The following is a 72,089-nucleotide window of genomic DNA, read 5'->3' on the forward strand; positions in this document are numbered from 1 at the left end:
ACTTAATGATAAATATTTGGATTTGAATTTCTGAAATATGCATTTAAATATAAAGATACCAGTGATTTTTTTTTAAAAAATTATGTTTATTTATTTTTGAGAGAGAAACAGAATGTGAGTGGGGGAGGGGCAGGGAAAGAGGGAGACACAGAATCCGAAGCAGGTTCCAGGCTCTGAGCTGTCAGCACAGCGCTGACGCAGGGCTCGAACCCACAAACCAGGAGATCATGACCTGAGCCAAACTCGGACGCTTACCCAACTGAGCCAATCAGGATACTATTGATTTTTAAGCCTTACTTGAAAATAACACATAAAGTATTATTTTATGTATGTTTAATTTTTAATTTATTATTCTTCTTAAATTGAACTATAGTTGACACACTTTACATTTGTTTCAGAGGTACAACATACCGATTCTACAACTCTGTATGTTGTGCCATACCCACCACAAGTGTAGCCACGCTCTGTCACCATACAATGCTATTATAATACCATTGATGACACTCCCTATGCTGTACCTTTCATCTTGGTGACTCCTTCATTCTATAACTAACAGCCTGTATCTTCCACTCCCCTGCGCTTATTCTGCCCATCTCCCAACGGCCTCCCCTCTGGCAACCATCACTTTGTTCTCTGTATTTATGGGTCTGTTTCTGCTTTGTGTTTTTAAAGGAATTCACATGCTTCGGTAACTGGATAAGAGAGCTTTACAAAGCAAAGTCAGTGACCCTGTCAACGGCAAGTCTTGTCACAAGTATTCATGTACCTAGAAGCTTGGCTCTTTGGGTTTGGGAATTCTCCTTAGGTACCACCTTTGTGTGGGTCCACCTGGGTGTCCTTGCTCACACTTTCACAAAAAAATCCAACTGAGATTATATCACTGATTTGCATATGTGTTTCTAACATTTTTTTTAGGGAAAGGAAAGTAATTTTATTTAACCAGACAAACTTTATGGACAAAATTGAACATCATGGATATATATTTTAAAAAGAAATAAGATACATTTATTTATAAAGATGTGAATGAAGAAGAAGAAAACAAAACCATTCTCCAGTTTTCCAGTTTTACTGAAAGGGGAGAGATAAGGTAAACCTTGGGAGAGATAAGGACGTGAAATACTAAGTTTGTCCTCATCCTCCCGTGGAAGCCCTGGTGAACACTGACAGGAAAGTCACACGTGCTTCCTCAATTTGTTCCTTGGGATTGTAATAAATTCTATATGTTTTTTTAAGGGGATTTTCATTTATGAAATTCCAGGTTAAAGAAAGTTACATAGTGTTTTATTTTTTATTTTTTTAAGTTTATTTATGTATTTTGAGAGACAGAGAAAGAAAGAGAGAGAGGGATGGAGAGAGAGACGGAATCCCAAACAAGCTCTGTGCTGTCAGTGCAGAGCCCCCACGTGGGTCGTGAACTCATGAACCGTGAGATCGTGACCTGAGCTGAAATCAAGATTCGGACACTTACTGACTGACACACCCAGACACCCCTAGGTGTTTTAAATAATTATACAAATAATACTTGACTATTGTGTTATAAAAACAACAAGAAATAACAGTTGAACAAAAGTTCTCCTCTGTCTCCAATCCCAGTTCCACTCTACTCTCCCAAAGTAACAAGGTCTGTTACCAGTTTAATGTGTAAACATCAGATTTCTTTTCCCTGTACCATCCAGTCCCAGCATAGTACCATGTAGGAAAAGTGTGTTTGTGCATGCACAGACCTGTGTGCTGATAGCTCGTTTACATAAACAACTCACAGTGCTGGCATTATTTAATGTTCTTCTCATCAAATACTATACCAACCTTTTACAACTTTCTGCATTCCCTTTTGTTACAATGGTTACAATAGCCTAAGTAGTCAATTAAGAATATTTCCTCAAGTTGAATGTGGACAATCATTCACCTTCACAGTTCTCCGTTGTCCCATATCAACACTTTCTCTTTCTCAGGGCTTGTGGTAGTCATCTTGTGGTGTTTCTGAAATGTATCTAATGTTAGAAGTTCTTAAAAATGGTCTTAAGCTTCCTTTCCATATGTTTTCAAGGGTTTCCTTCTCCTTGCAAACACATGTGATGCTAAGTTAGTTAGCCTTGGACACAGAACTTGCTTTGGTCAGTCACTTCCAGAGGAAGCTTTAAAGTCAGTGAGGGACCCCCTCTGTTCTCTGCCTCATGCCAGGTGGTCATGAAAGCAGGTGTTCTACAGAGTCTCCATTGGCCTGGGTCCCTGAGTCAGAATAAGCAAAGCCCCTTGAAAGCCTTAATTAGATTATGTAGTATGGGAGAAATAGAAATGTTTGTTGTGCTAAACTGCTGACTCTTGGGGTTGTTTGTTATGTTAGTGTCACAAATGACACCAAGCTTAACTGATACCATGCACCATCCTCTGGTTTCCAATGTCATTCACCCTCACAGTAATACTTCTTAATATAGCTGTCTGCATTTACTGTTTCTTCATCATCTCCCCAGTCCAGTCATCCTGCAATATCCACCCCTGCTCCAAAATCACTTCCAGTATCACTAATGTCATCCATCTTTCCAAATCTAGTGGTCAGATCTCTTCCTTTGCTTGGCTTCTCAGGAATATTCACCACAGTGAAAATTATTTTCTTGCCTTCATGGATGCCACGGCCATGCCATCTTAGTGGCCTTGGCTTCTCCTGTACGTTGACCCAAAGTGAACTTTTTTAAAACATTAAGTAGGAAATACCACTTTCCTGCTCAAAATATTCCTAAGATCCCATAGCACATTAACGTCCAGACAATTGATTTGGCAAAAAAAAAAAAAAAAAAAAAAAAAAAAAAAAAAAAATCCTACATGACCACCCTCTACCTACTGCGGTGTCCCCATTTCATGTGACTCCTCTCCCCTGCACACCAACAATATACACCTACACCTTCATTCTTTTTGTTTTTTATTTAAAAAATTTTTTTTTAACATTTATTTATTTTTGACAGAGAGAGAGAGAGAGACAGAGCATGAGCAGGGGAGGGGCAGAGAGAGAGGGAGACACAGAGTTCAAATCAGGCTCCAGGCTCTGAGCTGTCAGCCCAGAAGCCCGACGCGGGGCTCAAACTCACAGACCACGAGATCATGACCTGAGCCAAAGTCAGATGCTCAACCGACTGAGCCACCCAGGCGGCCCCCTTCATTCTTTTTGTGAGCATGCTGAGGTTGTAAGATAATTAGGGTCTTTGTATTAGTTGGTCCCTCTGCCTGGAATGATTTTACTGCATATATTTTCATAGGTGATGTGGCATTTAAGAAGGCTCCACCTCCTGCTTTTTGCATGTCTTTATAAAGGCAAAAGCCACGCAAAGATTGGGTATAGATTGAAATTAGTGACTTGCTACTAATAAATAGAATACAGCGAAATGTGATGGGAAGACTCTCTGAGATTAGGCTGCAAATGCCTGTGACTTCCATTTTGATAGCAGACTTTCTTTGTGGCCTTCCTGGCCTTTATGCTTTGGTGAAGTCAGCTGCCATGTTGGAGCTAGACTTGAGCATATCCTCTGGCTGACTGCCAGTGATGAAGTCAGGCTTTTGGTCCAACAACACGTAGTAAACTGAATTCTGCTAATTACCCCTTGAACTTGCAAGTGGATCCTTCCCCCGTTGAGCCTTTGAGATGAGACTGAAGCCCTGGCCAACACCTTGATTCTACCCTTTGGTCATAGACTGAGAAGAGAGGACCTACTTAGGTCGTGCCCAAGTTCTTGATCCACAGAAACTGTGATATAATAAATATGTGCTATTTTAAGCCACTAAGTTGGAGGGTAATTTATTACTCAGAATGGATAACTAATACAATTGGTTTATTCTTCTCATGTAGGTATTAACATAATTATAAATCATCAAAAATGCTGTCCTAGACAACCCAATCTAAAATTACTGCTCAACCCTTGGTGATAAATCACTCCATTTCGTTTCTTTATGTTTTATTGCTATCTTTATAGCAAAACTGCTAGTTGTCACCATGTCTTTCTTCACTCTTACGTCCTCATCACCAAAAGTTCTGGTCATGCGAATGCTCAGAAGAAAAGAAAAGCACTAATTTTCAGCTTTCCTTGCAGTTAATCATGGCCATATGATTAGGTTCTGGATCGTGAGATTAAGCGAACACTGTATGTACAAATTCCAATGTACGTGTTTCTTCCCACTGTTTGCTGCTCTCCTGAATGTGAATATGATGGCTCCAGTTCCATGTTGGTCCCTAAGGATGATGGTTACTCCTGGGAATGGGAGAGATGACAGCTGGAAGTGCCTGAGCCTCATGTAACCATAGTCAGCAAACCTGCCCTCTACCACCTATCTAGATTTTGACATAAGAAAGAAACACACTGCCTTGTTTAAGCCACTGTTACTTGGGGCCTCTGTTATAGCAAGCCAAACCTAAATATCAGTGGTATATATTTACTAGATTTAGTTAGTTTATTATTTTGCTTATGGGCCCTCCTTATCCCCCTGTTTACATAAATTCCATCTGTAAAAACTCCATGATGGACAATCAGTATCTTACTTCCATTTTTCACTGGGCTCTCTCCTGTGACTAGAATAGTGTAACAGCCACTCAATAAGTCCTTGTAAAAGAAAGGGTGAGAATGTTCATTTAGGCTGATTTAAAATTTTTGCTGTTACAAAGCTGTGGAAAGAAAAACCTTTATATACACATCTTCATGCCCTGATGAGTGTTTGTTGTAAAAGGGATACCAAGAGGTAGGATTGCTAGAAAGAAGACTATGTACATTTATTAAATATAACTGCCAAATTGCCTTCCAAAAGATCTCTACCATTTTATGTTTTCATTCACAGTTTATTCTAGAAACTGTTTCTCAGTTCTTTTGCCAAGAGTGGGTATTACAAATCATTTTTGGTTTTACCAGGCTGATGAATGAAATAGAGCTTGTGATCATCCAAAAAGATTATCCTTGTGCAGGTCTACTCCAATTCTTAATATGTAATGTGCATTGAGATTCTCTGGAAAGGGGTGCAATATGCAATGTTTCCCAAACTCACCATGGGACATTTTGTTTTCTTTCTTCTTGCCTAGTAAGGTGCAAAAATTCAGTGTAGTAACCCTCTCTGGGAAATGTTAGCCTACCCTAAAGCGGTCACTGGCATGTGCTATATAGTGTCTAAGCTTCCTAAAAGTTAAGTTGAATGCTTTTGGGACTTTCTATTTAGAGGAACTCACCGAGAGAGGAGACAGTAATAAGAGTAACTTATCTTCACATTCTAATTTGATAGGAATGACCTTGAGTTCTTAACTAAGCAATTACCCTAAGTGGTAGGTATGACTCTTGGTTAAGATAATGGGGTTTCCGGAGGAAGAGAAACACTTCTCATCAGAGGAAAACCTTGTCCTGTTTTATTTGCGTATTTGAGGATCTCCAGGTAGGGTGACCAACTGCCACTGTTTACTCTAGAGTGCGGGGTTTCCTGGGACTTTGAACTTTAAGTGCTAAAACCAGAAAGTTCTGGGAAAAACTGGTTTTGTGGTCACTATCTAGTATAGGGTTCATTTCCTGAGCTGGTCATTTTTTGTAAAGTCATGTCATTAGAAGAGTATTTGCTTCAGAAACACATCACTCTTTCACATACAACCTTTTCAATTTTCACGCTACTTGTGTTAAAACATCACTGATCCAGTTATCTATTCCTCCATTACAAAGTAGCCCAAAACTTTGTTGCTTAAAACAATAACAATTTCATATTGTTTCATAATCTTTGTGGGTCACGAATTGGATAGGGCTTACCTGGGTGGTTATTCTTTTCCATCTTGTGTCAGTTCAAGTCTTTTAAGAAGCACATGCAAAAAAGTTTAGAAAAACCCACCAAGCTGATGTCAAATAGACTTTAGATATACATAGGATTACTGGGGAAAATGTCTGTGAAGGATAAAGGGGGGAGTGGGAATCAGCAGGAAAATCCTCAAGACGGCCATGCAAGGTTGACACCTATAAAAGAGAGGGAGGAGAAGAGAGGATTGGGTAGGAAGACTCTCACACTGTAGTGTTCATCTAAGAAAAGCTCGGGCAGGCTGCAAATTACCTGTTAGAAGAACTGTGTGTCCTCCAGGAATAGACTTCTACTAGCTGCCTCACAGTACTCAGTCATTATGTGGCAGGAGTCGAGGTGGCCTAGGAACAAGTGTGGTGGGGGATCAGGAGGGGTGGTTGTCAGTCATATATAACCCTCGAAGCATTTATCTTGAACATCTGAGCCGTGCATTTTCATGGCTGTCACAGATGTGGCGTTGTGGTACCTGGTAGGTGGATGGCTTGATCTCAACTGTCCAAGATAGCTTTGTACACATGACTGGTGCCTTGAGGGGGTGTCTGGTCTGTCCACCAGAGCACCTTTCCAGCCTGATGGCCTCTGCTAGTGTGAATTCTTACACGGTGGCTCAGGGAGTGTGTTCCAGTGAACAGAGCAGAGATATACAGCCTTTTAAGTCAGCTTTGGAAGATACCTAGATGTATGTACAAGGCAATCTTAAAAGATGCTCATAAGCAAAAAGAAACATTGAAGACTATACCAAAATGTTACAACAGTGATGGAATTACAAGTGATATTTTTCTATTGTATTTTATAGTACTTTCTGTTTTTAACAACACACATTTATTGTAATAACCAAAAGTCTTTTTAAATAAATAAAATATGCTAATTTTGTCAAAAAAAAGGAAGATACATAGAGTCACTCCTGCTATATTATACTGGTTTTAAACAGTCACAGACTGGGGCGCCTGGGTGGCGCAGTCGGTTAAGCGTCCGACTTCAGCCAGGTCACGATCTCGCGGTCCGGGAGTTCGGGCCCCGCGTCGGGCTCTGGGCTGATGGCTCAGAGCCTGGAGCCTGTTTCCGATTCTGTGTCTCCCTCTCTCTCTCTGCCCCTCCCCCGTTCATGCTCTGTCCCTCTCTGTCCCAAAAATAAATAAACGTTGAAAGAAAAATTTAAAAAAATAAATAAATAAATAAACAGTCACAGACTGCCTAGGTTCAAGGGGAGGGGCCACAGGCCTCACTTCTCATGGGAGGAATATCAACACATTTGCAGCCATGTTTTAAAAGACCCACATGACCTATGTTCTTTCATCTTTCAGCTGGCCACCTTCCGCTCCATTCTCACTGTCTCTAAGAAGGTATTCATTTAACTGTTAAGGGGGCCCATTCTTTGAAATAAGATAGATGTGAAACTGAATCCAAGTTCTGTGACTTTAGGCTAGTTTTCCCATAAATTCCCAAATAAAGTGGAAATCATGGTATTTAATTCACAAAGTTATTATGAAGGCTAATGAAATAATGCATGAAAGTTTCCTGGCACATAATAAGCACTCAGTGAATGTTTGCTCTCACTTATGTATTTTTCCCATTATTTATACAGTAGCATTGCCAATTGCATTGTTTTGGGGCAAATAATTTTGAGTGTATCTCCAGCTGTCAGACATCTATCTCTGTGGATAGAATTCATTTACTATGCCATAGGGTTCTAGTCTTTTAGATCAAGAAAGGACATATAACAATTAAAGTTAATATGTAACCAACATTTTGTCAGTATCTGTTCTTGACTTGGCTTAGGAGTTAGAGCGAGATTCCAAATGGGAGAGAAAAATGAATTACAAAGATGTGCATTTTGCAGTACTGTATATGGACTTAATGGGGACAGTGCAGGGTCATCCCCCTCGCTCTCCCCCAACCTGTAGCTTGGGTTGCCAGCAGTAGGTGGACAGTGCTTCCCATGCCCAGGTGTGCTGGGCTGTTGGACAGTAGCCACACTGTCCATGTCCCCTCTTGAGGCCACCTGTGAATGTGGGCCAGGAGGGCTGAGCATCGTGATGATAGCAGCTGAGCACCTCAGACAGAGAGCTGTGCCAGCCTCCAAAAAAACAGGTCTGGCTGGGCCCTGTAACCAGATGGCTGGCCACTGGCCCAGCTGTTCTTTTTCTATCCAATTTCTTGGCTAAATGTAACTGTTCCCAGTGGTGACCTGGGGATTGTAAATTTTGACTCTTGTTGATAAGTTCTGAAAAGTACTCTGGAAATAGATCTTATGAACTGTATTCTTAAGTCCCAAGCCCAGGGTTAATGCTTTGTAACATCATCTCATTTTATCCTCTCAGTACATTTCTGAGGTTGGTATATTTACACCTTCTTTACAAATGAGGAAACTGAGGTTCAGGGATATGGAAGGAAAATACGAAAATCAGGGTTTGAACATTTTTAATGGAACAATGGCAACAATGTGAATGTTTTCTTTCTGAATAAAGAATAGTGCCTGGATGGCTTAGTCAGTTAAGTGCTCGACTCTCAATCTCAGCTCGGGTCTCGATCTCAGGGTTGTGAGTTCAAGTTCCGCATTGGGCTCCGTGCTGGGTGTGAAAAGTTACAAGTACTGGGGCACCTGGGTGGCTTAGTCAGTTGAGCACCTGACTCTTTGATTTTAGCTCAGGTCATGATCTCATAATCCATGGGATTGAGCCCTGCATCAGGCTCCGCACTGACAGCCCAGCATGGAGCCTGCTTGGGATTCTCTTTCTTCCTCTTTCTCTTCCTCTTCCTCTTCCCTGCTCATGTGCTGGCAGTCTCTTTGTCTCAAAATAAATAAATAAAACGAAAGAATAATTCAACAAGTATTTTTTTGGTAGTTGTTTTTCTTAGCGTTTACTTAGCGTATATAGTAGAAACGCCATCTGACATAATTGGCATTTATATCTATCACTCATAAAAATACCATCTAACATAGGGGATCGTACAGTAGATACACACATAAAAGAAGTCTCATGGAGCATCACCTAAGACTTCCACCCATAGTTTCCTTATAGAGCGAGGTCCTTTGTGTTTCTGATTACCTTCCCCAATTATTTCAAAGTATTATATACCCAATTGTACAATAATTTTGAGCAAGATGCCCTTTCTGACTTATTTCATTGAGCATACATGTTACTTCAGTATCTAGCTATTTAAAGAAAACTTAAAGCCTAACATTCAACTGAAACAGATGGTTTGGGAAACAAATGCAGCCAACCCTTAGGAAGTGCATAACTGAACTGGGGGAACAGGAGCGGACCAGTGTGCTCAAGGGGTAGTCAGGTGGTGGCTTGTCTGCAATGTTCATTAAACACAGGAGGTTGGAGCAGAAAGGTCCACCTATGGCTGCTCTTTACTTTTTATTTCTATTAACTTTGGCACCATTTGATACACTGGACTTTTCCTCCATCATTATGTTCCTAGGATATCCCCTTGCCAATGATCCCTATGTCTGCTGGTTTACAGAAAAGAATGGAGCTATGTTGTAGTGGGGATGAAATATAAAATGAACTCCTTATGAAGAAAACAATAATCACTACACACCAAGGAAGGTGTGGTTAGATTTCTTTGGAAATTATTAAAAAATGTAAAGTGTGATCTCTCTGCTTTAGGGTTGTTCAATAGAACATTCTGTGAGGATGGAAATGTTTTTATAGGCCTTTTTTTTTTTTTTCTTCCTGTTGGGTTACTTGTTTCTTATGGATTTGTATGATTGCTTTATATAGTGTAGGGCTACAGGGTCCAATATGCAGTCATTAACTGCATGGGACTATGGGACATTTTAAATATGGCTAATATGGGGCGCCTGGGTGGTGCAGTCGGTTAAGCGTCCAACTTCAGCCAGGTCACGATCTCGTGGTCTGTGAGTTCGAGCCCCGCGTCAGGCTCTGGGCTGATGGCTCGGAGCCTGGAGCCTGTTTCCGATTCTGTGTCTCCCTCTCTCTCTGCCCCTCCCCCGTTCATGCTCTGTCTCTCTCTGTCCCAAAAATAAATAAATGTTGAAAAAAAAAATTTTTTTTTAAAATATGGCTAATATGACTGAGGAGCTTAAATTTTCATTTAAATTAAATTAATAACATTTATAAATAATGTAAATATAAATTAATATAAATGTGGCTTGTGGCTCTCATATTGATCAGCACAGATCTATATCTACTACTCCAGTGTTTCTTTAAATATAGGGCTAACTTATATGACTTTTCCAAAAATAGATGAAGAGATTGTAAAGGTAAATTATCAGAATCTTTTAATGTTACCTTGGGAGATGTCCTCTTAGTGTGACTGAAAGAGAAGGTATGAGGCAAGTACGTGTCCTCACACAAGATGCTAGCTGTATAATAAATTATTTTCCACATCTTTAGATAATTCTTTTTGGCTTAGTTTAGTTAGAACTTCATTTATGAGTGTGTGAAGAAAAGTCAGAGGGCAAATGTCTTGCCATCATGGTATAAACTAATTTTTGTGAGGAATGTCATACAACCCCTATGTAAATATCCATATTCCCACCAATGTTCATTAAATGAGCTTATGATGAAACAGAAATGTGCAAAAGAATGCAAACATGAAGGCAGTTCAGCCAGTGATCACTTTCCAAATATAATGATCACTGCAAAGCTACTTAGATTTAGGGAAGTTAGTCAAATCATGTTATTATTAAATTATGAGTCTGTCAGGTCAACTTTCTCTGGGTCTCAGGAATTATAACCCTCACTAGCTTGGCAACTGTACCAGTCGAACTTGGAAATCAGATATTTTTATATACCACTACACATCCTAATTTATATCTGCATCTTCCAATAAGTACAGGTACAGTGGGATGGAAGTATTAAGATAGAAATAACCTATTGATATTTATAATGTTCAGAACTGGAAATAAGTTCAAGCAGAATATAATGAAAGCGTTGTTTGAACAATTTTACTGCTACTATGTATGGTATTAGTGTTTTGGAGGCCATTTAAAATGTCTGATTTTAATTTAATTAAAATATCTTAGATATACATTAATGGTGAAATAGATTTCACAACACATCTTAGTCATGTTTTCTCCCAATTTTTAATGAATACGATATTGCAGTCTTAATTGTATTAAAGAACAACCCCAGATACTATTTGGGTATTGGGAAAGGATGGCATAAGGTGACTGATAGGAGTTAGGAAAACCTTTTTCTATGTAAATCATATGATTTGGGGTGCCTGGTTGGCTCATTCATTTAAGTGCCCGACTTTGGCTCGGGTCATGATCTTGTGGTCTTGAGTTCGAGCCCCACATCAGGCTCTGTGCTGACAGCTCAGAGCCTGGAGCCTGATTCGGATTCTGTATCTCCCTCTCTCTCTGCTCCTCTCCTGCTTGCACTCTCTGTCTCTTTCAAAAATAAAGAAACATTTAAAAAAATTTTAAAAAGATTAAATGTTGTCAACACTATTTAGTTGCTATGGGAGGGGACAATAATTCTAATGAATGCAAAGATTAGATATTAATGTTTAAGCCTATCATACACTGGGAATTTTATAAAATTGCCCAGCTTTGCACCCTGTGATGAATGCTTAATGGAGGATTACACACTGGATTTTTTAAAAAATATTTTTGTCCTTATGTTGACTGGCTACTCAATTTGGTGAATTTTATTCATTTACCTTCAGGTAATTAATATCACCCAGGAGAATAAACTACTTAAATTCAGTATCTTCCCTTTTATGGAAACTTTGCTGAAGAAATGTTCTTCATTGAAAATCCAGGAATAGTAATTTCTACCCAAGAGCAGAGCTGCACTGTGCATTAAAGTAGCATAAAATAAAACGCTTTGCCAGGGGAACACTGAGCATGTGGTCTGTTAGATTGATGAACGTGCTGGAATTGGAATTGGGATGTAGATTTATGCATCAGCAGTTCCCAGAGGAAGTGGCTTGTGGGGGAGCCACTTTGCTCAAGAGACATCAACAAGTGTTTGGATTAATTTGTCTTGACAGACTCCTGCCACTAACAACTCTTCACTGGAGTAAAACACAGCTGACCTTTGCAAAGCATTTGTGTCCCTCTCTTGCATCACCCCCCCTTTTATTTATTTATTCCTTTTTTTTTCTTTTTTTTTAAAGTTCATTTTTGAGAGAGAGGACAGAGTGTGAGCAGGAGAGGGGCAGAGAGAGAGGGAGACACAGAATCAGAAGCAGGCTCCAGGCTCTGAGCTGTCAGCACAGAGCCCAGTTTGGGGCTCGAACCCACCAACTGTGAGATCATGACCCGATCCGAAGTCAGACGCTTAACGCACTGAGCCACCCAGGTGTCCCTATTTATTTATTTATTAAAAAAAACTTATTTATTTATTTTGAGAGAGAGAAAGATCAAGAGAGAAAGTGAGCATGTGTGTTCAAGCAGGGAAGGGCAGAGGGAGAGAGAGAGAGAGAGAGAGAGAGAGAGAGAATCCCAAGCAGCCTCCACACTCAGCATGGAGCTCAGCATAGGGCTCGATCTCTGGACTGCAAGATCACAACCTAAGCCCATATCAAGAGCAGAGGCTTAACCGACTGAGCAACCCAAGCCCCTCTATTTAATTTTTTTTGGGGGGGGGTAAACTTGTTGTTTAACATTATACAAGTTTCAGGTGTACAATATTATAACCATCCATATGAACTGTATTGTAGGCAACTGTATGAACTGCAAAGCAGTCACCATTAAGTCTAGTTACCACCCATTACCATGCAAGTGACCCCTTCACCCTTTTTACCCACTTCTTATGTCCCTTCCCCTCATGTAACCACCAATCTGTTCTTTGTACCTAAGAGCTTGTTTCTGTTTTATCTTGTTTGTCTTATTGTTTACATTTAGATCTATGAGTGAAATCCTATAGTATTTGCCTTTCTCCATCTGTCATATTCACTTAGCATAATAACTTCAAGGTCCATCCATATTGCTGCAAATGGCATTTCATTCTCCTTCATAGACGAATAATATTCCACTGTATATATACCACATCTTCTTTATCCGTTCATTTATTGGTGGACACTTAGGTTGTTTCTGCATCTTGGCTGTTGTAAATAATGCTGCAGTCAACATAGGGATCAATATATCATTTTCAATCAGTGTTTTCCTATTCTTTGGATAAATAGCCCAAAGTGAAATACTTGTATTTTATCATAGTTCTATTTTTAATTTTTAAAAGGGTCTCCATACTGTTTTCCCAGTGTCTCCACCTCATTAACAGTGTAGGAGTGTTCCCTTTCTTCTAAATCCTCTCCAACACTTGTTATTTCTGGTCTGTGTAATAACAGCCATTTTAATTTGTGTGATGTTTCTTTGACATTTGGGTTTGCATTTCCTTAATAATTACTGTTGTGGAACATCTTTTTCATGTGCCTCTTGGCCATCTGTATGTCTTCTTTGGAAATTGGTCTATTCACAAACCTCTGCCTATTTTCTATTTAGGTTATTTTGTTGTTGCTGCTGCTATTTCTATAAGCTCTTTATTATGTTGCGTATTAATTCTTTGTGGATATATGATTTGCAAAAATCTTATCCCATTTAGTAGGTGGTCATTTTTGGTGATGATTTCTTACACTGTGTGGTGGCTTTTTATTCTGATGTTGTTCCATTTATTTATTTTTGTTTCCACAGCAGCTGTTTGTGTTTCCCTTGCCTTTGGAATCAGTTACACAAAAATACTGCTAAAACTGGTGTCAAGGAAGTTACTGCCTATGTTTTCCTCTAATAATTTTTCAGTTTCAGGTCTTACATTTAAGTCTGTAATCCATTTTGACATAAATTTTGTGTATGGCATCAGATAGTGGTTTAGATTATCTCTTTTGCATGTGCCTGTCCAGCTTTTCCAGCATCATTTATTGAAGAACCTCTTCTTTCTCCATTGTATATTCTTGGTTTTTTGTTGTAAATTAATTGTCCATGGAAGTCTGGATTTAATTGTGGGTCCTCAATTCTGTTCCACTGACCTCTGTGTATATTTCTGGCTTTGTAATATAGTTTGAAATCAGGGAACATAAAATTTCCAGCTTTATTCTTCTTTCTCAATACTGATTGGCCTATTCAGGATCTTCTGTGGTTCTATACAAACTTTAGAAATCATTTGTTCTTGTTCTGTGAAAAATACCACTGGAATTTTAATAGGAATTATATTTAATCTATAGATCGCTTTTGGTGATATGGGCCTTTTAACAATATAAATACTTATAATCTAAGAGCACAAAATATTTTTCCACTCATTTGTGCCTTCTCAATTTATTTCATCAATGTTTTATAGTTTTACATGTATATGTCTTTCACCTACTCGGTTGGATTTATTCTTGGTATTTTATACTTTTTGGTCCAATTATAGATGGGATTTTCTTCTTAATTTATCATTTTGTTAATTTCTTATTAGTGTATAGAAACATCACAGATTCCTATGTGTTGGTTTTGTATTCTGTTACTTTTTGAATTAATTTATTAGTTCTAGCAGTTTTTTTCATAGAGCCTTCTGGGTTTTCCAAATATATATAGTATTATGGCATCTGCAAACAGTGACAGTTTGACTCCTTCCCAGCTGACTTGAATGTCTTTTATTTCTTTTTCTTGTCTAATCATTGTGGCTAGGACTTCCTGTAATATGTTGAATAAGGGGTCGAGAGTGATTATCCTTGTCTTCATCCTGATTTTAGAAGAAAACCTTTTAGTTTGTCACCACTGAGTATAATGTTAACTGTGGGTTTGTCATAGATGGACTTTATTATGTGTGGGTATGTTCCCTCTATATCCACTCTATGCTCACTTTGTTAAGAGTTTTATCTATTCTGTGTTTTCCAGTTCAGCTATTATATTCATTAGCTCTGTGACTTTTATTTGGAATATTCTTATTTTTATCTGTGTTTTTTAAAAATGTTTATTTATTTATTTTTGCAAGAAAGATAGAGATTGTGAGTGAGGGAGAATCAAGGAGAGAGGGAGACAGAGAATCCCAAGCAGGCTCCGAACTCTCACGGCAGAGCTCCACGCGGGGCTCGAATTCTCTAATCATGACATCATGACCTGAACAGAAATCAAGAGTCAGAACCTTCACCAACTGAGCCACCCAGGAACCCTTTATTTTTTATCTCTGTTTGCTTATCTCACTGTGTTCATCCATTACTCTATCAAGTTCGCTGAGCATCTTAATGACTACTACTCTGACCTCTTTATCAGGATAGATTGTTCTCCATTTCATTAAGATTTTTTTCTGATGTTTTATATTGTTCTTGCATTTGGAAAATACCTCTCTCTTCATTTTGCTTGACTCTCTGTGTTTGTTTCTGTATTTAGACAAATGAACTACCTCTCCAGTCTTGAAGGAGATTCCTGGTGTAGGACATATCACATACAGCACAGAAGCACAATCTACTCTGGCCATCAGAGTTAGGCACTCAAGGGACCTCCCCTGTGTGGACTGCGTGCCCTGCCTGCCCTGCCTGTTATGGTAAGGCTATGTCTATAGCACAACAAAAGATTTCAATCTCTTTTCAGCCAACAGTTTTGCTAAATTTTAATTATCCACACACAGCACAACTCTACACACACATATAGAAATTTATTGGAATTGTACAGAAACTTTGTAACTGTATGTATCAATTTTCAACTACTTCCTAAAAGTCTATGCCAGAAAATACTGCCAATAACAGTGAAATGACCAAAGAGCAAATGGTAAGGAAAAAAATGAAGAAAAGTCTAAAATCTAGATTTTTTTCACATATTTTATAATGAACCAATGATAAATCTAGAATTATCTTGATATTTCATCCTGGAAAATAAGGCACATACCAGGTTAAGACAAAATAACATGCAAAATGAAATTAAACAACGGACAAAAATCTCTAATAATATTTCTCCAATTATATTTTGGTTGCAAATAATAGAAAAATCACCACTCAAATGTGTAAACCATAAACAGGTGTGTTAACTTAAAACTGTGGACTTATCGAAATATATATGAAAGGTGATTCTAGGCCTGATGCTCCTTTTTCCCCTTTGGATTTTTCTTGAATCTGCCCTTCTTCCTGTTCTCGCTTCATCTTCAGGTTGATAGTAAGATGACCATACCATTTCTAGGGATAATCACCTACAGGGAGAATACTATAAAAGGAAGCACAAGCTTACAAGCTTTTTTTTTTTTTTTCCTGTTTTCTTTTTGTTAGTAGAAAGACAATATATATGAGCCATGCAGTGGAATTTTTCATCTACCTCATTGTCCAGAATCAGGCTGCATGCTCACTCTTGAACCAATCATTGTGAGAACTTGGGTTATAAAAATTGGCTTAAACAGGGAGGAAGATGGTGGCGTAGGAGGACGCTGGGCTCACTGCGTCCTGCTGATCACTTAGATTCCACCCACACCTGACTAAATAACCCAGAAAACCGCCAGACTGGCAGAACAGAGTCTCCGGAGCCAAGCGTAGACGAGAGGCCCATGGAAGAGGGTAGGAAGGGCGGAGAGGTGGTGCATGCTACACGGACTCGCCAGAGGGAGCCAGGGTGGAGGGGCAGCCCACTGGCCAAGCAGAGTCCCCAAGACTGGAGGGGCCAGAGGGAGTGTGTTTGAACAGCAAGCGGGACTTAGCATCTGGGAGGTCATAAGTTAACAGCTCTGCTCAGAGAGCGGGAAGGCTGGAGGACAACGGGAGGGAGAGTTGTTGAGCCCCGGATGACAGAGTGCAGCTTGGTGGGGAACAAAGGCGCTTGCCAGAGCCATCTCCCTCGCCCATCCCCCAGCCAAAATCCCAAAGGGAACCAGTTCCTGCCAGGGAACTTGCTTGTACCATGCAAACACCCAACGCTGTGCATCTGCGGATCCATCCCTCTGGCGGGTCCGACTCCCTCCCAGGGCTAGGGCCCCTCCCGAAGCGGATCTCCGAAGGAAAAGCGAGCTGACCCTGCCCCTCCCCCCCCGTGCACCTTGCCGATCCACCCCAGCTAATACGCCAGATCCCCAGCAACACAAGCCTGGCACTGTGCAAGTGGCCCAGACGGGCCACACCACCCCACAGTGAATCCTGTTCTTAGGAGAGGGGAAGAGAAGGCACACAACAGTCTGACTGTGGCCCCAGCGGTGGGCTGGGGGCAGACATCAGGTCTGACTGTGGCCCTGCCCACCAATGCAAGTTATTCAAGACAGCACAGGGGAAGTGCCCTGCAGTTCTGCACCACTCCAGGGACTATCCAAAATGACAAAATGGAAGAATTCCCCTCTAAACTATCTCCAGGAAATAACGACAGCTAACGAACTGATCAAAAAGGAATTAAACAATATAACAAAAAGTGAATTTAGAATAATAGTCATAAAATTACTCGCTGGGCTTGAAAACAGTATAAAGGACAGCAGAGAATCTCTTCCTACAGAGATCAAGGGACTAAGGAACAGCCAGGAGGAGCTAAAAAATGCTATCAATGAACTGCAATATAAAATGGAGACAACCACAGCTCGGATTGAAGAGGCAGAGGAGAGAATAGGTGAACTAGAAGATAAAATTATGAAAAAAGAGGAATCTGAGAAAAAGAGAGATAAAAAAATCCAGGAGTATGAGGGAAAAATTAGAGAACTAAGTGATGCACTAAAGAGAAATAATCTATGCATAATTGGTATTCCAGAGGAGGAAGAGAGACGGAAAGGTGCTGAAGGTGTACTTGAAGAAATAATAGCTAAAAACTTCCCTGATCTGGGGAAGAAAAAAGGCATTGAGATCCAAGAGGCACAGAGAACTCTCTTCAGACGTAACTTGAATCGATTTTCTGCACAACATATCATAGTGAAACTGGCAAAATACAAGGATAAAGAGAAAATTCTGAAAGCAGCTAGGGATAAACATGCTCTAACATATAAAGGGAGACCAATAAGACTTGTGACGGATCTCTCTACTGAAACTTGGCAGGCCAGAAAGGAATGGCACGAGATCTTCAATGTGATGAACAGAAAAAATATGCAGCTGAGAATGCTTTATCCAGCAAATCTGTCATTTGGAATAGAAGGAGAGATAAAGGTCTTCCAAAACAAACAAAAACTGAAGGAATTCATCACCACTAAACCAGCCCTACAAGAGATCCTAAGGGGGATCCTGTGAGACAAAGTACCAGAGACATCGCTACAAGCATGAAACCTACAGACATCACAATGACTCTAAACTCATATCTTTCTATAACACTGAATGTAAATGGACTAAATGCTCCAAGCAAAAGACCTAGGGTATCAGAATGTATAAAAAAACAAGACCCATCTATTTGCTGTCTACAAGACACTCATTTTAGACCTGAAGACACCTTCAGATTGAAAGTGAGGGGATGGAGAACTATTTATCATGCTACTGGAAGCCAGAAGAAAGCTGGAGTAGCCATACTTATATCAGACAAACTAGACTTTAAATTAAAGGCTGTAACAAGAGATGAAGAAGGGGATTATATAATAATCACAGGGTCTATCCATCAGGAAGAGCTAACAATTATAAATGTCTATGCGCTGAATACCGGAGCCCCCAAATATATAAAACAATTACTTACAAACACAAGCAACCTTATTGATAAGAATGTGGTAATTGCAGGGGACTTTAACACTCCACTTACAGAAATGGATAGATCATCTAGACACATGGCAATAAAGAAACAAGGGCCCTGAATGATACATTGGATCAGATAGATTTGACAGATATATTTAGAACTCTGCATCCCAAAGCAACAGAATATACTTTCTTCTCGAGTGCACATGGAACATTCTCCAAGATAGATCACATACTGGGTCACAAAACAGCCCTTCATAAGTATACAAGAATTGAGATCATACCTTGCATACTTTCAGACCACAATGCCATGAAGCTTGAAATCAACCACAGGAAAAAGTCTGGAAAACCACCAAAAACATGGAGGTTAAAGAACATCCTACTAAAGAATGAATGTGTCAACCAGGCAACTAGAGAAGAAATTAAAAAATATATGGAAACAAACGAAAATGAAAATACAACAATCCAAACGCTTTGGGACGCAACAAAGGCAGTCCTGAGAGGAAAATACATTGCAATCCAGGCCTATCTCAACAAACAAGAAAAATCCCAAATACAAATCTAACAGAACACCTCAAAGAAATAGAAGCAGAACAGCAAAGACAGCCTAAACCCAGCAGAAGAAGAGAAATAATAAAGATTAGAGCAGAAATAAACAATATAGAATCTAAAAAAAACTGTAGAGCAGCAGATCAATGAAACCAAGAGTTGGTTTTTTGAAAAAATAAACAAAATTGATAAACCTCTAGCAGGATTCTCAAAAGGAAAAGGGAGATGACCCAAATAGATAAAATCATGAATGAAAATGGAACTATTACAACCAATCCCTCAGAAATACAAGCAATTATCAGGGAATACTATGAAAAGTATATGCCAACAAACTGGACAACCTGGAAGAAATGGACAAACTCCTAAACACGCACACACTTCCAAAACTCAATCGGCAGGAAATAGAAAGCTTGAAGACACCCATAACCAGCGAAGAAATTGAATCAATTATCAAAAATCTCCCAACAAATAAGAGTCCAGGACCAGATGGCTTCCCAGGGGAGTTCTAACAGATGTTTAAAGCAGAGATAATACCTATCCTTCTCAAGCTATTCCAAAAAATAGAAAGGGAAGGAAAACTTCCAGACTCATTCTATGAAGCCAGTATTACTTTGATTCCTAAACCAGACAGAGACCCAGTAAAAAAAGAGAACTACAGGCCAATATCCCTGATGAATATGGATGCAAAAATTCTCAATAAGATACTAGCAAATCGAATTCAACAGCATATAAAAGGAATTATTCACCATGATCAAGTGGGATTCATTCCTGGGATGCAGGGCTGGTTCAACATTCACAAATCAACGTGATATATCACATTAATAAAAGAAAAAATAAGAACCATATGATCCTGCCAATTGAGGCAGAAAAAGCATTTGACAAAATTCAGCATCCTTTCTTAATAAAAACCCTCGAGAAAGTCAGGATAGAAGGAACATACTTAAATATCATAAAAGCCATTTATGAAAAGCCCACAGCTAACATCATCCTCAATGGGGAAAAACTGAGAGCTTTTTCCCTGAGATCAGGAACACGACAGGGATGCCCACTCTCACCGCTGTTGTTTAACATAGTGTTGGAAGTTCTAGCATCAGCAATCAGACAACAAAAGGAAATCAAAGGCATCAAAATTGGCAAAGATGAAGTCAAGCTTTCACTTTTTGCAGGTGACATGACATTATACATGGAAAACCCAACAGACTCCACCAAAAGTCTGCTAGAACTGATACATGAATTCAGCAAAGTCACAGATACAAAATCAATGTACAGAAATCAGTTGCATTCTTATACACTAATAATGAAGCAACAGAAAGACAAATAAAGAAACTGATCCCATTCACAATTGCACCAAGACGCATAAAATACCTAGGAATAAATCTAACCATAGATGTAAAAGATCTGTATGCTGAAAACTATAGAAAGCTTATGAAGGAAATTGAAGATGATACAAAGAAATGGAAAGACATTCCCTGCTCATGGATTGGAAGAATAAATATTGTCAAAATGTCAATACTACCCAAAGCTATCTACACATTCAATGCAATCCCAATCAAAATTGCACCAGAATTCTTCTCGAAACTAGAACAAGCAATCCTAAAATTCATATGGAACCACAAAAGGCCCTGAATAGCCAAAGTAATTTTGAAGAAGAAGACCAAAGCAGGAGGCATCACAATCCCAGACTTTAGCCTCTACTACAAAGCTGTAATCATCAAGACAACATGGTATTGGCACAAAAACAGACACATAGACCAATGGAATAGAATAGAAACCCCAGAACTAGACCCACAAACGTATGGCCAACTCATCTTTGACAAAGCAGGAAAGAATATCCAATGGAAAAAAGACAGTCTCTTTAATAAATGGTGCTGGGAGAACTGGACAGCAACATGCGGAAGGTTGAAACTAGACCACTTTCTCACACCATTCACAAAAATAAAGTCAAAATGGATAAAGGACCTGAATGTGAGACAGGAAACCATCAAAACCCTAGAGGAGAAAGCAGGAAAAGACCTCTCTGACCTCAGACGTAGCAATCTCTTACTCGACACATCCCCAAAGGCAAGGGAATTAAAAGCAAAAATGAATTACTGGGACCTTATGAAGATAAAAAGCTTCTGCACAGCAAAGGAAACAACCAACAAAACTAAAAGGCAACCAATGGAATGGGAAAAGATATTTGCAAATGACATATCGGACAAAGGGCTAGTATCCAAAATCGATAAAGAGCTCACCAAACTCCACACCCGAAAAACAAATAATCCAGTGAAGAAATGGGCAGAAAACATGAATAGACACTTCTCTAGAGAAGACATCCGGATGGCCAACAGGCACATGAAAAGATGCTCAATGTCGCTCCTCATCAGGGAAATACAAATCAAAACCACACTCAGATATCACCTCACGCCAGTCAGAGTGGCCAAAATGAACAAATCAGGAGACTATAGATGCTGGCGAGGATGTGGAGAAACGGGAACCTTCTTGCACTGTTGGTGGGAATGCAAACTGGTGCAGCCACTCTGGAAAACAGTGTGGAGCTTCTCCAAAAAATTAAAAATAGACCTACCCTATGACCCAGCAATAGAACTGCTAGGACTTTACCCAAGGGATACAGGAGTACTGATGCATAGGGGCACTTCTACCCAATGTTTATAGCAGCACTGTCAACAATAGCCAAGTTATGGAAAGAGCCTAAATGTTCATCAACTGATGAACGGATAAAGAAATTGTGGTTTTTATACACAATGGAGTACTATGTGGCAATGGGAAGGAATGAAATATGGCCCTTTGTAGCAATGTGGACAGAACTGGAGAGTGTGATGCTAAGTGAAATAAGCCATACAGAGAAAGACAGATACCATATGTGTTCACTCTTATGTGGATTCTGAGAAACTTAACAGGAACTCATGGGGGAAGGGAAGGAAAAAAAAAGAGAGATGTTAGAGTGGGAGAGAGCTAAAGCATAAGAGACTCTTAAAAACTGCGAACAAACTGAGGGCTGATGGGGGTGGGAAGGAGGGGAGGGTGGGTGATGGGTATCGAAGAGGGCATCTTTTGGGATGAGCACTGGGTGTTGTATGGAAACCAATTTGACAATAATTTTCATATATTAAAAAAAAAACCAAACTACCAAAAAATATATAATAATTGGCTTAAATAATTCAGGAGTGATCCTTGACCTGAACGTTCTGCCATACCCACAGGGATAAGGGGGATGTACGGAAAGAGAGTGAAAATGCAAAAAGAAACAAAGTAATTATTTTAAGGAGGAACTACTGGGAGAATTGAACTTTGAAGTAGGCAATAACAAGTTATCTGATGTACTATTGTATTAACATATAAAATGCACTGTTTTATAACATATCTTCACAACCTGGGTTTGTGTGGACTGATACTGATTTCTCCAAGAGAAATGCAATATAAGTCTTCTGCATTCTTGCAATGATTTAATTGCAGACTTTTCAATATCCTTTTCTTTTTTCTGTATCAGGGAATATGTAAGCAATTGGGTTACAGTAGACTCCAGTCCTCAAGAACCTAATACCAAGAGATAAACTAGTTTCTCAAGATTCTATTGCTAAATGAGAAAAACTAGTTGCATTAAATTAGCCTACTTAAGACCTTTAGGATTTGTTCAGAACTGTTCTCTTGGGGTACCTGGGTGGCTCAGTTGCCTAAGCATGCAACTTTGGCTCAGGTCATGATTTCGCGGTTTGTGAGTTTGAGTCCCCTGTCGGGCTCTGTGCTGACAGCTTGGAGCCTGGATCCTGCTTTGGATTCTGAGTCTCCCTCTGTCTCTGTTCCTCCCCGTCTTGTGCTGCCTCTCTCTCCTTCAAAAATAAATAAACATTAAAAAAAAAGAACTGCCCTCTTAAGTAAATAGTTATGAAATCAACTTTCTCATTCCCCAAAATTGCCATCATTTATTGACTTTTGAAAATTGTCTTCATCAATTTCACTATCCATGGTCACAAAACAAAGATATATACGTTTGAATGATAAATAGTTCTATGGGATGGATAAGGCAGGGGTATAGGTGGAGCCTCAATAAGATGGGGAAATAATGAAAAAAATTTTTTTAACATTTATTCATTTTTTGATAGAGAGAGACAGAGCATGGGTAGGGGAGGGGCAGAGAGAGAGGGAGACAGAACCTGAAGCAGGCTCCAGGCTCTGAGTTGTCAGCACAGAGTCCAACACAGGGCTCGAACTCACAGACCATGAGATCATGACCTGAGCTGAAGTCGGACGCCTAACGACTGAGCTACCCAGGCACCCCAAGATGGGGAAATATTATAATTTTTTCATAAAGGAAAAATATATTACATATTATATACTATAGCTTGGGTTTCCTGGGACAAAAACCTATCTCCGCTAGTATATTTGTATTACCTTTACGTCAGAAGAAAAAACATGCTTTGCTAAGATGAGAAATCTCATCATTCAGGTTCTAGTTTAATGCTATCATCCCAGTCCGCATTATGACATAGTGTAAAATGGTAGAAGTTTAGAATTGGCTCATTTGTGTTATAGATATTTATTCTCAATGAGGGAACTATATTAAATTATTATATTAAATTAATTTACATAAATTAATATATTAAAAATATATTAAAATTTTTATAAATAAAAATGAACCAGTCAATAGAAAATAATAAAACATCAGTATATGTACTGGTCAGAATTGACTACTGATAAAATTTTGTTCTGGTTTGTTGTTTTGTTTTTAACTAAAAATAATGAAAAATTACAGTTATAGATGAATCCCCCTTTGTGTCTTATTGCCAATCCAATTTTTCCTGTTTTTGGAAGGAATCTGCTCTTATGACTTGGGTATGTATCCTTCCAGTTCACTTAAAAAATACTCCACTAAAAAATGTTTCACACGCATATACTTCTCATGAACAGTATTTGGCATAGTTGGTATTTGATTGTTTTGATCACTGCTCAGCAGTTGTGAGAATGTGTCTCACAGACCTCCCTATGCAGGGAGAGTCCCGACTGCTACACTTGGAAATCGATTGTAGTGTTTGTGCTGCGGCCACGTCTTTCATAGGCTGCTCCCCACCAATGACTGAGTGCTGGGTGGATATAAGGCTGATCTGGTCTGAGACACATGTCTGCTGACTTTGGCTCAAGGTCTCCTTGTTGGCTTTGCTGAAACTTGGCAGAACAGGAAGGCAGTGTAGGTGTTTTTCACCCAAACTTCTTCCTCTGCCCTTCACTCATTGTCATCTGGCCTGACGTTCTGATGGCTTTCCCAGTCTTTCACAGCATACTTCCTTAAATGTTCTGTTTTCTCTCGTGACTGTTTCTTAGAGAACCAAGATTAACGAAGATGATTTCATACTAGGTGAATCCTACCTTAGCTTACATGATTTAGTTTTTGCTATCTAGCCATTTTTATATAGATCTTGTTCATCATTTTAAGCCGATCTATATGGTTCAGTCTTAAGAATATATTGCATCTTATTTATCTATTCTCTTACTGACACAGATATATTGCTGCCCTTTTTCTTGCTATTATAAAATGTGTTTCAATGAACACTGTGTACATGTCATATTGTGCACATGTGCAAGAGTAATTTTTAGTTTATAAACTTAGAATTGAAATGATCATATCAGAGTTTATAAACACTGTCAATTTCCTATGTTACAACCTTATTTCTTAACATAAGAAAATTGATATGAATTAATTTATATTCCGCCAGTAGAGAATGAGAGTTCCTGTTTCTTTCTATTCTTGCCAACATTTAATGCTGTATGATTATTTAATATTCTTCTCATTAATTCTTTTGTGTTCTTTTCTCTGGTTCTTATGAGGCTGAACATATTATACATTTATTGGAATCTGTTGTTTTTTTTTTCATGTCCCACACATTGTATTGTTTATAGCAGTCTTTTCGAATCGGACAATTTATGGATTTAGTGGTAATCCGATTCAATCTCCACTACAGAGTAGGATCCATTTTACATAACCACAAGAGAAATATCAGTCAACATCTATTTAAATACTTGCAGTTAAATAATTTTCACTAGCACCCCATGAATATCTTTTAATATTGAAAAATTCTTAGCTCTAACAAACAGTCCAGTGAACTGTTTTTCTTTATTTAGTAATCCCCAATGTTTAAAATCTCTATGTTCATTTTCATAATCACATGCTGGTAAGCTTTTTCAAGCAATTTGTTTTCTTGTAGTTTAAATATATTTTTCAATGTGCTTTCAATTTGTATATTTAATATCATCATTCTAAATTTGATGCCATCAAGGACTCATGTTTAGGAAGTTTCCATTTGTTCAAAAGCAGGATTGCTACAGAAATGGCCTCTTTCCATGTTTATTATATCTTAGTTGTTTTCGTTGTAACTTCCAGATAACATATTAAAGAAAGAAACTATCTGGTGCTTAGTTGCAACCAGACTATACACATACATATGTTGGTATACTGGTGGGGATACTTTTAGTTATATATAACAAAACTTGCTTGAGCCAGTGTAAAGAAAATGAGGGAAATTTGGCATTCATTTTATGTATCACACAAACGCATATAATGACAGGAATGCATTGGCAATGTAGAAATGAACTGAAATAAAGGATTCAAGTACTGAAAAGACATTAATTCTGTTTTTGTATCTGCTCCTTTTCTTCAATCTACCTCATTTTTCTTCCTGGTAACATACTGGCATTCTCTGTTTCCTAGGCCAAATGTTGGAAATGTATCTTCTATGATATCCTGAGGTTTCCTGTTACTGGTCCAACTACCTGGAGAGCAGCTGGATTGGCTCTTTCCATTTTTTAGCTCTAAGGGAAGACATTTCAGGAGTTGATCTTGGGTTAGTTACCTACTCCAAGTGAACAGACTGTACTCAATATGGTAACAGTGTATAATAGAGACATGGCTGTTTTGGCTGTACTGCCATAATTTGAGGAATAGGAGTCACAGGAACTAGAGTGGGAACTGTATCTGAACATGACATTGGGCTTGATAATCAGTACAATACATGGTCACTGTAGCTGGTGACAGTTGGATAGTATTATATTAAACTCCTAACTTGCATTCAGCATTGGGCTTGACTTTTAGGTAAGAGGACTGAAATGTGAGGCCGTTTATACTCCCACCACTTAGAATGAAAGTAGCATTATGTAGTTTCTTTTATGTTCCAGACAATATGACAGACTTTTTTTTTTTTTTTACATGATACCACATTTAATAGATCATTCCTACGAGGTTCGTGTTATTATACTCTTTGGCAGCTGTGGAAGTGCAGTGTTCAGATTGCCCTTCAAGAGAACCGGTTTTAGGGAGCATTGTTGATTGACAGCTTGTAGATGCCACTTTTTGGAGTTTGTGCCAGCGTTCACACCTGGCCATGCTTTCTCTGGGAAGTTTGCTCCTATCCAAGGACTAATCCCAGAGGGGACACTAGGACTGGGCTATTTCTGCTCTCTGCAGGATTCTTGTAGGGGACAAATTTAGCGTCAGGATTCTTCGACAGCCATAAGATTTTTTTTTAGTACTGTGCTGTGGCCTGGGGTTCTTCCTGCTCCACTCCTTTCACTTTCTCCTTTCGCAGGTGCCAGACCTCCTGTGCAGTCTGAAGTTCTGCCTACTTTTGCTCCGTCCCTTTATCTTTCACAAGTGTTTTCCTCAATCCACCCCTGTCTTTCTATCTGTTTCTTAGAGCCCTCAAACTGACACATCATATTTTCCCCAAAGTCACCTACATACTGCTAGTAAAAGGAAAGTGCCAGAATCAAACATAAATCTTTTGGACCTGAAAACCCATATTCTTCCCACCATATCATCTACTTTCCACTGTAGACTTCCAGGTTTATAAGGGTGTAATCGTTAATTTAATGGATGCTATTTAGGTTAACGTGATATATAAAAACCTATTCTTCTGATTTTTGCCTTTGTTTCGGTATTGTAAGAAATTTGGAAAATAGTTCATAGCAACTTCTAGAAAACCAGTGTGGTAGATGGTAAAGATGGCCATATGTTCTTCCTCTTCTGTACCCACACCTTTGCAATGTGACACTGCATAGCTTTTCATTAAGAAACAGAGACAGTTTTCCACCACTTTAATCGGAACTGGCTTTGTGACTTTCTTTGGACAATGAGACATAAGCTAATGTGATGCGAACAGAGACTTAGAGAAGCATGTGTAGATCGGAGATTGTCTTTTTGTGGCTCTGGAAACCTTTCCGCCACCATGTGAACAAGTCCAGGCTATTCTTCTGGAAGATGAAAGAACATATGGAACAGAGCAAAGCTGTTATGGTTAAGGACCTCCCCTAGAATAGTACCTCTCTTAGACCAAACAGCTCCTAGCTTAACCAGTAGCTTACTGCAGAGGTATGTGTGAGAACAGTCGAGACCACTGAAAAACTATACAACTGAGCCTAGCCCAAATGGGTGATTCACAGAATTAGGAGTAAAAAAAATGGTGTTGTTTAAGCCACTAAGTTCTGAAGCAGTTTGTTGCAGCAAAATTTAACTGCTGCCCACATAACTACGGAAGGGAAAATATCTGTAGCGGGCACTCTTGGTTGTCAGGGCAATGGCCATTCTTTCCCTCTTTCTTGCTATCATTACGCTAATGGCCTTCAGGAATTGGGTACATGTAAGTTTCATAAGCCTCTTTTCAGTACCAGCTGGGTAAATGTGGATTAGTGTAAACTAATCACAGTAATGCCACTTATTTAGCTAGTGACTGGGCGGTACATATAACATTGACAAATGGGTTGCCTGGGAATCGTACAGAGAGACATCTCAGGATACAAGGCAGAGACCTGCTACATCCTGCCTTTGGATACTGTTGTGTGATAATGGGATGCTCAGGGCTCTAGTAGCTGCCTTGAGGGACCAAGGTGACAGGGGAATCACAGACAAGTTGGCATGGGTAACTGATTTCGCTGAGCCACAGAATTAACCAACCCTCAAACTGCCTACTCAAGACACTGTTATATAAGATAATGTATTTCCTAGTGTTTAACACATGAGTTAGATTTTTCTATAACGTGTAGCTGATGGTATCCTATTTAATACACAGTTAAATTTAAGCTTCTTAGAAATTCAATACAAACTTTTGAAATGAACACATGAATATTCATGCAGGGAAATGAAGTCTAACCACTAATAACTTCACCTTTCAGATTTTCTATTCCTTTCTCTACTCCTCTTCTCCAAACCTACACAGAGCTTTATAAAAATACTAAGCAAGAAAAGCAGCACTGGTTTCACACCAAGATAATGTTCTCCAATTTCCCCAAGTATTGTTATATGTCTCCATTTTAAAAACACAGCTGATTCCTTTAAAGTAAATTCATTTAAGCTGGAGGCTTACATGTCACAAAATCAAATTAATAGATGATAGCTGAACATTAGTACATTTTATCTTTGAAAGGATAATCTGAACACTTCAGAGAAGGTCAGTAGCCATAGACTAAAAATACTATTTTCAAAATTGTTCATGAGGTTAGCCATCTAGGTAGGAAAAAAACATATATATTTTTTATCTCTAGTGTAAAGCTCCATCCACTAGGATGCACTCTTGCCTCATAACTTTCCAATAAAATCTCTTGTTTCCACAGTGTGTTCATAAATTGTCCCTGCCAAATCCGGAATGCCTCATCTCATTTTTTTCATGCATTTCAGTGCAACCCAGAAAGTGTCTTGCTATAAGATGGAAAAGAATGATGTTGAAAAGCAGCTGACATGAGAATAAGTTTGATTACTGGCAACATTCTAACGTCTGATGAGAGCACTGCAGTCCAGCTTGCCAATTACTCATATCTCCAAAGGATACATGATTTCCAAAATGGCATCCATCCACCAGGCATCCAGGGTGTTGCAGGAATGTTTCTAAATTGTGAATCTGAAGGGTGACAGTCTGAGAGCGATGCTAATGGAGCTTTGTGCCCGAGCAAACATTGACAAGAGGCATTTAGACACCCTAAGATTCCTCCTTGGGAATGACAGGGTCAATTATGGACTCCTCAGGTAATCTCATTTGGCAGAGGATGTGCAGGCAGTGGGAGGGGATGCTGACTCAGAAGGAAGACAGCTTATCAGTCCATCAGCAAATACTCATTCAGTGTCTGCAGTATGCCAGCACAGTAGGGTCTGAATCTTCATGATCAAAACTCTTACCAGAGATACGTGAGTCATGGAGGGCAAAGGCATTGATGAGGGTAGAACGGGGTGTCTTCCACACAACCGTTGATACCTATGGTGTCACCAAATACACTTAACGACATGGACTTAAATTTGGATATACTTTTTTTCTTTTTAATTTAGTAAATTAAATGGAACCTGGGTGTTTTACAATGATGAAAAGGCTAGCATGGTCTCATCCCTGAGGAAATTAGAAAATCTGAGAAATATCCCTTATGGCCAAATCACAGATCATGTTGGCCCTTCTGGCTGTAATGTCCTCAATAGTTAACTCATTTTGCCATCCAGTTCCTAAGGTTTTTCCAGCCACGTCTCCCATGCTGCATGTTCCAGCTTTGTGCCTCACTCTGTAAATACTCACATAGACACACACACATACCCCCCTGTCATCCAAGCTTCTTCCTTAGCCCCTGCAATTTGCCATTTTCCTGCTGTTCTCTTGGCTTGTGATAAACTTTGCCTTTTCTCCCTTGTCTAATTATACTTATTAATATCTTTTTTCTTTCCATAAAAATGTGATTTAATCTACAGAGTTCATATATACTGGTCAGAATTCATTTTATTTTCTAGGATTTAACAAGATAGATAGATACAGATAGATAAAGATATAGATACAGATACAGATGGATTTTGTATCTGTGAAAAAATAGGTGCTCTATAAACATGAGCTATTTGTGATTCGTTTTACCTTTTCTTTTTATGTTTAGTATCATGCATCCTTAGTTGTATAGCTTTCCTATATACCGTGACAGATGTCTGTAAAAATAGTTCCTAATACTTCTCATCCTTGAATGCCTGTCTACTTCTTTCATCAAGTGGTGAGGTCTCTTTCCCCTCCCTTTAAGCCTTTGTTGGTTCTAGGACTTGCCTCGAACAATAGAAAGTGGCCTTTGTACTGTTGTGAGACTTCCGGGTATAGGCTGGCAGCTTTGACTTTTACACTCTTGGGATCCAGCTACCATGTTAAAAGCTTGGCTAGTTATTATAGACATGAAGAGAGGAAGAGAGAAACAGTACAAGCCATTCAAATTAGTCGAGCTGAGACGCCCACCATGTGAGTGAACCATCTTAGATGTTCAAGCTTCAGCCAAGCTTCCAGCTAAATGCAGCTGCATAAGTAACTCAAGTCAACTCCATCTCTGCAGAGAAGATGCATCCCCAGTAAGCCCGGCATAAATTGTGGACTTGGGAGCCAACAAATGGTAATTGCTTTCGAAAGCCCCACTAAGAGCTGGGGTGGCTAGATATACAATAGATAATTAAGACATCTACAGTGCACAACATGCACACATTTTGAGGGAGAGCAGCATGCTTCACCCATTTGTAAAACCCCTAATGCTCAGATTGACATCATGCCAACAATCGTCATTAAGTTAACATCTCAAACTGAACCACCTCAAACCGAACCAATGCTCACTGACTGCCTACAGGTCTTGCTCACCCTGTGTCATTTAAGTGATCTCTTTAAACCTGAATGATTGTATTGCAGATTGTTGGCAGTCCTGCTTAGCTGGCATTTCACACCACACACTGTTAAAATTTGCTCTGAAATGCACATTTTCTAACCTGACTTCAAGCCCAGTGTTCATTACTCTGTCCCAGGGGCGGTCTGTCGGGCACCTCCACTATGCTGATCCAAAAGTGTGGCCTCGTTTCATATAGTCTTTTAAGTTTCTAAGGAAATATGAAATTATCTGTACTATGGAAAAATACTCTTTCAACAATCAGAAAATAAATGAATATGGAAATCACTATCCTTACATATCCCCTGCCCATATGAGATCATGTTACAGCCTTGGTGGCATTAACTCTTTCCAACTGATGTTGAGTATTTTCTAGATGTGTGATCTGTTCCTGGACATGGAGGCTCCTCGATAACTCACTGTCCGCCAGCTTTAGGGCTACAACCAGCCACCAGACTGTTTCTGGGTTTTCGTGTACACCCATGAAATATGGGTAAGATGGCATTTGATTGCACTTGAGATCACTTCCTTCTTCTTTAGATGAAGCTTCTACCCCTAATATCAGTCTGTGTCCTGGTGCCCCACAGTGAGAAGGGTAATGGGAAGGGTAGCACATTAGTTCTGGGGTGTGGGAACCCTATTCTGGGAGGACTGAGGAGACATACTCTTACACACATCTTAGGAGCATCCTCCCAGGTATACTATTCTCTTCCCCACCAGCCCTCTTTTTACAATCGTGTTTAAAATCATTTTTTCTGCTTTGCTCATAGAATAGACAAAAATGTAGCTTTCCCCACCTTTCCCTTCGTGACCTGCTGAAATAGCATGAGCCCATTCCTCCATGACAACTAAACTTTTTTGAGAGAAAGTGGGAACGCGTGCGCAAGAGGATAGTTTATGGGAATGAGCCAACGAGCTTTGTATTATAAGGGGTTCTGAGGGGATTAGGAGGGATATGGAAGGTTGCCTGTGTGCTAAGCAAATAAAAGGGTTTATTCCTGTCCATGCCTGTCCATTACCTTTCTGACTAGGTAGCAGTCTACAGAACCACATTCTATGGTACAGTTGACTGGAAAAGTGGTTGCCTCTTACCCCTTCCATACAGAGTATTTAAGAATCCTGGAGTAAAAATGACTATGAGCTTGGCCATCATAACTGGAAGGTCATGTTGATGCTGGTCTTTGGGCTCACATATTGGGGAATAATAGGCAATGGACGAAGTCCACACAGATTAGAGTGATGGGGGAAAAAAGAGAAATAAGTAAAAATTGAGTCAATATCTGGTGAAGCACAAATATGCAAGATCCCTGTGATAGAGACAGAGACATGGCTAGACCTTAGAGCTGCCTGCATTTCTGCCCTTCATAAGAATGACCACCAAGGCATTCTTGAGTTGCCATATATGGATATCCCTTGAAAATCTCCCCATTTTCCTAAGGTTTTTTGATCAAGTCTTCGTTCCTTGAAACCAAAATTACCTGAGAGGTACAGTACTTGGGAGAGGGGGGCAAAAATAATGCATAAGGATGAATAATACAGAAGAAGAACTCATGAATCTGGCAGGAGAATCTACCAAGAAGGAGAGAAGGATATGGATGTTTTAGTCCCCAAAGAAGATAAAGGTGGAAGAAATTTATTGGGAAGCTGAAATTGGCAAAAGGGAGCGAAAACAAGGTGTGGACATACTTTAAGGGAAATGAGAAAGGCTAACACAATGGGTCAAGACAATTTAGGATGGAGTGAAAATATTTGAAATGAAGTGGCAAAGAAGGTTATATGTTTGTACATCTTCTCCCTTAGAGATTCTTCAAATCCAACATTTTTATGCCTCCTTTCTCATATAAAAATCATGGGAAAAGATAGCTTTTCTTTTTTTGCAACATGTTTTGTATTAACCTTTTCTAATTAAAATTTGAACTTTTGTTTTATTTATAAGAGATACTTAAAATGTTATTGCTACAATGTATACTATTGTCCCTCTTTAATAATTTGCAAGTGTCATAATTCCTTAATATTTTTATGGAAAGATCAGGGAGGTCACAGAGCACATTTGGCTCGACAACACTGGGAGTTTCTGCCTTTGGAAACATGTTCAGCAATTTCCAAGTCCATCTATTTCTTGTTTATTTGGGACTTTATTTTGTGAACTGTAAATGTCACTTTTTATTTGTCAATTTATTTATTTGGCTCCCCCTTAGGTCATAATGGTGACTCAGTAAGGCTTACTTACACTGCTACTTAATTTTTACTGTGGTTCCTAACAGAAATTATCCTGAAAGGTTTGAATATGAAAAACGAAGATCTTCGTTTGGAGGTTTTGCTTTACTGTAGATCTAAAGGTCTCCATGGAAGAAGACTGCTTTGTCAGGGAGATGCTTTAGGGTTATTTGAAACATAGAGCCCATCATTAGAAACCAGCATTTAGCAGGCCTTCACAATAACACTGTATGCAAAGCCTGAGCTGACAGGCTAACTCATACACAAACACTGCAGCTGCAGGTGTAGGGATTCTCTTTTCCTCAGTGGTTCTCAATGTGGTCCAAGCCAGAGTTGCCTGCAGAGCTTTTTCAAATTACACATAATAGGTATCTGTATCCACAATGCGTGCACAGGATCATTTCTCTGGGTAAGACTGCTCCTGTGGTTGTGCTGATCATGTGCCTGTTTGCACTCACATCAGTTCCTTATAATGGAGGGTAGAGGAGCAGAGAAAGCAGGGTATGTGTGCTAAGCCCCTCCCACTTCTTTCTGCAGAAGATCTAGCCACTGCAGAAACTCACCATAAACTCATGCACCCCCTGGATGGCTGTTCTTACAAGGTCAAGGACAGTCCTGACATGGTGGCCTGGAACTTTCTGAGCTGCCTCACAGAATGACCCAAACTCACATCACAAGCTTGTGCACGTGCGTAGACTCTCATGTCTGCACACATGTTCAACATATTATTGCTGTTGTTCTTGTTATAATTGCAATAGCTAAAACTTTTATAGTACTTCCTATGTGTAAGATGCTACTCTAAGCTTTTAAACCAGTTCATCCCCAACACAGCCCTCTGAAGTAAGTTCTAGTATTATCATTTCCTTTTCACAGGGGAAGAAACAGACCTGATGTGGTAAGTGACCTGTCCATGGTCACACAGCTAGGGAATAGGAAGTGCAATTTGACTGTGGTAGCTGGTTCCGGACTGGGTACTCTCATTAGTACAGACACTGACTTTCCTGTATGCACATTCATGCATATGCATGCCTGTATTTCCATGTTCCTCCATATAAAGCCGTACACATGGTCATGAAAATCTGGGCCCTCACCCACTGAATCAGCATGTGGGGGTACAGCCCAAACAAAAATATGATCAAAAAGCCTTCCAAATGATTTCGATTCGTAACTCCATTTAGAAATCATTGCTTTGGGGGCATCTGGGTGGCTCAGTTGGTTAAGCGTCTGACTTCTGCTTAGGCCATGATCTCACAGTTGGCGGGTTCCAGCCCCGCACGGGGCCCTCTGCTGACAACTCAGAGCTTGGAGCCTGCTTCGGATTCTCTCTCTCTGTCTCTGTCTCTCTCTCTCTCTCTCTGCCCCTCCCCCACTCACACTCTGTCTTTCTCTGTCTCAAAAATAAACATTAAAAAAAAAAAGAAATTGTTTTAATTGACACCTGCTGTGGCTGTTGTTTAAGGCAGGTTTTTGTTGTTTTTGCTTTTGCTTTTTGTTTTTCCTTGTTTAGCTAGATGCCAGCATGATATAGAATTGTTTTAATGCCAAAGAATTTATCTGGATTCCCACACTTCTCCCCTTTTATGGTCTATTAGTATGGAAAACACCCTCACATCTTGCATTCTTGCCCCACCTATCTACCCCAAGGGAGTTTGTTCAGAGTCTTCCTTAGTAGTTAGGACTGCAAACTTTTCCTCTTTTACTACTATAAATTAAAAAAACAAAACAAAACAAAACAAAAAAAAAACAACTCTGTCAGTTAAGTATTGAACAGGATGGATCCAGACATTTCAAGGCTAATAACCACACTACATAAGGATCTTGAAGGCATGGGTAGTTGCAGGCATCTGCTATTTCTTAACCTAATTAGTGAAAAAAGGGGCTCAGGACAACAAATGAATCTTAGTGTTTTCATGGGATTGTTCTGGTAGTACAGGCAGAACCACAGAAAGGAAATGTAGGCCGAGTATATTCTATGTGTGCTTAGAGAAAATGCTTGTGGGTGAAAGCAGAGAAATAAAACCTCCTACACTTTTTGTGAGACAAAAAGACTTGATTCTGCCTTTCTACACTATTTAGGGACCCCTCTCAGAGTCTCAGCTACAATGTGGGTGCATGTGACCTGGAGTTTGTTATACTGATAGGAAAAAACATTTTATTACGATAAGAAAATGACATCAAAGTAAAATCGCATTCCAATGAAACAAACTAGATTATCCTTTTGCTTTTCTCTGTAGGCAGGCACAGTTTCCTCAGCTCTAAAAGTGGGGTCATAGTGCCATCGCCTTCATTGATTACTGGAGAGGATAAATGAGTTCAAAACTGAATATAGCACTCAGAGTAGTACCAGCCGCCAAAGTGCTGAATACGTGTTAGCTATTAGTACTGATATAATAATTGCTCTTGAGTAATATAATTTCTGATTTAAGGAATCATTCAAGAAAGTTGCGGTTTGAATTGTTTCATATCTGTGGATATTTAAGAGTTTAATAAAGCACCTTCAACTTCCTTTATGAAACAAGAAACCATGTCCGGTTTCCAACTGGCATAATGAAATACCCAGATAGAAATATATTTTGTATTTGAGAACTCTAAGCTGGAGACTTTCCCAAGGAGGCACAGCTTCTGAAAGCAAAGTCAGGACTCAGGTCTTTTGACAAATAGTTGTAAAGCAAGCTAAACTATGATAAGTCTTAAAAAATGTGGGAGTAAGTTCTGCTGTGGTTCAAAGAAGTGGGGGATGTGTTATTAAAAGCTGGGATAAAGAAAGAGCATTTGCTTGAAATTCTGTTCATTTGCTTAAATTCTCTGAATTAGTCACCCTTATTGTTCTGGGGTCTCAGATGACCATAGCTTTTGGCCCTAGAGATGTTTCTTCCTAATCCAGTTAGAATTGGCCTTGCCCTTTTCACTTACATGATATTTCAGGCTCAATCCTTGCCTTCTCCTTGAAAGGTGGTTGGGAATGAGTTCTAATTCAGAATAAGACCCTTTGCACAGCATGTGGGCAACCCATTAGTGACTCTCTGCTTTGGTTGCTAAACTAATTCCGAATACACTGCAGAGTATAACTTACTGGACTTAAAATCTCATATCAGCCATGTTTTATTTTATTAAAATCCTTTTGCCCTTTCTTTGGAACTAGGAGCTCTGTGCCAAAGGCAAAGGGGATAGAAGAACATGGGCAATTCAAGATTTTTAACCTGGATGTCTTTTGCCAAACACAAGTCCTACATGCTCCATGCAAAAAAGAGTTCTGTGATCGTCCCAATTAGTAAAATGCTATAGGCTTGCTGATTCATAATGAACGTCTCAGGACGAGGACCAGGGTGAGGAGAGTAAGGCCCCCATCTTGGGTCTAAAACTTCCATGGGTGGCCCAAATTCCAGTAATTAAGATAAAAGATATTCAATGCAATATTAATTAAAAATCAAATTTAATGCATGAAACCCCTGATGAATATAGTGTCAAAATTTCAAATGAAGACAGTATTCTAATACTGCATTTCATGGCCCTTCCTTCCTCATCTCAGCCCAGTTCCAATAAAATTTCATCTATAAAATAGGCAGCTAGCCTGCCAGCTATAGTTTACCAATTTTTAAAATTACATTAAAATACTTCTCTCAATTACTGATTTTTTTGGTGCCTGCTGAAATTTTGCTCCAGAGACTGTCACCTCACTCACCTCACCATGGTCCCAGATTAGGTTCTGAGCAATCTTGTAGTCAAGATGCTGAGTTAGGTATTCTAACCCACTGTCTGCCAGACTAATTTGTTCACAAAACAACGCATTTTTCATAATAACTCATAAAACCCATCTTCCCAAAAAAGTCTTGGTGTGGAAAATTCCAGAGAATAAGGAATAATGGCTCCTATTCGTTTCATGCTTAACAACAACCACATGGAGTGGGCACTTTTATGATTCCCACTTAATGGGTGAGAAAAAGGAAGAAATAGTGACTAAATATCATTTGCCCAGGATAAGAAAGTGAGTAAGCAAGAAGCTGAGTTTCAGACTCAGGCAGGCTGACTTGAGATTCCATTCTCTGGGCTTCTACACGAAGCTGCCTGTGTTTAGCAGGAAGCAAAAAGTAAGAGCCCACGCAGTCACAGAAAGAGAAAGCAAGAGTCCTGGGTATGGAAAGAGTGTTCCCAGTGGGCATTCTGGCTCCTAGTTCTATCCTCTGTGAGGCAAGCTATGTTCCTGTTCTTGGATTCCACGGAACTCCCAGGTAGCCTCTTTAAAAAGTCCTATCATAAACTGTGCTCACTAAGGCAGGTTTCTGCTTGCTACCAAGAACTTTCAATTAAAAATTACCTTGGATTAAGATTGGTTCTTTCAAAACTGTACTTTGACGATACTCATCTGTCTTTGATAACTCCACTGTTTTTTGAGTCAATGTTTATTCCATTTTAAAGAAAGGTTTACAATTTTGTTGATAGATAATATTATACTTATTCTTATTTTTTAAAATAAATGTCTATACAGGTACCCATATATGCTTTTTTTTTTCTCAGCTGGACCAGAGTTGTATTGCGTTAGGTTTCTGCTCCCATAGTACCTAGTTGTGTTATATACACAGCTGTCACACAATCAATATTTCAGAAAGAATAAAATGCACCTAATGGCCATTTTTATTTTTACCTAGATACAAGGACAAACATCATTTCCAACACTTTTAATACGCACCCATATATTTTAAGCATAAAAAGATGTTCACTTTCTGTGCTGTTAACCCTGAAATAAACAAGTCTGAATTATGAGATGCTGTAATTCCTTACAGAGCCAATGATGACAATAGAAAACATGAGTGCAAAGCTCAGATGGTTTGTGTGCTCACCAGAAACTCAATTTGAAATTATGGCTCAATAATTCAACTTTCTCCCTGTGAGATTGTTTTATTTTTAATTTTATATCCTACCTAGCTCAGAGTACCAGGCACATAATATACATAGGTAAAATCAAACAGGCCCTGGAAAAAAAAAAAGTATTTGTAAATCCATTATAACTGAGTAGCGTGAGAAATTATTTTATGTTCATACCCTGTGCAGCACAGTATGTGTCTGCATTGGTTTTGGATGGCATATCCTGACGTTGTACTTTGAGGCAAGTGACGGACATGTGTTGGAAACACCGGTGCATGTTTCCGAACCCACTTTGTGAATTTCTGTACACTCAAGGTTATCCACCTCTAAAATAAGCATATTGAAGGCTATCCAGAAAAACACACAATCTTAGAAAGAAGTTAAGGTAATTCTCGTGCAGATCTTAACAGCCAGACATCAATGAATGGCCAATACTTGATAAAGATAGATAAAATTACTACAGTCAGTCAGGCTTAGAGCCTAGGAAAAGGTCTATTCTCTATTTTATTTATTTATTTATTTTTTATTATTTTTTATTTTTTTTTCAACGTTTTTTATTTATTTTTGGGACAGAGAGAGACAGAGCATGAACGGGGGAGGGGCAGAGAGAGAGGGAGACACAGAATCGGAAACAGGCTCCAGGCTCTGAGCCATCAGCCCAGAGCCCGACGCGGGGCTCAAACTCACGGACCGCGAAATCGTGACCTGGCTGATGTCGGACGCTTAGCCGACTGCGCCACCCAGGCGCCCCTATTCTCTCTCTATTTTAATGAAAGTCCTCCGAAAAGGCTTAGCTCTCCCTCTCTGATATCACCCTTACAGGGTCAGAAATACATCTGTAAAGAGTCTAGCATACCTCCGTTAAATTTCTGGGCCCCAGTTTTCTCATCTGTAAGTTGGCAATGATACTATATATTTCAAAAGATTATTGCGAGGATGTAATCAGTTAATGTGTAAAACTATGTTGACTGTGTTATATAACATTTCTGCTTTTATTATTTGTTAATATTTTATGCTTAGAGTTTATCTCCTTGCCATTGATTGAACTAAATCTTCTTTGAAACTATATTATGACGTTCTAATTAAACCTTAAAATATCTTTGGGGTTAACCAAAATATTCTCAGGTTTATTACTTGCTATATAAGAAGGACTTGGTTCAAAAATCAGCCTTTAAAACTTCCGAAGGTACATTTTACTCACTGTGTGCTCCTGTCTGGCGAAGGATAGACTTTGTTCTCCTACATCAGTGTTTTATCTTGACTGAGATTTCCCAGGTCATGGTGCACCTGTGTATCCCTCTGGAAATACATTTTCTTTGGCTTGACTACTGTAGCCCTCACTTTTTATTTGACTATGACTTTTCCTTCAAGATTGAATGCAAGCATCAGTAACCTAATTGGGAAGACATTTTAGAACATCTTGCCATCTAACTGAGGATGCCTGGCTTTTTTGTCTAATTTTCACTTGTCACTATCTGACCTTCCAACCATAATCTAAGTCCCTTGTGGGCTGTACCCTTTTATTTAATTTTGTATCTCTTAGTCTAGATCAATGCCTGGATCATACTAGGTATTAGACACACTTTAAATGAATCAGTGAAAAAAATGTGTAAGATGTGTTTAAAAATTTAATATAGTGCTTAATTTTCATAGTCAACTAGCTACATCCTTCTTTAAAATAAACCATCCTGAAAGCTTTCATTATGCAGACGTTCATCATTTAGTCACTCTACTTGCCAGAAAGATCCTGTCTGCCTAAAATAATGACTATAAAACTCAGAGGTGCCAGTGGAAATCTAGGCACTAGGATAATCCAACTTATGCTTGTTATCAATAATAACAGCAACTATGGGAATGAAGTGTGAACAAAATCATTTAATATTGTCAATTTCTAAAAAATAAGCAGATGACAAAACCCTTCTAGGTGTTTATTGATTCTGTTTTGTTGTAAAGAATTCAGATATATTTCAAGTGGGTATGTTCAACAATTATGGATATTGGCTAAATGTTACAATGACAGATAGCATGTGAATGGGTTTGATACACATTCTTATTTCAACATGTAGCTGCTCGGTTTATGTAAAATTACAAGAATTTTTCATCCACGTTAAGGAACTCTACAAATCAAAAAGATAACCTATGAAATCTTAGAGTCCAGATGCACAAATATTTTCCTAGAATCCTTTTTATGAACTTTTCATAGATATAGATCATTTTCCCTAAGACGAATTTAAGAAGTAAAGGCCATGTACACTAGAAATTCTCATCCTGTGTGTAATGAAAAATATCATGTTAGATGTTAACAAGCTGGAGCAACCTTATATTTACTTCTAATCTAATTTTTTATGTTTGCATAGACATAACTTATGCAAAAAGTATATAATTAAAATGCTAAAATTGTGTTGACTATATTTAATTCTAATGTTATTTGAAATGCATCCTTCGTGATCAAATATGAGATTTCACTAAAATATAAAAAGAACAAACTGTAGCATCTTCTTTTTTGATGTACCCTGGACATGTGCTTATGATGTTAATTACTGGAGACATCATGGACCAAATGTCTAATGAATAATTATGCAAAATTCATAGGAATTCAAAAAAAGGAAATTTCCAGAGGATAAGGTGATAGTTTGGTTTATAGCATAATTTGCCATTAAATGTACCTAATTATGGTTTTTACTTATTTCTCCTATTATCCAATATTCTGCCAAAGACAACTCAAAATCGTTTGGACTTTTAAGATATGTAGAAAACACTTTTGGGTAGTGTTATATGTATTGATTGGACTAATTTAAGGAATACTTTTTTCTGTGTAATCAATTATGCAGTGATTCTAGAGAAATGTTATGATTATATCTTAAGAGTTTTAGTATTTGAAATTAGGAAGTGGCCAAGTTGCTGTCCACCAAATATTATGGACCACAGTTTATCAAAAAAGCACTCAAAAGGGGACTATCAACTCTGAAATAAGGTAGTTTGTGTTTCCTCATTAATAATACTCCTATTCATTTAACTCATTTGGGGTGGGGGGTCAGGAATTATGTGGAATTATAAAATTTAGGAGAACAGAAGTAAGCATTGAATGATTTTTCAAACATACCATGAGCGTGAATTTGGAGATACTTCCCTTTTTACCCAGTCCCAGTGACACTGATGTGTGAGAAAAAACTGTCCCATTTGGAACTCAGAAGACCTTCCAGAGGGAAATTCAGTAATATCAGCATAAGCCTAATCAGCAAATCTTTGGTCACAGATAGATAATTGTCATTTAATATCTTGAAAGTGAAACCATTACCCAGAACATTTCACTTCTTCGTCCACTTGCCTTCCTCACCCAGCCCAAGTTTCACGATCTGAGTGTGAGCATTTTTTTGGAGTCCAGGGAGGTATTTACATGTTCCGTAGTTCATTGTAGCAGAATATTTTTGTGTTCCTCTAAAGATTATGTACACAATCTTTAAGAGCATTTTAGAAAGAGCAGGAACCTCAAACTCGCATCTATTTTTCATTACTTTCCAGCTGCTATTTCTTAGAATGTCAGAATTGGGATAATAACCTGCAGACTATCACTTTGTGCTTTGCTGAAAGGGAAGATTGGGTTGCCAGCAAATCCCTAATTGAGACCGAATTAGAATAAACGGTTGTTAAGCTCTCCAGCCTAATTGTGAATAGTGTGTATTTGACATTCACTAAGATATAAATTAAAATAAAAAGAGCATTTTCAGAGGCATTGGAGTAGCTTTGCATTAATGATGGCCTCCTTTGCACTGCTGATGGTTTGCATTATTCATAATGTCATTATCAGGACTATTCAGTGCTGAATGATTTGTTCGCCCAGAAATTGTACAGCCTGACCAGATAAGTAATATCTGTAGTTTGTATTTATTCTTATGACTGCTTACGCGGGTATGGCTTCTTTTATCTCTGTTGTGAGCTTACTTACTGCTGCTCAGCGGGATGTACCATCAGTGACATAAGCTTTATTCATTTATAGATGCAGAGCACTGCATCAAAGTATTAAATCCTGCAAATGTGGGGGAAACTCAAAGGCTTTAATCCTCGGACTGGCAATCGTCATTGTACTGCTGCCATATGTCAGCACTGAAGTTAACTTTCGTGTCTGTGCATTTACGGAAGGCATGCAGCCATGTGCCGCCTGCTTGTTTGTTTAAGATAGAGTCTTCCCCGCCACTGCAATAACTTTGCCATTCAAACCCCTTTCATCTGCACAGAATGAAATAACCAGAGTCACACAATGAAATGCCAGCGTGTCCTTTCAGAACTGATTGGTCTATTTTATAACTCCTTTCTTATTCTAATTAAACTAGCTTAGGAGAGGACTATGTTTTAGCATCTTGGGCTTCTGAACGACAAGAGAAGGCAGGGGAGAATCAGAGCATTTAGAAAGCTCTCTGCTGTGAAAGCAAGGTTTAAAGGTCTAGAGGTTTTCTTTCTTTCTTTTTTTTCCCCAGCAAAGAGATCATCTTTTGAAATCTTCTCCATCAGCTCCCCTCTACACATACCAATTTCAGTTTTATAACACCCCTTGCTGTGCATCTCTTGGCAGGAAACTTGCCCATCTTGCAGAGTCTTGCATGAATAATTCATTTAAGTGTCATGCTGACTCTCAAAAGCCTGGATTACTGCTTTGGAGGAAATGTTTAATAGGATTCTTCCAAACAATCCAAAATATAGCTCCGAGTTCTGCGAGTCCTATCTCTTAGCAGGTCTGAGTGCAGTGAAAGAATTAATGTGCCAAAAGCCCAAACATACTGGAGGCCATTCAACCTGTGTCTGGCTGGACTGTAACCTTATAATGAGGGTTAGTATTTTAAATTAGGGTCACTGTTTTTCAGACACATGATTCTTAAGTACAGAGGTTGAGTTCAAGACATTGAAACAATTACTTTTTGTTAGATCTGGGGGTTTTGGGCCTCTCTTAGATAATACTTAAGGACCTCAGGGAACCAGGCATACAAGCAACTGGGAGAAGTACTGAGTTCGGTGTCGGCAAACAAATCCTACAGTATAGCAGCCATTGTGATCACCTGCTGTTACTCACTGACATTGTTCTTCAAGCAGTAGTCCTGCTGTTGACTGAACTGGAATATTCAAAAATCTTTTGACTCAGAAACTTAACCCTTGTAATCCTTACCTGGTGATTTTATTGTATCTCTTCACCTTCACCTCCTCTTCCATTCTCCACAAGGCTTCCTTTGCAATCCCATCAAAGTCTTTGAGTCTTAAAAATGCATTCGAATTACCCCAAAGGATAGATGGCTTCAATGTTAACCCACTCTCACTGTCCTGGAATGATTTACATTTTAAGTCAAGAAGAGTCACAAGCTTAAGAGAATCTTTCTATCCAGGCGTTGTTTTTTCTTAATGACTTTGAGGATGACACAAGTAATACTTGCTCCTTGTGGGAAAACAAAATACATAAGGCACAAGAAAGAAAAAGAAAATAAATGATAACTGCCAGTAATATCTTGATATGTTAATCCACATTCACATTATATAACCATATATGGATCTATCTATTGGTCTATGGCTCTATATATCCATGCGTATAACTTTACAAAGATGAGATGATCTACAGCAGAATTTCAAATGGTAGTGGGATTCCAGAGGAGTGTCTTTCCCATAGGTGCGCCCTGTCTAGATCAATGGGTTTTAGATTGCGTTTCACAGAGCCCTGAGGATTCGTTGAAGGGTTTTCAGTTGGGTATCTTCCCCTCCCCATTCAGATCTATGATGCCTTTTTCTCTTCTGTGCCTTTTGATGCTAATCAGAATGGATTCTGTTAATAGGCACCTTTACCCTCTGGCTTCCCATTGGGTTCATCCCATGAGAGAATCAGCAGGAATTTCATCAGAAGGGAAAATATCCTCTCTTAGGAGGGGGCGTTAATAAATAGCACAAACTTCTTTCTGCTTCTTGATTTTAGAAACCAAAACTTTCCTCCTCTCTTTCAGGCCCAAGGGTAGTGGTAACTTGTCAATTTAGTTATCACTGCTGCAAAGCAGACCATCCCCCACAAGAGTGATTGAAAAGTACAATAATGTATTTCCTACAAGATTCTGCAACATCGATTCACAAGCCTTGGTATTTCCAATGAAGATCTGAGGCTGTTTCTGCAGGTGATGGAACATATGTAAACAGAAACACAGCTGCTTCCAGGGTCAAGAAGAATAGCCAAGGTGATGGCCACAAGAGCAGGAGGCCCACAGGAAGTTACGTAGGAAGGAGCAAGTCTCCTTTGCCTCCTCGAGCCTTCCCTTACTCTCTACTGCCCCTGTTGGAAGATCCTAAAAGTGAGCCCCTTGCAAAGGCAAAATAGGGTTTGCAGAGTTCCAGCTTCAGCATTGCAAAGTTTGGGCAACAGCTTAATAATTGGCAAAATCACTCCTTATCAAAATCATTGTCTGTATTAGTTAATTATTTCTGCATAAAATCACCCCCAAACTTAGCAACTTACAAAACATCCCCAAACAAATTACCTCAGTTTTTATGAGTCCAGAATCCAGATGTAACTTACCTGGTTGCACCTGCATTGGTGTCTCTCACCAGGCTGTAATCCAACTCTGGCTACAGTCATCTCCAAGCTCACCAGGCAGATTATCTTCCAACCTGTTCTCATGGCTGTTGGCAGGTCTCAGAAGACCTTCCAAACTCACCTCATGTCCTTGCTGGCTCTTGATTGAAGACTGTAGAAAAATAATTCTTCTTCCCATGGGCAAAGGTGGGGGGGCTTGGGGGGGCATGTATTTCTGTCCTGGTATCCCTAGTTTTGATGTGAATGTAGACCCAGGTAATGGACTTTGGATAGAGAAGACTGATGTACCAGTTCTACCCTTCCTGCTCTAGTACCTGCCAAAGAAATGATGAAACCAAAGCTCACCAAAGCTCAGCAATGGCGTGCTTGTTCTTAAGTTGAATTGTGAGTAAAGGTAAAAGGGATAACAAGGAATGATTGCAGATAATACATTACAGTGTGGACTGTGAGAAGGCAATGTCCCAGCTGCCCTCCCTAATTCTGTCATAACCTACAAAAGTCTATTGGCTACTACGAGTAGGTTCAGTGAACAACATCTCTTCTCCAACTCACTCCTGGAGATATCTTTCTAATAGATTCATTTTGTTAAAGTTAGTAATTTGCAGTATTTGCTCTCATTAAAACCCCTGAATAATAAACCAGCACATAATTTTGGTCTTTTACATTTTTCTCTAATGTGAGATTAATCACTGCTAGTGCAGAGAAATTCATTACAATAAGACTTTATTTTCATTGAGAATTTTATCATCTCCGATAGATTGTTTTGTGTTTCCTGGAGTATATGTAATATTGATACAGAAATCTTTAATTAAGGCTGTTTAATTCTTGGTAAATTGTAAATTGTTTTTCTTATTCATTTTAGGAGAGTAAATCCATTAATTAAATATCTAGAGAAAAACTGTCCAAATTCTTATTTATTGGAAACTTATTACATTTATTATGTAATAGGAGATTAATGTAGGTTAGTCTCTGTGTCATGGTTACATATGATAGACAGTAAAACCTTGGGTTGCAAGTAACTTGCTCTGTGAGTATTCCACAAGGCAAACAAACATTTCTTTTTTTTTTAATTTTTTTAACGTTTATTTATTTTTGAGACAGAGAGAGACAGAGCATGAATGGGGGAGGGTCAGAGAGAGAGAGGGAGCACAGAATCTGAAACAGGCTCCAGGCTCTGAGCTGTCAGCACAGAGCCTGACACAGGGCTCGAACTCACGGACCGCGACATCATGACCTGAGCTGAAGTCGGACCCTCAACCGACTGAGCCACCCAGGCACCCCAATATGCAAGCAAACATTTCTAATGAATTTTAACTTCATAAATGAGTGACGTCTTGCAATATGAGTTGTACGTGATGCTGAATGTCACATGATCACAACTGAGCCTATGGTGGTTCTTCTCTCTCTCTCTCTCACTTGCTGCAGGACTGTGGGTGATTATCTTCCCATGCTCGGATGCTTGGTCTCAGGCCCCAGTGTGTGAAAGAAATCACTGATTTTTCAGAAGGTTGAAAGGTGCCCACAACTGGCACTCGTGTATTTTTTGTCACTTCAAAGCACCTATGGACAGTCCTTTGCTTTTCCAGACAAGAAGAAGCTTAGGAATGCTTTGCTTGATTCTAGGTCAGTCTGCCTGCAGATACAGCCCTTTCCTCTGCTACCTTTTTGCCAGTTACATTAAATGCAGTATATGACAAGAGATTATTAATACTTTACTGTAGTCAACATCTGTGTGAGCGTATACAGTGGCCCTCATGTAGAAACGGATTCCATTGAGCTAATAGATATCAGTGATTCTGTTAGTGATAGTGAAAATCGTCCTACACAATAACCCTCCTCTCTCTTTTCTCCCTCACACCAGCCATGAAGGTTTTCAAAGGTAAGTGAGGGTTAATTTGTTTATTTTTCTTTATATTTTGTATTTTATTCTTTTGTATTATATTACAGTATTGTAATCATCTTTATATGAATTTTTGGGTTGTGGAACAAATCATCTGAGATTCCATTATTTCTTATGGGGAAATTCACTTCGATATTACAAGTGCTTTGGATTACAAGCATATTTCCAGAACAAATTATGCTCACAAACTAAGGTTTTACTGCATATATTTTTGATATATATGTTTTACATATATATGCCTGTTCTCTATATATCTATATATTTATCTACCTATCCATCCATCCATCATCTATCCATATATCTCATTTCTGTGATGCTGACAGCTAGATAGTTCAGGACTTTCTATTGAGCATTCTTAGCTTGGGCTGCCATAACAAATTTCCATAGATTAAGTGGTTTGTAAACAACAGAAATTTATTTTCACACATAGGGAGGTTAGAAGTCTGGGGTCAGCATGCCAGCATGGTTGGGTTCTGGTGAGAGCTCTCTTCCTCACTGGAGACAATCATCCTTGAACTGTGTCCTTACATGGAAAGAAAAGTAGTTACCTCTCTCACCTCTTCTTAAAAGGGCACTAATGCCACTCGCGAAGGGTCTGTCTTTATGACCTAATTGTCTCCAAAATCCCTACCTGCAAATACCATTCCTTGGGGATCAGGCTTTCAACACAAGAGTTTTGGAGAGAGACACAAACATTCAGCTTATGACACATTTCCTTAAGCTTTCTTTTCCAGTAATTTCCATAGTAGAGAACATTATGAATTTTGACTTCTTTGGCAGGCTTGTAAGTTCTTCCATAAACAGCCTTTTCATTTTTCTGGAACTCAGATAAGAAGGAGATAGGAAAATTTGCATTTATTGAGCATTTACTATGTCCCAGCCCATCAGGCATGGCATTTTCAAAAGTTATGCAATATAATTCTTGCCATAGTCCAATCATATAGATAATATTGTTCTTATTTCTCATTTTACAATTGTAAAAACTGACATTATAAAATGTATCCAAAGAAGCATATAAAATAAGTGAGGTAGGCAGGCTTTGAGGCTAAAAAAAAATCTTCATAAGTGTTTAAATCCCTTGCCTCCATCAACATTGGTACCACTACTAGCCCATTTGGTGTCTTTGTGTTTGTTAGCAAAAGATGCCTCCTACATGCAGACAAAACATATGGATACATGTCTTGGCAGAAGAATGAAACCTTGGTGTGAATTAGAGAAAGGCACCTCTTCTTCTCCATAGATGAAGCTCTGAGCCAGGTCACACACCTTGGAGAACAGAACATCGGTCTGATTTTCACCTTCATTCACATCCGTGGTTGGATCTCCCTTAGTGCAGTACAACTTATAGAACTGAATGTGATGATCTTTCTTCAACATGACCTCTGCCAAAAAAATGTATATATTCTTGTTTAAGATCTCTCCTGTGTTCAGATTTCAGCTTTAAGAAGAACCGTACACCTTTATGTCCTAATGTTTTTTTTCCCCTCATTTTTCTTTTATATAATAATGCCAATTACAGAGAAAATCTGTGGTCTCTAGCTGCTTAAGAAATTATTCTAAAATTTAAATCCTGAAATAACAAAATTATCTCACACGGATTCTGACAGTCAGGAATTCAGGAGCAGCTTAGCTGGGTGGTTCTGGCTTAGCATCTCTCATGATGCCGTAATTAAGCTGTTAGAGTATCAGTTGTATGAAGTTTTGGTCAGCCTGGAGGTGCTGCCTCTAAGCTTGCTCAGATGGCTACTGTCAGGGGCTTCAGTTTTTCACCACAAGGGCTATTCCACAGGGCTACTCATAATATGACTTCCCCAGAGTGAGTGACCCATGAGAAGGAAGATAGCAACCATCATGGAAGCTGCAGTGGCTTGTATAATATAACCTCAGAAATAATTTATTTACTATTTCTTCTGCTACATTCTTTCTGTTGGTCACACAGACCAATCCTGGTTTAAAAAAAAAGTATGAATCATTGGGGGTCATGTAACATGACTATCACACGTAAGATGGCTATCACATATAGCTAAGACTTGGGGTATCATTATTTGTGCCAAAAAAACTGATAAGATAAAAATGGGTGATACTCAGTTAATCCTCAGTGGTACATACATTGATTGGCATATATTTTGACAAATGTATGTTTGTTCTGATGTTTCTAGGCTTGTGCCCAACCGGTTGTTAAATGTTTTGAACGGCATTCCTGGAAATAGGTATTATTATCATCCTCACTTCACAGATGTTGGATGTTAAGTTGTTAGACCTCAATTTCTTCCTCAAATAAATGTTGTAACTAGGCTTGAAACTCAAAACCTTTCAATTACCATACTATTACCTCCTTTGGATTATCCAATTTTAATTTCAATCCATCACTTCTGGAAGTGAGTTGGCACCACACCAATATCAAACATGTTTCTACATGGATAAGTTTCAGTAACATATTAAATATAAAAGCCCTTTTAAAGCTAACTTGATGTTAAAAATCCAGAAAAAGAGATTTTATCATTAGATAGGTCAGAGGCTCATTTCACCCTTATGTTCAAAGAGCAGAGCTCATGCTTCAGATAAAGAGCTTATCTCTTTTTGAAGAAGACATTCTACATTACTGTTTTCCTTGTGGCCTATATAACATTTAAATTTAAGTTTTAAGGGGATAACCCTGTCACCAAATATTTACGTTATGAATGTCAGTTCCATAGGACTGCATTGAAGGTAATGGGGATGGAAGGTTCCTGTACATTTATATACCCCTCCAAGAACAAAAAGTCTCATTTCTATTTATTAAAATTATCGGTTAAAACTGGTTGACAGAGGGGAAAAAAGGCAACTGTGCTGAAACTTCCTATTTTCAAAGAAATAGGAAGCATGTTACAAAAGTGTCACCTAAGGCTGGGTTTGGGCTTATAAAAAATGGTCAATAACAACAAATATACTCGGTAAGAAAATAATTAGTGAATGTTATTTCTTTATTTTTATATTATGAACATAGGCATAAGAAGAACAAATGCAAGTTATTAATAGCAACCATTTTATCTAGTCCCTGATTCAGGCCGCATTTACAAAGGCCAAGTGAAATTGAACCTGAAGCAGTTACCTGGATATGAGCTCAGGACGAACCCCAATACTTTGCTGTTGTCTATTAGAGCAAAATATGCCCAGCAACCCAGTATATCAGGGGCTCTTTAGCTCTAGAGCAATGTGAATTAAGACAAAACCTATTTGGTTTGCACAAGCTTTAGATATTTTACTAACCATGTGGCATCTCTCCAGCTATAGAAATCAGGCTCTGTCCAGGGCCAGGTCTGTCTAAGAAAAATAGGCTATCACAAATTTTAACAAGCTCACATATTTTAATATCTTCTCAAATACGCTTTTGCTTTTCCATTTCCTACCTAATAATCACTCCTGTACTAAAAAGCATGGGGGTTGAGGGTCAAAATCTCCATCTTTTTTTCAGGAGCAATCTTGTCTTAATCAATTAGGCTGCAAGTAACACTATGGCCCATGCCATACCTCAAAAAGCATAAACAAATATTCAATATATTCTTTACATTCCCACCTATGCCTTTCTTATAATGCCCTTTCCTGGATGCGAGATCCAAGAGGCTTACTATATCACACAATATTCTAACTCAATTATTTGTGAAGGAAAATATGGAAGGAAAGGCATTGTGGGGATGTCCGGCCTCTCAAGATCAGGTTGCCTTGAAGGGTTCACTCTACCTTCCCTATTGTCTTTGTGAACAATCTCTCAATCAAAGCCTTATTCTACTCTTCAAAATATGACATTCTTTTTTTTTTAATGTTTATTTATTTTTGAGAGAGAGACAGAGCATGAGTGGAGAAGGGGCGGAAGGAGAAGGGGACACAGATCCCGAAGCAGATCTAACTCACAAACCACAAGATAATGACCTGAGCTGAAGTCAGACACTTAATAACCAACTGAGCCACCCAGGTGCACTGGAAGTGTGACATTCTTTTCTTTTTTTTAATTAAAAAATTTTTACTGTTTATTTTTGACAGAGAGAGAGACAGAGAGACAGAGAGACAGAGAGGGAGGGGGAGACAGAGAGGGAGATACAGAATCCAAAGCAGGGAGATACAGAATACCAAGCAGGCTCCAGGCTCTGAGCTGTCAGCACAGGCCTGATTTGGGGCTCGACCCCACGAACTGTGAGATCATGACCTGAACTAAAGTCGGACGCTTAATCAACTGAGCCACCCAGGCACGCCAAAAGTGTGACATTCATAAGCTAAGTTTATAAAACTAGAATCTTTTTCCCTCAAGCTTTAGAAATCTCTTTCTTCTTAACATAAATGGTTTAAGACTAATGTGTTCTTAAAATGAGAAAAAAATGGGAAGAGAGGTTTGCATATTTTAATAGCTCTCTCTTTCCTTCTTCTAGTGAAGGTTTAAGATTATACATTATTTAATGAGACAGTTGTCTATTGACTTTAATTCTATGAAATATCTTTTGGGTAACACATAAAGTGGATCTTTTTAGGGTAAAAAAAGGTCATTCTTTACATTTAAGTCACCATATGACATCAAGGGAAAAGATGAATTTACACACCACAAGTGGAGTAACTGTGATATAAATGTATGTTGCTGCTTAAGTTTTTACTATCTTTGTGGCCATTGAATCAACTCTGTCTCTTTTCTCTTTTAAAACAAATAGGTTTGATTTTCTCCCCCAACTTCAGGTTGCTAGTAGCAACCAATAGTGCTCTAACAAGGACTTTGTGTGTAGCTAGTGGAAAGATTGTCATGACCAATTAATGACTCTCATCATGAATTTGTGATGGAGGGTGATGGCATGTACTTGTAAAACATTTTGCATTCCTGGAGTATGTAAAGTCAAAGAGCAAAACTAACAAAATTTCCTATTCTTTAACTTTTGTGCTCTAGGGGAATGTTTCCTGGACTTATGGAATTAGAATTGTCAGTGCTGGGGTTTGGAAATGCAAATTTTCAGAAGTTCCCCAAGTGGTTCTACTGCAGAGCCAAGTTTGGGAGCCATTATTTTAAGGATCAGACCACATCAAACATCTTTCACAGTTCTGAGGTAAGTGGTAAGCAGTGAGTATGTTCATGTATGTGGCAGGTGGAAGATGGTGGAAAGGAAACTAACCAAATTCTTGTTTCCTAATAGAAGCAAGGAATTAGTTTTGTCCTTTGCAATTTTTTTTGTATATGCATGTTTTTATTATCCTGGAGACATATTCGGGAAAATAAAATGTAGATAAAGACTTGTCCAGGAAAACAAGAATGAGATAGAATATAATCTCCATTAAGGTCATGGGTCCCTCTTGTTCCTAATTTGGAATGGCTCATCTGCCTTATATAAAGTGGGAGTGGAGAATTGTGGCAATTATTTTCAAATTCATTGAATTACCTGATAATTGTTTCAAGTTTCCATTTTAATCAGACTGTAGAGACCTAACCATAATTTACTTCCTGGTTGAGTGATCCTAACAATGCTTGCACTGTTCTCTTTTAATAAGGTACAATTTTATCACAGACCATAGCATCTTATAAAGAAAGAAATACATGAAATCCCTTACTTCTTCCCATATACTTAGAGTTTCTTTGCTTCTAAAACCATGGAGCAGTTAACATATAAAATTTTTCGTGAACATGTTCGCACAGCTATCTTTCTATTCTCCTCTCACACATAATGTAGCTATTTATGTTAATGCATTCTAATAAAAGGAAAACTTTGAAAAAGTCCACAGAGATTAAAGTTTCTTAAGATGAATCATGATCTAATGATTAAAAATAACAATGTTTTGTAACATGCAAGATTATAACATATTGCAAAACATAATTGAAATTCCTGCATATGCCTAAGATATTAATATTTTTCCCTGCTTTTTTCTAATTAGATTGATGTGAGTATTTAAAAATCTGCTCCCCACATGTGCTTAAGGATGCCAGGTTTTTCCTGAGTCATTTTGCCAATTCAGATGCTGTGTTTCAATGTATCTTCTATTTCAGTGGTAGTATATACCTGTGGTATTTTAACATCACTGGAGAGTACTGGTATGCTGGGAATATCAGCACATAGGTTGAAACCCACTATCATTATGAGAAGATTGACAATAGTGATCCTTATCATCTGATCTGATTTATATCCTCCTTTATTATTTACCTGCCCAAACCAATAGGCTTCTGGAATGAAGGAAAGTTTTGAAGTGTTGCTATAGACTGAATGTTTGTGTCCCTTCCCTACCATTTTTTTATGTTAAAACTTAACCCCAATGTGATGATATTTGAAACTGGGGACTTTGGGAGGTGCTGGGGTCATAAGGGTGGGGTCTTCATGAATGGGAGCAGTGCCCTTGCGAAAGGGGCCTCAGAGAGCTCTCTTGCCCCTTCCGCCATGTGAGGACACAGCAACCAGATGGTCCTCTATGAACCAGGAAGTGGGCCCTCACCAGCTACTGAAACTGCTGGTGTCTTAAATGTGAATTTCGCAGGCTCCAGTACTGTAAAAATAAATTTCTGTTGTTTAACTCAGTCTGTGGTATTCTGTTATAGCAGCTAGAATAGATTAAGACAAGTATAGACCTTATATCAGACCAGGTATCTAGAAGCAGAACCTGACCCAGAATCTGGAGTGCATTTGACCTAATGACAAAGTGTGCTCAGGAGGAAAGAATTGAGAGAAGCAAGGTAGGAAGAGGACAGGCTCCTCAAGAGTTGCTCTACCTTAAGGCAAGAGGGTCAGCATTTTGTACGCCCAGTCTATTAGTTTGCTAGAACTGCCTTACCAAAATAGTACAGATTGGGTGGATTAAATGACAGATATGTATCGTCTCACAGTTCTGGAGGCTCTAAGTCCAAGATCAAGGTGCGAGCAGAGTTGGTTTCCTCTTAGGGCCACGCAGAAGGATCTATTCTAGACTCTCTCCTTGGCTTGCCAATGGCCACCATCTTGCCACCTCTTCACATGGGCATGTCTTTGTGCACTAGAGTTGGTGGTATTTCTGTTTTCTGTCCAAATATCCTCTTCTTATAAGGACATCCATCAGATTGGGTTGAGCCCGCCCTAAGGGTCTCGTTTTAATTTAATTGCCTCCGTAAAGGAGCTCCAAATACAGTCACATTCTGAGATACTCGGGTTTAGAGCTTCAGTGCATGGGAGGTGCACACTTCAGCTCATAACATCCATCCGTCAGTCAGTGTCTGTAGGCCACCACTGTGGATGATGGTGTAGAGTAACCTCCCAGGTGTCTCTGAAAAAGCACTTCAAACAGCTACAGCATGGATAGATGTACTGGCTAAGAAAGGGAACTGGGGCAGAGCACCCTACAATGCCCACTGCAGAAATGATCAAAAATAGCAATGGCTAAAGTTTCCTGAGGCTTAATAACATATTTCATAAAATTTAGGACCCCATTGATTATAAAATGCACTATTATTTTAAGTGCTATAAAGAAAGAAAAAAAAGTGCCCAAGATGGGGATCTAATAGGAAACCTCCACATAAAACTAGGACACCCAACAGCTAAATCCTTAGTGTCAGAACAAATGAGTAATAAAATCACCCTGCAGAAAAGAGCAATAAGGAACTTTCATGTTCCGACCTTGGCACAGGATAGAAGGAAGAGAAAGACAACTCCCCTAAGAATAGGACCACAAGCTCTTATTAGCATGGATTTCTGACTTTATTCTCATGCCCAGAGTTGTCCAAAAACCTGAAGCAGACAACTTAAAGTGCTGTCAGGTATGTGGTACTCCAAATAACCGGCAGGGGCAAACACACATCTGGCTCAACAATGAAGTAAAATGCCTCTGATGAAAAAGCATTTCCTCTAGAAATGTGAACTAATGATAATAACAGATGATGATGAAAATAAAATAATAAATAATGATAAGGACAGATAAAATTTGGTATGTTCCAGGGCTTGTTCTCTAGGAATTGGCAAATAACAGAATGTGGCCCAAATCTGGCTGTCACATTTTTGATAGAGTTTTATCAGAACATAGCGGCGCCCATTTATTCATATAGTCAGTCTGTGGCTGCTTTTGTGCAGAGTTGAATTTTTGCAACGATATGGTTTACAAAATTAGCGAGAGTTATTATGTGACCCCTTATAGAGAAAGTAAGCTGACACTGATGAACTTCTGCCTATTAGCTTATGAAATTTTCACAATAATCTTATGAGGTAGGTAGTATTATATCCCCATTTTATAGAGAGGGAAACAATTAAACTGCCTTACCCAGAGTTATATAGCTAGTAAGTGGTATAAGAAAGATTTAATCACAAGTGCACCATTCTTATCTCCAGTATTTAACTGTGCACAGAAATCAAGATGTACAAAGAAAAAGGACTGGCAATAAAAGGAGCTTACTAGACAATTTGTAACACAAATGAGTAAATATAGCTAGGAAGTGGCAGAAACAAAATTTGAACCCAGTCATTCTGAATCCAAATCCCATTATGTCTTGGAAACTACATTTAAAAATTTAATGAACAGAGACTCCTTTGACCTTTCCACTTAACTAACTTGCCAGAGCAATGGATACCATTTCCTCTGATAAAAATATGCTGACTCAGGCATCCAATAGACTACTTTCAAGTACTTTTGTCCCAGCAATTTAAGTGGATGATTCTTACTTGAATCAGTGTTTTATTTAACTGACCTACTAGAGTCTTGATTACATTGAGGAAGTGGTCATCCAGATATAGAACTTTTTGTAAGTTAATGGAGGATATGGACAGAAAAGGTTTTTCCTTGACAAAATATCCATTTATTTCTTAACATATACAAGGAAAGTCACTATTTTTGTTAACAACTGAATTTAAATTAATTGTAAGTCCCAACAGTTTGAATTTAATACTTAGTAGAAATTTTAAAAATCAAATTATGGAAAGAGACTAAATGTCCATCAACTGATGAATGGATAAAGAAGTTGTGGTTTATATATACAATGGAATACTACTTGGCAATGAGAAAGAATGAAATATGGCCTTTTGTAGCAACGTGGATGGAACTGGAGAGTGTTATGCTAAGTGAAATAAGTCATACAGAGAAAGACAGATACCATATGTTTTCACTCTTATGTGGATCCTGAGAAACTTAACAGAAGACCATGGGGGAGGGGAAGGGAAAAAAAAAGTTGGAGAGATAGGGAGGCAAACCATAAGAGACGCTTAAAAACTGAGAATAAACTGAGGGTTGATGGGGGCTGAGAGGGAGGGGAAAGTGGGTGATGGGCATTGAGGAGGGCACCCATTGGGATGAGCCCTGGGTGTTGTATGGAAACCAATTGGACAATAAATTTCATATTAAAAAATACAAAAATAAAATGAATTTTGAATGGCTTATGGGAGCTCAGCAAGAGAACAGAGAAAAGAGAAGGAAGGTGGGTAGGTCAGAGGAAAACCTAGTGCAAAGGTCAGAGGGATGAAACAGCTTAACAAGTTGAGAGAGTTTAAAGTGGTTCTGTTTTGGTAGAGGGTGGGGTGCATGCTGGGGCATGGTGAAGGATGAAGCCAGTAGAAAAAAAATTCATGAAAAGTCTGGAGTGGGAAAAGATTTAATTTTTTTTTACATTTATTTATTTTTAAGAAACAGAGTGAGAGAAAGCGTGAGCGGGGAAGGAGTAGAGAGAGAAGGAGACACAGAGTCTGAAGCAGGCTCCAAGCTCTGAGCAAGCGGTCAGCACAGAGCCTGAAGGAGTGGGAAAAGATTTAAAAGTGAGGCTTGGCCTTCAGCCAATGAGCAGTGGGGAACCACTGAAGAATTTAAACAGTGCAGTGAGGAACTCATATTTTCATTACTGAACAGTCATCTTGACAGCGGTATATCAAATGACTCGGAATGAAGAAGGAAAGGGTCTCTCCCAACCTTCCTTATCAGCCTCCTTTGCTGATCTCTCCCCTGTCAACTCTTTCCATGCTGCTGTGATGCAAGAGCCGGTCCTTGGCTTCTTCCCCTCACTCTCTATGCACAAACATCCATTTGTGACTCACAAATCACAGCAGGCAAATGTGGTCCCTTTCCTGAGGAGCAGTCTAATGCTGCACACCACCAGCAGCGTGGAGCAGAGGAGTCTCAGATGCCATATATCCAAAAACGACTCACAGTCCTCCCCGTATCATGATCTCAAATCGGTGATCGGCCTTACTATTCCATCAAAAGGAGGCTTTCCTAAATTCCTCTCTTTCTTTTCTGTTCTTTGTTTATTGTGGCAAGGACACTTAACACAAGATCCACCCTCTTAAATTTTATAGGCACGATGTTGTACGGCACATCACTAGACTTTATTCATCTTACATAACCGAAACGCTATACCTGTTGAACAGCAATTTCCTGTTTTCCCTCCTCCTGACCCCTGGCCACCACCATTCTACTGTTTCTGATCGTGACTGGAATCATGCAATCTTTGTCCTTCTGTCTGAATTCCTGTCTTTCATCACTTTCTCCATTTTATCCTTCAGTTTCAAATTGATACTTGAGTCCTGTTAACCCATTAATAGCCCTATTCTGGCCCTTAGTGTGGATCCTTGTTAACTCTCTCCTGAGGTGTGTGGCCTGGTCATCTCTCTGTGTGTCTTGTTTTACTCCTTTTACGTCTATTTTATACACTCTGATACACACCATTCTAAAATATCATGTTGCTTCTTGCTTAAAACGCTGTTTCCCCATTGCCTACAAGATAAACTCATCACAGTTCCCAGCTCCAACTGTAAATTGCAATCTCCTGAGGAGTTTTTAAAACGTATAGATGTCCGAATCCCTGTCCGAATGTCTGACCAGAGTCAGAGTCAAGGGTCTGGTGCGAGGCTTAGAACGGCTATTTTCTAAGAGCTTCCCAGTTGATTCTGATGTGCAGCTGTGAGCGAGAATCACTGTCAGGAGCCACAGGAGCTGTCGGTGAATTATGCATGGCTTACATCTGCAGCTTCTCCCTCAACCTCATGGTCAGTCCAAGCCTGTCCTTCAGCCATGTTGCAAGAATGACAAATTCTCGAATATGTCAATCTTTCTCGAATATGTCAATCTATTCCAAGCCCTCCAGTTTTCAGTTATGCTTTTCTCTGTGGCTGTATTGCTCACCTTTCTTCACTGTTGCCTGACTCTTCTCACCAAGTAGAACAGACTTTGACCCCAAGCCATCAGGTGCTTCCCCAAATTTTAGAACATCTACCACTTCATTGCACTTGTTCTTTACCTATTTATCTTCTCCCCTCAGCAGTAACTCCCTGAGTTGAGGATCAGGTCTAGTTTTATCCCTAGTGTTATCCCAGAACCTTACATCTAGAATAGACTCTCCTAACTATAGTATTGTTACTATTTCAGAGCAAATAGTCCTCTGTAGTAATAGGTTGAGCTATGCATTGTGGGAAGGTTAGAAGCATCCCTGGTCTCTGTCCTCTAGACGCTAGTACTACTCCTCTTCCCACTTGTGATCATCAAAAACGTCTCCTCTGAGTGGAAGTAGGGGGCAATATCAGCTATGGATGCAGACAGCTGAGATGCTAAAGCTGATTGGAGGAGGGAAGTCATTTAAGGCCTCGAAGACTTCCACATTGATGGCTGCTGTGAGTCAAGCCTCTTATTTGTTCACACCTGTGAACAAGCCTCTTATTTTTCCACATGTGTAGCCTCCTCCCATTTTGACTCAGGGTTTGACCACGTGACTTGCTTTGGGCAATAGTCACCAACAAGCATAATACTCATGTGGCTTATAAGAGTGTTTTTTGCAGGGGGGTTGCTCTCTTCGCATTTAGATACTATGTATAAAGCCCAAGGCAGAGTTCTTGAGGGTGAACAACTGCAAAGAAGGAGAAGCACCCAATGATTAGAAGAAAGAAGTCGAGCTCTTAGCTTGCCTAGCATAAGAACATACCCAGGTAAGGGCAGAGTCAGAACCTCATAGCCAAACCACAGAATCATGAGAAATCATGAATCATTTTTCAGCCACTAAGCTGTGGGGTGGCTTTTCACATAGCAACACAGAATGTGGAGGTTATTGTGAAAATCCAGGGGAAGAAACTGAGAATCTGAACTAGGGCAGAGTTAGTGGGAATGGGCAGCTTCATGGGAGTGTGTTTTTATATTCTTTGCTGACAAATCTATTAAGTTTCCAGAAGGATTTGAACTTATAAATAATTGATGATTTAGGGGTGCCTGGGTGGCTCAGTCAGTTGAGCTCCCGACTTTGGCTCAGGTCATGATCTCGCAGTTTGTGAGTTCCAGCCCGGTGTCAGGCTCTGTGCTGACTGCTCAGAGCCTGGAACCTACTTTGGATTCTGTGTCTCCCTCTCTCTCTGCCTCTCCCCTATTCACGCTCTGTCTCTTTCTGTCTCTCAATAATAAGTAAACATTATGAATTTTTTTAATTAAAAAATTGACTATTTATAGTTGGACATCTCTTTATTCAGAAATCCTTCTATATCTTAGTACTTTTTTTTGAGAGAGAGAGAAAGAGAGAGAGAGAGAGAGAGAGATTGAGAGGGAGCATGAGTGGTAGAGGGAGAGACAGAGAATCTTAAGCAGGCTTCTCGCCCAGTGAGACCATGAGATCATGACCTGAGCTGAAATCAAGATTTGGATGCTTAAACGATCGAGCCACCCAGGTGCCTCTCTTAGTACATTTTAAATTAAGTGTGCCATGCATTGGGTACTTGGCAAGCATATTTCATTGAACTCTCAATAATAACACTATGAGGTAAGGCATGGTATCCTCTCATTTCATAGATGAGGGCACCAAGGCTCATAGAGTCAGGGACTTGGCTCCCATGAAATAGCTAGGAGATGGTGGAACCAGGATCCAGAGTGAGCTTCATGTGACTCCAAGCCATTACTTTCAGACACTCTGTTACATTTTTCAAAAAAATCCTTTTGTGTAATTTAAGATCGTCTCTATTTGATCTTGGTGGGAGGAAAGAAAAGCCCTTTACTCATCTTCACCAACTTCTTTCCTGGGTACATCAATGGTACATCCACCCCTTCTAAACAATAAAAGATACAGAAGAAAAAAATGTGGACATGGGCTTCCAGCCTATCTTAGTAGCCAAGACAGATTATTTGCTCTTAATTAACCGACTCTCCATTCTCTTTCCTTTTTCCGAATCTAAGGGAATTCTGTCTTTGCCTGCCGATCCCAGGGTATTTTGTGAAGTACAGCCAGGACCTTGGTGAGTGAGAAACTCAACATACAAGGACAGAATTCAGAGGTGTGCTTGTACTGAAGGCAGGGATTTGAGGGGAGAGAAGGAATGGATGGGCTTCAAGAGTGGACATGTTCACTGTGAAGGTTATACATTGCTTTGGTGGTTTTATTTACAACCTTCCTCAATGTTGCTCTTACCATCTGAAGCCACTTAACCAAGGACTATAGACTTTCATGAGGAAAAACTCAAGAAAACTAAACCTTTCCCCAAGCTTGGAAAAATAGAGGAACGTGCTTAGTCACCCTAGTAGTTTTGGCAGCGGTGGGAGGCTTCTGTTTAAATTTGTTCCTCTCCACTACCAAAAGCAGCGTCAGGAAATTCCTCCTGCGAAGCCATTGTTTATTAGCCATCTTTTGAAATTTGGATTTTGAGATTCCAAGTTAAATTAACAGCAGCCTGTATGTAGTCTTGACTGCTTCCAGAGACGGAGTTAGATAAAATGTCTAGTCATCTGGTATAAAAGTTTCTTACCATGTTTAAACTTCCTACTGCCACTTTGATATTAGTAGTGTCCGTTTGGATTTGAAGAATGAGAATTAGTTGTGTATCTGTTTGTTTTGCTCCAACTTTTAGTTATGCCATTGGCTTGAGATAAGACCATATTACATCCAGGTGAGGGAGAACTAACAGTGTTTTGACAATGCAACATATGGTGTAGTTGAGTGCTTGTTAACTGCGTGCATGCATGTAAGTTGATAGTTATCTGGAAAATAAAATAAATTTTATTTGGTGTTCGAGTCTAGGCCATTTTCCACTGTCGCAGAATTTTTTTTCTTCACTATTGAATCTGGCACATGACCAGCAGGGGGCACTGATCAAACATCTCTGCTTTTAAAAATCAGAATCCTGGTACATTGAGTAGTTTAACAGTCGTATTAGATTTTTTCTTTTCCTCTGCAAAGCATTTTCTAAGTGGAAGGAAAGTTTTGAAAATTATAGGTATACAGGCCTTGGTAAATGGTTTATGAATTTAAAATAATCATTTTCAACACAACTCCAAACTGAACTCTGTAGCAGGACTATCCAATTCAGTAAGCCATTTGCCAATTGTGCCTACTGAGCTCATAGAACGTGGCTATTTTTAATTGAGATGTACTGTAAGTACAAAACACAGATTTTGAAGACTAGTGCCAAAAAACAACGTTGCTTTCCCTCAGTGTCTCTCATCTTCTCAGATGAATGCAGAAACAAGTCCCAAATGGTAGAGTGGCATTATGGGAATTACTTGAAAACTTTTTTTTGTTGTTGTTCATTTACTTATTTTTGAGAGAGATAAAACATGAATGGAGGGGGCCAGAGAGAACAAGGGAGAGAATCTCAAGCAGGCTCCATGTAGAGCAAGATGTAGGGCTCGATTCCACTACTACAAGATCATGACCTGAGCTAATATCAAGAGTCAGATGCTGAATGAAGCAACTGAGCCACACAGGTGCCCCTGAGAAAACTACTTTTAAAAAGCCTAAAGCAACTTCAGAGCTTTTGTCTTCATGCTGGGAGACAGTCTTGAACTTAGAGAAGTCCTCTGAATCTAATGGTGCATAACAACAAACAGGAACGGTTTGTTTGATTAAAAGAAAAATGGTGTTCTTGGTTAAATGATGAGATGTGGAACCATAGCTTCATGTCAAACAAATAAACTCTAAGCCCTTACTTTATGCCAGAGCCTTTCACGTAATTACCTCATTTAATTCTCACAAAAGCTCAGCAGGACTCAGAATTATTCCCATGTTATAGATGAAAATTTGAGACCTAGAGAAGTTAAGCAGCTTTGCTGAGACCATACAGCTGGTAAGTGGCAGAAGTGACCTCGGAACCTGGATTTGTTCAGCTTGTTTGATCTGGATTGTCACCAACAGATGAACATTCTGGGTCTGGGGGTGGTGACTGGCTGGCAATCAGTAAGTGGGCTCTCAGGTGGTCATTAGCTGTATCCGTCGAAAAGCAGGGAGCTGATGGCTTGGGAGCAGGGACATAGCGTTGGACAGCCATGAGATGCTGAATAAATCACAGTTACTGTGCTCAGAGAGAGAGCATACAGAACAGAAAACAGCCTCTTATTTTGTGATCTTAATAAGCTGAATGTTTCATTGTTCTCACCTCTGGTTGGGGCCTATTTTCAGCAACAAAATATCTGCTTTAGAACTATAAATATTCTGCTGATTAGACAAACTGGGTTCATTAGAAAGATCAAGCATAAAAGAGAAGTTAGAGAGAAAGCAGAATTTATCAGCATGGTTCAGACACTTGGGCTTACCGCAGTGTCATTTTCTCCACAACTGGATTCCTGAGAACAGCAAAGCTATCTCTTTTGTCATCACCCCTACTGTTATCTAGTGTAGAAACCGGGGAAGTGTCACCATAATTGTGTTCATGGTGTCTTTGTAATTTTCTGGGCTTTGAATGAGCCAGCCTCAAAACAGTGCAGATCAAGCTGCTTTAGGCAAAGTGAAACTCATCCTGCCAAGAAGTAGTAATGGCCTAAGAAAGGCCGAGGTTATCAGAACAGCTAATATTTATTGAGCACTGACAATTTGATGAATGGCCATATGCAATATTTCACTTAATCCTAATTGATATTAGGATACCAGCATGGAAAAACTTATGCACAGCAAAGAAAACCATCAACAAAGAAAAAGGCCACCTACTGAATGGGAAGACATATTTGCAAATGATATATCCGATAATGGGCTAATAGCCAAAATATAGAAAGAATTCACACAACTCAATAACAGCAACAACAAAAAAGATGAAAAAAATGGGCAGAACATCTGAATACACCTTTTTCAAACACCTACAGATGACCAAGAGGTAGTTAAAAAGATGTTCAACATTGCTCATCATTAGGGAAATGCAAACAAAACCACAAAGAGGTGTCATCTCAGATCTGTCCGAATGGCCAGAATCAAAAAGATAAGTAACAAGTGAGGATGTGAAGAAAAAAGAAACCCCATCCACTGTTGGTGGGAATGTAAATTGGCACAGCCACTATGGAAAATAGTATGGGGGGCCCCTCAAAAAAGTTAAAAAACTACCATATGATTCAGCTATTCCATTTCTGGGTATTTATTCAAAGAAAACAAAAACACTAATTCGAAGAGACATGTGCACCCCTATCTCCATGGCAGCATTATTTACAATCCCCAAGATATGTAAATAACCTAAGTGTCTATCGATGGATGAAAGGATAAAGAAGATGTGGTACACACACACACACACACACACACACACACTAGCATACTACTCTGCGATTTTTAAAAAAGGAAATCTTGCCATTTGTTACAATAGGGGTGGACCTAAAGGTATTATGCTAAGTGAAATAAGACAGAGAAAGAAATATTAGTGTATGATTTCCCTCATGTGGAATCCAAAAACAAACCCAAACCAAATGAACAAAACAAAACCAATACAGAGAACAAATGAGCGGTTATCAGAGGGGAAGAGGTTGGGGGATTGGGTGGAAAGGGAGAAGGGGGACAATTGTACAATGGTGAGCGGAAATAAGCACTATGATGGTGATCACTTTATAGTGTATACAAACATTGAATTATTATGTTGCATAATATAATATATATTATGAATATATTCATAATATAATATATTATGAAACTAATATAATAATGCTATTTACCAATTTTCACTTCAGTTAAAAGAAAAAGAGAAAGTGAGCAGCGTGTGTGTATTTAGCCCTGTTTTACTGAAAATAACACAGACTGTGGCTGTTCGAACTCGTAGATCTCTCCCGAGTTGTGATTTCAATCACTGAGTTACCATTACACTCTCCTGTGTTCCTTAGAGAATGTCTTACTATCATGAAAAAAGTTATATTTTCTTTCTCTGGCCCATTTCTTGAAAATAATGCAAAAATCTATATCGAAGGCACTTGCAATGCACTGGATGCTTTTATCTATTTTCATTCTCTCACTAACAAAAAATTGATACCAAATGTAAGTCCATGTATTTATGAAGGCAGTTCCTTCCTGCTCACCTCATTTTGCTGTTTGCTTTTACTGGAAGAAAGGAATAACTGAGAGCAACCTTCACTGCCATAATTGGATTTTTGCCATCAGGTATGGCCTGGTACAATTGTATCCTAGAAGAAATAATGTACATTTTGGGTTTAGTTTTATAGAATCTATTTTCTGTAACCTTAAAGGTCTTAAGTTTTTATCTAGGAATGCATTATATTCAATACTTTCAACTTGCTTGTAACCCGCTGGGGGGCGGGGAAAGGCTAATTTAAGATCTTTCTAATCTTGTCTTCCAACCTTACAGTGAACATACCCATCTGAAATTTACATTTTTAGTAATCGTGAACTTTGCATAAAACTTTTAAAAGTGCTCTTATCTACAAACTGCAGAAACTGAAAGGATAATTTAGTCTCCAAAATCATTACCGAAGCACTATTGTGTCCTTTATGTTGTTTAAAGATTTTGTCATTTCTTTTAGAATACGGTTTAAAAAAATCTTTGTTTAAAGCCTGAAATATCATGCATATTGTATTAGATGAAAAGTTAAGGTTTGGGGAAACTATTGATATTACTATTTTATGATTAACAGTCAGGAGCTTGCATTTTATGGAAAACTACTGAGCTGGTCCCAGTTGTGGAAATAAGAGTGAAAGGCTGTTTAAGTAAGAGTCTGAGAGTCAAAACAAGGAAGGGGTAATAGGCATCTTCCCAGTGGCCAGCTGCTTTCTACTGAAAATTCATAACTGGAAATTTAACAGGGTTACCTGGAGCCTTATAAAATTATATTGTGCTCCACTGTTAGAAATGACCTAAAACAGAAAATGTAATTCGAGATAGCAATGCTGAATACACTTTTTCAGGAAAACCTAAATTCTTTGGAAACTAAGTGACAGATAATCCCCAGAAGGAATTATGGTAGATTCTTCTAGTGAAAGCAGTACTTCTCTTAATAGGTATCAAACAATATTCTGTGGATTTGTATTATGTATCTCAAGAGTTTGAATAAAACCCTATTTTCTTTTCCTTTTTTTTTAATTGTCCAGTCCTGACTGATCCCCTTAGAGTTAGACTTGAAGAGCCGACTTGTTACTTGACATTATTCATGTGTCTAAAACATTGCTTTTCAAACTTCAACCTGTACATGTCATACTGTCAAAATGTCGATTCTGATTTATCAGGAACTGGAATTGGACCTGGGATTCAGCATTTCTAAAAATAGGCTGATGTCCACTCTCCTGACCTGTGAACTGAACTTCATGTAGGAAGGCAGGGGAGCCCTGCTACATTCAGCTTGTATTGGTCTCTGGTCTCATTTGTTCGCAAATCTTCTGGTTCACCCTCAAACTCTATCCTGTATAGGACAACGTCTCACACATAACTGCATAAATAGGATCCTAGGCCAAACCACCATCATATCCTTCCTAATTACTGTGCTTGATTTCTAGCCTCCTAAATGGCATTTCTCTTTTGAATTGATAAATCAAATTACATGTTTAGGGTATACAACATAATGGCTCTATATTTGTATATATTATGAAATGTTCATCACAATAAGTCCGGTGAACATCCATCAACATACGTAGTTACACATTTTTTTTTAATGATGAGAACTTTTAAGATCTACTCTGAGCAACTTTCAAATATACAACACAGTATTAACTATAGTCACCGTGGTATACATTATATCCTTATGATCTCTGTGACTTATTATTTTATAACTGCAAGTTTGTACCCTTTGACTCCCTTCACCCATTTCACCCACCTAACCTTCACCTCTGGTGACTACCAACCTATTCTCTGTATCTGTGAGTTTGTTTGTTTGTTATGTTGGTGGTGTTTTGGTTTGGTTTTGGTTTTAGTTTTTTTTTTTAAACTCCACATATGAGTGAGATCATGTGGTATTTGTCTTTCTCTGACTTATTTCACTAAGCATAATGCTCTCAAGGTCCATCCACATTGTTTTAAGTGGCAAGATTTCCTTCTTTTTTATGGTTGAATAATATTCCATTATGCATATGTGCGTGTGCAAGTGTGTGTGTGTGTGTGTGTGTGTGCGTGTATGTGTGTGTGTGTGTGTAATCACATTTCTTTATCCATTCATCCATTGATGGACACTTGGGTATTTAAATTGCTTCTATGCTTTAGCTATTGTAAATAACGTTGCAAACAACACCTCTCTTTGATTCTAGCCCTTGCTCTAGTATGTTCTTCCTACAAATGGCAGAGAAATCTTTTTTCAAACATAAATAAAATCATAGCAAATGTATTCCTTATTATCCTCCAATTATTAACAAAATAACCTATTAAAAACAAAATCTAAACTCTTTTCCAACTGTAAGACCCTCTGTTATCTGTCCCCATTTCCTTTTCCACATTACCTATTATTTTTTCCTCTGCCTTTTACTACAATCCAGCCATACAGACTGCCCTGTTATTCCTTTAAAATATCAAGTACATTCTCAACTCCGTGCGTTTGCACTTGATGTTCCCTCTTCCTTGGAAATTTGACTCATTAAGTTATATTATTCAAGACTGCTTCAATATCTGCTCTTCAAAAAACCTTCCCCACACCTGTGTAAAATACCTTCTGTTCTAATTATTATGGATGCATATAACTAATCACCAATAATTTTAATGGTTTAAAACAAAAACATTTTTATTCTCACATCTACAGTCTGGACAGGGATTGGTGAAAACAATTCATTTCTGTTCTACTCAACTTGGCTGAGGTGGCTAAAAGGATGGGCACTGGAATCATCTGAGGTCTCAATCATATACATGCCTGATACCTGGACTGAGAAGACTCAACAGCTGGGGTCAGGCATCTGTCTTTGTCTCTTGTAGTAATACCACCTGGTCTCTCTACCATAGTTGCTTCAGGTTAGCCAGACACCAAAAGCACAGGGAAGGGGGAAAGCCAGGTGGAAGCCAAATGGCTATTTGTGACCTAGCTTTTGAATTTACTCATACACTGTGATTTCTGCTTTATCCACGTCTGTCAAATGTGGATTTCTGTCTTTATTCACATCTTTCCACTTGTCAACAAGTCACTAAGGATGGTCCATATTCAAGGAGGGGGAATTAAACTTTCACCTTTGGAGGAAGAATGTCAAAGAATTTGCCAATACTTTGTAAAAAACATCACATCTTCCAACTATTCATCCAGTATCTTGCCTAATTTTTCTTCCTAACACTGCTTAATATATGAAATCACATTCTTCTTTGTACCTCCTATCAGAATGCAAGTCCCAGGAGTGGAGGGGCTTGATCTTCTTTACTGTTGTATTACCAGTGACTCAAAAACTTCTAGGCAAAGAGTAAGCATATACAAGTACTTGTTGAGTTGATTTGTTTATTAAAAAAACCTATTTTCCCTGAAGAACTCAGCTGAATTCCATTTAATGCTATTAATTAATTGATTTAATATATGAAATCTGCTTAGAATACTGCAGCCCACATGGTTTATGCTTAGTTGATACTAGATGTCATTCCAAATAATAGCTCACATTGATGGTGTGCTTAATGCACACCAAATACTTCATGTGGAGTATTACTCAATCTCTCAAGAAATATACAAAATGATATTGTTATTATGTCCTTTTTTTCACACAGCTTCTTAGCAGCACTTGAATTTAAAACTAATCTTTCCCAATTCCAAAACACAAGCTTTCAATCTTCCTCTGTGGTGTATTTTGATCATTTATGCTGGCAAAGTGACAAGAAGATGGTTTTGCATTGAAAGAACACAGTGCCTTCTCCTGATTCCTCTATTTCACTTCTTTGAGCCTAATTTTCCCCTTTAGTGAAAGGGCAGTGATAATACCCATTTGAGAGGGGTTCTATAAGTTTCAAATGAACTATCTGTGAGAGTGGCTTGCCGAAATTTTACTGCTAAAGGAATATCATATAATTCTTAATATTTCCATGTGTGTCTGGATCATTCCAATAGACACTTTTTGTCCTTGTTTATAAATTTTTGTTCCTGGGACATGACTGATGGTACTTGTCTATCTATCCGATAGTGACTTGGACAGTTTAAGAGTTTGATAGAGTTTTGGGGTGCCTTAGTTGGTCAGTCAGTTGAGTGTCTGACTTGAGCTCGTGTCATGATCTCAAGGTTTCTGAGTTTGAGCCCCATGTCTGGCTCTGTGCTGACAGCTTAGAGCCTAGATCCTGTTTCAGATTCTGTGTCTCCCTCTCTCTCTGCCCCTCCCCTGCTTGTGCTCTGTCTCTCTGTCTCTGTCTCTCAAAAATAAAAAATAAACATTAAAAAAAGAGTTTGATAGAATTTTGAAATTAATGAGTAGGGTCCAAAAATCCTGATGTGAAGAATAATCTTAAAATATGTGTGTTGTTTGTATTTATTTGGCACTCAAATGTCTCAAATTATTTCCAAAGTAGATAGGGTGATTGTCGTATAATAACCACTTGGCTTACTTGGCATAGCACCATTTAAGTGGGAAGATAGAAAGAGAGGTTCAAAATTCTGGTGTAGAATAGGCACATTCCTAAATGTTTTTAAGCTTCCACTCCCTCCTCTCTAAAATGGAGATCATAATATCAATTTCATGGGCTGATTAAATGGTATAATGTAAATAGTAGTGTTCTGTAAAATATATCATATGATGACAGTATAAGGAGTCATTGTCCACTCCTAAGTCCAGACTCATTTCTACTTGTCTTAGAATGAACGGTACATTGGTGACTCTTAAAAAAACAAAGTCCTAAATGTCCTTTTATTTATGTTTATTGAGCCTTAATTGATAGGCATTTTGAGAATTTCAGGTGTACAACATTGGCGTGATAAATTTACGTATTGCAATGTGATTATTACTATAGTGTTAGTTAACATCTCTATCAAGTCATATAATTATCACTTTTTTTTTGGTGAGAACAGTTAAGATCTAGTCTTAACACCTTTGAAATTTATAATACGGTATTGCTGACTATAATCACTAGGCTGTGCATCAGATCTCCACAGTTTATTTATCTACTAGCTTTAGGTAGGTTCCCTTAAACAACATCATCTCAATTCTCCCACCCCCCCACCCCAGATTCTGATAACCAACAATCTACTCTCTGTTTCAAGAGCTCAAATGTTTTAGATTTAACATGTAAGTGATATTATATAGTATTTGTCTTTCTCTGGCTGACTTATTTCACTTAGATAATGCCCTCAAGGTCGATCAATGTTGTTTCAAGTGGCAGGATTTCCTTCTCTATCATGGTTAAATAATATTCCATTTGTGTATATATGCTATAACTACTTTATCCCTTCATTTATTGATGGATATTTGGGTTGTTCCCTTGACCTGGCTATTGTGAATCATGTGGTAATAAACACAGGACTGTAGCTATCTCTTTGATATCCTGTTTTCATTTCCTTTGGATAAATACTCTGAAGTGGGATTGCTGGATCATATGGTAGTGCTATTAATTTTTTAGGGGATCTCCACACTCTTTTCCACAGTAGCGTAAACAATTTACATTCCCGTTAACAGTGCACAAGGTTCTCTTTTCTCTACATCCTCACGCTATAACACTTGTTATTAGCTTTTGTCTTCCTGATAATAGCCATTCTAACAGGTGTACCGCGATATCTCGTGGTTTTGACTTGCCTTTCCCTGATGATAGTGTATCTTTTCATGTTCCTTTGGTCCTTTTAGAGATTACTAAAGCCAGATATATTAAAATTACCAAAGAAATGAAATCACGAGGCTTATCATAGGAGACAGATTTTTGCTTCATATTATACAGATGATTGTCTTACGTTAGGACATTACCCACAAATGTTGTAACTGATGCATTTCAATCCTTGATTGTTGTTACCAGGTAGAAATAGAGCATGTCCTGCAATGAGTCCATTGTCTCTCAAGTAACACTCTCCAATTCTCCCTTATTGATAGGCGTTTGATTTTGTTTGGAATGGCATTGTGACCAGCCCCAGGAGAAAATTCGTAATGGATTTTAGCTCATTGTATCATTCCTATTGCTAGATACCTGCTTCTCGCAGTCCATGTATAGCTAGACTTGACCATGAAATAAAATTACAGTCAGAAAGGTACAAGTTGAAGTCCACACTAGGGCTTTTAGGGAGAATGGACTTTCTGATAAGAGCCACATAGACGAGCCACTGCTATAGTCCTTTCTATTCCTTCCTGTTTGAAGTATTGATGTCTTCCTTATATTTGCCACCATGAGAAATAGAGCAATAAAATTGAAATATGTTTTATGTAATAGAATCCTGATATAATTGAGGTTCTCAATAAGTCTACCTACAGATTTCTTAAGTAAACAATAAAAATTCTACGATTAAAGCCACGCTTCATTTGGTTGTTGCTGCGGTAACTTGGAGATGAATGTATCCTGACAACTATTTACACTATTTTAAGCATCTAGGAAAGAATGGTCATAAAGTAAGTCCTTTATTTACTATATTGAAACAATAGCATCTTGAAAGAAGCCATTTTGATTCCAGCAAAAATAGGAACAAAGAGAAACAGCTAAGCTCAACAAACTCCCCACAAATTCTAATTCTCTCAGTTTCAGCGACCCTAGCAACATCCAGAATGTATCCTTCTCAGAAAAGATACCAGTAAGGTTTCACTAATTACATTTAGTGTGACCAACTGAGGATAAAAAACAATGAAAAGAATTTTTAGATTACTGTTCATCATTCCTATTGACTTGGAAATGTTGTACTCTGTTCATTTGTTCTTTAGTCCCTTATTTTGTATGAATTTGCTATTTCATGTTCTGCAAAGGAATTGAAATCATTGACCTGAAAGTTCAAGCCTTCTGGATCCAAGGGGGTGAAAAGTCAGGTGGTAAAGTGACCCAGTAGAAAAGAAAAGTAAAATCCTGTGAGGCCAACTTGGAGAGTTAGCTTTCTGTCATAGGAGCAGTAAGGAGCAACTGCAATATCTTATTCACAGAAAGACCTCATGAGATGTACATTTTAAAGAAACCATTCTGACTGCAGCATAAATAAGATGGGGGAATGTGGGGAGAAAGAGACCTCTCAGTTGTGATTATGTAGGCGGAGATAATGGTAATCTAAATGTGGGCTGGAAAGAACAGACAATGCTTGAAGACAATTAAAGAAAGCAGATATGAACAGACAAGAGTGTGTGTTACATACAGACATGGAGAGAATCAGAGTAGTTACAATGATAAAAGCATGTGGATTTCTGATTTAAGAATACTACACAAAAGACAGAGGAATTGTTTGCTGGGATTGGCAAAGTAGCCCCAAAACTGCAAGGAGGTAACATTCAAAGAGGGAGAAAGGTATAGGACACATTGGTGAACATGTTTAGAATACCGTTAACATCGGGGATGTCTGTTGATTATGGGTTGAAGACGAAGTAGCCGATGAATTCTCAGAGAGTGAAGGCACAAAAATCTTGAAGGGATAGAAAAGAGAGGAGTTAACTGGACGAAAATGGAGTTGGAAGGTTGAAGAGAATTTTTTTTTTTTTTGTGAATAGGATCCAGCCTGAACAATAATTATCTTCATTCTCATCCCTTACAAATCATATACTGAAACAAACACATTTGTCATTTTCCTTTTTTTAGACTAATTTGGTGCCATTGCAGGCAATGCAAAAAAAAAAAAAAAAAAAAAAAAAAAAAGATGGTCCAAAACGATGAGAATTTCACCCCAGAGGTAGCACTGTCACTCAGAAACCAAAAAGGACCATCTTTAATTTGGAAACAACAATAGTACAACACACAGGATTATAATGTTCCTCGTCACCTCTTCCATAGCAGACATTGCCCAGAGGCTGCTGCTTGATAACCTGCCTTTCCCTTGGACCATATGTCCTCCAAGAGGAATGAGAAATCTCTAGCATGCAGCTTTCCTTGTCAGGGGGCCTCCTGTCTATTTCATACGTTCACGGAAACCATTTCAGTTTTTGTTTAGCTTGTTGGTGTTGAAGATAGGTCCATTTCTACAAATAAGGAGTCAAATAGCTCATGTGTAGAGCTGTGTATCTGACTTGGAAAACCAACCATATTTGTGGTAGGTTTGCCACGTATTCACAACATCTGTTTCGTCTTCTTTCTGAGTACTTACCTGGACTACATCTCCCAGCTTCTCTTGCTGGAAGGTGAGGTCATGTGGGATACAGAATGTGGACTGAAATGGTACATCTGGCTTAAAACCTCCACATGTTTTCCCATATCCATTTTCCTTTCAGCTGACTGGAATGGATACAACCTCCAGGGCAAACTTGGAAGTTACTTGTTGAAGATCATGATGTCACAAGATAAGAGTCTGTGTCCCTGATTCACCACCTGGAGGAGAGCCATCTGACTGTCAGAAATTTCTACCAGTAAGAAATAAATTTCTATTATTTTAGGCCTCTGAAAGTTTAGGGTTTATCTGTAAAAACAATTGGCCAAAATAGTAACAGATATATTACTCACCGTAACAAATGTATATTTATCATGGTACTAATATGTGTTATATATTAATTTACTGAATACCACTCACTATATAACTATTTTATTATTTAATTCTCTTATCAACTCCATGAAGTAGATCCTATGCCCATTTTACCAATGGGGGTAGGGGCTAGGTTTCAGAGTGATTGCCAAACTGGTTCTAAAACTCTACAACTTTCCAAAGGCCATTTAGAAACTGGTAGTGTCTTCACCTAAAACATTATTATGAAACAGAGTCCAAAAAGGTTTGCCTCTTCCCTGTTATTTCAACTTCATTGCAAAAGTAGTTCTTTATTCCTTTTAAAATGTGAATGTATAAACCAACCAAAGCAGGTATATCTAATACATAATTTACTGTATTATAATTCATAATAGCATTTTAATTACCTGAAAAATTAAAAATGTTCCAACATGCATAAGAAAGGTCAAATGCTGG

Source organism: Lynx rufus, unplaced genomic scaffold, assembly GCF_022079265.1.
Source record: "Lynx rufus isolate CCGP_SWC_20201006 ecotype Redwood Valley unplaced genomic scaffold, mLynRuf1.p SCAF_4, whole genome shotgun sequence".
Classification (NCBI taxonomy): Eukaryota; Metazoa; Chordata; class Mammalia; order Carnivora; family Felidae; genus Lynx; species Lynx rufus.